The 71,442-nt window shown below is 40.5% G+C and overlaps 4 protein-coding genes across 5 annotated transcripts in view; 1 reads left to right on the top strand and 3 right to left on the bottom strand.

Annotated features, from left to right (window-relative positions):
• Window positions 1-11,317: 11,317 nt before the first annotated feature.
• DCAF13 (DDB1 and CUL4 associated factor 13) lies at window positions 11,318-28,819 on the bottom strand. The gene is made up of 11 exons (XM_016224293.2): window positions 28,711-28,819; window positions 25,378-25,577; window positions 24,699-24,806; window positions 23,868-23,957; window positions 22,210-22,365; window positions 19,406-19,483; window positions 17,579-17,661; window positions 17,296-17,460; window positions 14,378-14,513; window positions 13,082-13,245; window positions 11,318-12,232 (listed from the first exon to the last, which is right to left on the bottom strand). Exons 1-11 carry the CDS (start codon window positions 28,778-28,780, stop codon window positions 12,145-12,147), a joined length of 1,338 nt encoding a protein of 445 aa, XP_016079779.1. The 5' UTR covers window positions 28,781-28,819; the 3' UTR covers window positions 11,318-12,144.
• A 356-nt stretch (window positions 28,820-29,175) lies between these two features.
• On the top strand, window positions 29,176-39,212 carry SLC25A32 (solute carrier family 25 member 32). The gene is made up of 7 exons (XM_016224298.2): window positions 29,176-29,442; window positions 32,544-32,694; window positions 34,320-34,405; window positions 35,535-35,695; window positions 36,063-36,176; window positions 36,506-36,651; window positions 37,771-39,212. The coding sequence occupies exons 1-7, from the start codon at window positions 29,289-29,291 to the stop codon at window positions 37,904-37,906; spliced, it is 948 nt and encodes a 315-aa protein (XP_016079784.1). The 5' UTR covers window positions 29,176-29,288; the 3' UTR covers window positions 37,907-39,212.
• A 4,347-nt stretch (window positions 39,213-43,559) lies between these two features.
• Window positions 43,560-48,581, bottom strand: CTHRC1 (collagen triple helix repeat containing 1). The gene is made up of 4 exons (XM_016224259.2): window positions 48,423-48,581; window positions 45,541-45,762; window positions 44,936-45,152; window positions 43,560-44,091 (listed from the first exon to the last, which is right to left on the bottom strand). The coding sequence occupies exons 1-4, from the start codon at window positions 48,564-48,566 to the stop codon at window positions 43,949-43,951; spliced, it is 726 nt and encodes a 241-aa protein (XP_016079745.2). The 5' UTR covers window positions 48,567-48,581; the 3' UTR covers window positions 43,560-43,948.
• A 12,248-nt stretch (window positions 48,582-60,829) lies between these two features.
• FZD6 (frizzled class receptor 6) overlaps window positions 60,830-71,442 on the bottom strand; it is a 17,150-nt gene continuing 6,537 nt past the window's right edge. Inside the window, exons 2-6 of one of the 2 annotated variants that reach the window (XM_016224284.2) lie at window positions 70,654-70,850; window positions 67,698-68,715; window positions 64,932-65,080; window positions 63,352-63,780; window positions 60,830-62,252 (exon numbers count right to left, since the gene is read on the bottom strand). In XM_016224284.2, the coding sequence (XP_016079770.2) occupies window positions 62,084-62,252; window positions 63,352-63,780; window positions 64,932-65,080; window positions 67,698-68,715; window positions 70,654-70,850 (1,962 nt within the window). In that variant the 3' untranslated portion in view covers window positions 60,830-62,083. Of the gene's footprint in view, window positions 62,253-63,351; window positions 63,781-64,931; window positions 65,081-67,697; window positions 68,716-70,653; window positions 70,851-71,442 lie in introns of those variants that run through there. The other variant, XM_016224285.2, reaches the window with a different exon arrangement.

Genomic DNA, 71,442 nt, shown 5'->3' with positions numbered 1-71,442 from the left:
TTGCAAACAGCTGAGTGTGGGCTTGTGAGAGAGCTTAGAATGCCTGGAAGCTGCAAACACAGGGGAGATCACACCCACTTGCAGGCCCTTCCCCATGAATGTCCACTGAGCGTGTAGAATAGGTGCTCAGTATATGTGCAGTGCAGAAGACATGGTGTCTGAACAGGGCCATTCCGCAGGGACAGGGAAGTTACAGTGAACATCAGGGACACCTTTGTGGGGGGGAAATCACAGAGGACTACAAACAGCCTAAATATCAAGAGTGGGGCATGAGTTCTCACTTACTTTGCCTTGGAGATGAATACCGTTTTAGGTATCCATCCTAGCGTGGCTCCCTTTCAACAATTTCCTAATGTGAGACTCAGCAGCTGTTAATACCATGATGGGGAGATGTAGAGGAAGCAGCATGAATCAAGACCGAGAAAAGGTAGAGAAAGAAGACAAAGTGGCAGCTTTTAACGTGGTGGTTCCCTTCTCAAAAAAAGCCTTTCCGTCACCCTACCCACCCACCTGCTCCCTCGGGCCTGTATGTGCCAGTGGTCGATTCTGTCTAGACTTTGGTGCCAAGTGTATGTTTAGGAAAGTCGTGTCTTATTGCCCGCAATGTGAATCACCTTTTTCTCTCTTTTGTGAATTACCTCCTGAATTTTTATCCCACTGCAGTGCATGGGGGTGGGGCACTAAATAAAGAGCCCAGGATAGTATCCCCAGGTTTGTCTTATCTGGCTGATGGCTATCCCTGAGCCAGGTGCCATCTACTGCCGACACTTGACACGGGTCTCCCATTTCTGAGATAGCAGTGTCATATGCCCTGTTTTCACCTTTTCACTTAAAGGTCTGATTCTACCACCAAGTCACTTCATTTTCATCTCTCCCACATCCCCAAGTCAAAGTGTTGTACTGTCTATGACAACCACTCAATTCAATGAGAAGTTTTGTTTAAAAACAACAAAAACTCTATTTAAAATGAAATTGGTCTCTGGGGAAGGGGGCGGGAGGGGAGAAGTTCTAAGAAATACTGTGTTTGGAGTTTTATCAAATCCAAAACAAAGGAACTTAATAGTAACCTGAATCATAAGAAATAAAAAGCACATCATTGCCCGCCAAGCCTAAACAATAATATAAACCTTTACCTGTAGGGGAATGGAGCAATTGTGGTGGAAGGATAGAGATTAAAGTATTTGGTCATGTGTTTCTTTGGTTTAACTTCTGACACCCGGAAGATCTGATTTGAAGGAAAATGTACTTATACGTCCGTTATACACTGGACTTCAGTGTGTATTTTTTTAAAAGTGCATAGTGACCCACCTTAGTTTAATCTCAGAACTAGACGTGGAAGAATTTGAAGGGTACTAGAAAGATATCATACTTCAAAATAACCCTTTTTATACCTTGGGACAAAAATATATCAGAGTACTCCCAGGAAGAATCGTCCTAGAATTCCATGCCTGGTAAGTTTCCCCATCACCACCTGCCATATGGACTGTGACTTTTTCCTTTTATTTTATTATTATTATTTTATCTCTATTTCCCCTCCTTTTTGGGTCTTGTTATCTCAGCCCAGTCAGTCACTTAGGTTTCACCAAGGTTCTACAGTGAGGAAATTTCAGCAGACAAATTATCCAGAGGGACCAGGGTACAGTCGGGCTTCTGAAACCAGCTCGATGATTCCTAACTCATTAAACCCAATTTTAACAGATTGTCTCTCAAACTTCACTGCCTGGTCAGCACAGTTTTGGCCACCAGATAGTGTCCTTGATCCCAACTGAAGACAACATTCTTTCTGCAACCTCCAGATATTGCTTGACTAGTTCGTTCTATTTGGATTCCATCCTAAACTCTATCAGATTTCTGATCCCAAGATCTCTTCCATCTGGTCACATGAAGTGATATAAGCTGTTGTTTCCTCTTTTCTGGATAACTTATCTGTATAAAACTAACGTACTTGTCCCACTGGACTAGCCTAACATTCTTACAACCTCCTATTCCTGCTCTAGTTTCCGATGCTTCTAGAACTTTCTCTTTAAGTAACTTCTACATTTCACCTTGTCCATCTTTTTCTCTCATAGTTATACTTCCAGTACTTCCAGAACCTTTATCCTGTCCCTCTTACTACAACATAAAGCTCATTTACATTTCAATTATTCTTGCCTCCATATGGACAGGCATACTATGCCCTTAAACCCACACATTCATTGGGGAAGAATTGCCTTTTTGTAGTCATATGTTTTAATCAACAGAAACCTTGTTGGCAAAGACCACTTTACAAATGGGCACCTAACTGAGGCAGGAAGGCCCTATCACAGGGCATGGACCAGGGCCTGGATGTAGAGATGGAAGAGTGCAGTGATTCATTAAGGCTCCAAATAGGACATAGCTCCAAAATTTGAGGGGGAGTCAAGAAAAGGTTAACTTTGATACTCTGATATTAAAACTAAGAAATCTGCAGAAATGACTTACTTTAAGTGGTTTGTAAACATGTACCAAAAGGAGCCACTGTCTCTTAGTTTGATTAAGAAAGTCATGGGTTTCTCAGAGCTGGAGCCTACCCAGTGATGATGCTCAGATTCTTGTGCTGTCCTAACAGGAGTGTTGGAAGCCTGCCTCAGACCTAAGAAAAGGCAGGCAGAAAGCAAGCTGGCATTACTTTTATCCAGCCTCCCCAGAGGGAAGGACACTTTGACTTCAGAGGACCAATGTCAATTATTTAGTTAGAATCTACCTAGAATAGAACATGGGCAAGCGACACTTAATTTTATAAAAATAGCCAGTAATTATATCTATTTTTGTTGTCATTATTTGCACCAAGTGTTGCAGTAGGCAGAAAGAACCAGGAAGAAAAGCAGATAAAAATGTCATGGATAAGGGAAATAATGTAAATTTAGTGCCAGATGGGAAAATAAATTGCTAAATGGAAGTTTCAAGAGAGCTGCAGCTCAGGAGTGAGTGAACAGAAAGACCGGGGAGAAGGCGAGGCTGACCTGTGATAAGAGCGCGTCAGGACAGGGCACAATCACAAGGGAGTGCATTTATAGATAACTGCTGAATCCGAATGCTCGGATGCGAAGGGACTTGGGAGAAGCTGTCCCGTGGCGAGCTTGCCGTGGTAAGCATTTTGTTTCCTCAAACGAAGCTGAGATACTGTCCTGTTAAGCCGTCGAGGCAGGGTAAGCGTTTCTAACCAGTCAGAGCAGAAGGTAAGGAATGGGATATGATTAGCTGGATGTATTAAGTCAGCTATCGAGACATACCGCATAAATGTTTCTAAAAATGTGTTACTTAAGATAAGAAATAAATTTCTGCTGCTCCAGTTTTAGTCTTTGGGCACTACCTTTATCAACTTCGCTGTGTCCTCGAACCACCTACACTCTTATCTTGATGTAATTCTTCCTTAATGTAAGTCAGTTCTTAATATAAGTCAGTATAATTCTTTAAAATAATTAATTTTTTTTTGCACTTTTGCTTCATCCTAAGCAATAGTATCTATGACATCCTGAGTTTGCTAATCTGGGTTTTTTATAACATATTGCCATAAATGTACAGCCTTAAAAATAAAAGCTCTCCCTGTGGGGCAGCTGAAACCAGCTTGTGTGCTGCTGGCGACACCCGAGCCCGTCCTGAGGAGTCCTGAGGCATATGCTGTTGGTCCCCAGAAGTGCTTTCTATTTAACCCTCAACCGAGGGTGTGTTTTGTTTGTTAGTTTGTATTAATTTTAGAGAGGGGAAGGGAGAGAGAGAGACACTGATTGGCTGCCTCCCGCACTCCCCTGACCAGGGCTGTCCTGCAGCCTGGGCAGGTGCCCTGACCCGTGTCAAACCTGCGGCCGCAGTGTGCCGGACACTGCCCCAGCCAGCTGAGCCGCACAGCCGGCCCGCAGTCACGTCATGCTTTGGGGTGTGAGAAGAAAAGTCTTAAATGCTCTAACTTTTTTTTCAGGTGCCTTCTTACTTTTTGAGAGATAAAAAGAAGAGAAAATAAAGCACCATTAACTTTCTCCTACCTGGGTGGCTCAGAAGCTTATTTTTAAGTTATTGAAACTACTGGATGACTCAAAGTGTAAGCTGGGGGGAGCCGTTTGTGAATAGGGCTTTAGATTATTAATAGAAGAGTAAGATCTTCCCTGGTATGGAAGGAACTGTTGGCAGAGAAATGTAAGTAGAGCAATGTTCCTAGATACTCTGAATATGCTTTTATCCAGGCCACCACCTACCAAAGAGAATAGCTGTAGAGGAATGAACAGTGTAGCTGTTGAAAGACAGAAACTTTTTGGAGAAAATCAACTAATATTGATATGTAAGTTCCCTGATACTGTGAGCAGAGAGGGTCTGGTAAATATCCACACTACCTGGACTCACCACACACACTTTTACTGAATTTGTACCAAAATGCAGCACCGACAACTTGTTCTCCAATGTGGATTTACCTCTAAGAGAGAGGAGTTGGAGCAAATAGCCAATGGGGGCATCTGGGCAGATAGAAATCCTGCCCACTGTAAATTCTGAAACTGGCATCCTTTCATAAAGCAGCCTCTTGTGAGTTAGATTAGAATAAATGAGCTCCCCCTCAACTTGAACAATTTTGTAAGAAATAAAAAATAATAATTTCTCAGCCTGCAAATCTAAAAATCTATGGAGGCTCTACCAAGAAAAGCATTCCTATACGGGGCCAAAGGCTGTCCCGTCTTTCTCTGAAACCTTAGTAAGTACAATAGGTCCTAAAGACAAACTTAATCTCTAGTCCGGTTTTCCAAAGGCTGGCCCTGCTTGTTGGGTAGCATTCTGAGGGCAACCTACTACTCATTTCAAAGCTGTGTCTAACATCTTAGTGGTGGAGGCTTTGCCTTGATATTCAATAAAAGATATTCACTGCTGGAGCTGTTTAAGAAATGAAATGAATTTATGTCGTAGGTAAAATATTTTGAACCACAGCAGAGACTGGTTTGTGCTGTATGCCTTCATTTGGTAAGAAGCTTGGCATCTTGTCATGGAACCATCTGCCCATCTTCCACGGGCTACAATGACTCTCTTGTTGTCTTTTTCTCACTTGGCTTTCAGTTAACAATCTCTGTTAATTAGATGCTGAGAGGACAAGGTAGAAGTCTAGGTAGCAGAATCCAGAACCAACTTCTAATTATACAGTGCTAAAAACAAAAAGTCTTTAGCATTAGATAAACTCTCTCTGGAGCAGGTTAGTCCATAAACTTTATCTCTTTTTTCTTTTAGCGTTCATGCTGTGCTAACCTCACAAAAACATTTGAAGCTGTAAAACTCTTAGAAGAAAACACAGTGGTAAATCTTCATGATGTTGGACTAGCTGGTGGATTCTTAGATATGGACCCAAAACCATGAGCAACAAAAGAAAAAAACAGATAAACTAGACTTCATCAAAAATAAAAACTTGCATCCATCAAAGGACATTATCAAAAAACTGAAAAGAGAACCCATGTAACTGAGGAGAATGTTTCCAAATCACATATCCAAAAGAGGACTTGCACCCAGAATATATAAAGAGCTCTTACAACTCAACAACAGAAAGATAAACCAATTGAAAAAATTGGGCAAAGAACTTGTAGACATTTCTCCAAAAAGAGATGTGCAAATGGCCAATAAGCACATGAAAAGATGCTCAACACCATTGACCATTAGGGAAATAAAAGTCAAAGCCACAATGAGATGCACTTTATACCCACTAGGATGGCTGTCTTTAAAAAAAAAAAAAAAAAAGGAAACAATTAGTGGTAAGAATGTGAACACATTGGAAATCTTGTACTTTGCTGGTATCTAAAATAATGCAGCTACTGTGGAAAACTGTGGCGATTCCTCAGAAAACTAAACATAAAATTACCATACGACCTAGCAATTCCACCCCAAAGTACATAGCTCAAAGAATTTAAGCAGGTACTTGAATATTTGTACATAAATGTCTATAGCAGCACTGTTCACAATAGCCTAACGGTGGAAACAACCCAAATGTTCATCTGTGAATTAATAGATAAACAAAATGTGGCATATGAGCACAATGGAATAGTAGTCAGCGAAAAAATTAAGTACTGATTCATGCCATGGTGGGGATGGACCTTGAAGACACTATGCTAAATGAGAGAAGCTAGACACAAAAGGTTACATATTGTATGAGTCTACTTATATGAAATATCCAGAGCAGGTAAAAAAGCAGATTGTGCCAGGCTGGAGGGAGAGCATGGTGAGTGACTGCTTAATGGGTATAGGGTTTTCTTTTGAGGTGATGAAAATGTTTTGGAACTTGATAGAAGGCGTGGTGGTTTCACAATATTATAAATACACCAAATGCCATTGAATTGTATGTGTACTTTAAACTGGTTGATTTTACGTTATGTGAATTTAACCTCAATTTAAAACAAAAAGCAGTCGATGGTGGTTACTGAATGATCTGACATGCAAATTTGTAGCCAGAGTAAACAGAATGCAACATTCTGTTGATGACTTCTGAGGATGGAGATAGTCCACTGAGTGGGAGTAATTTTCCAAAGAATCACGTAAGGCTATCTTTTCAGGGAAATCCTTTTTATGGCCATGTGTGCTCCAAGTTTAGCTGATAGCTGTTAAATAGCAGTATAAATTATTTAGCTTCGTTTCCCCATAACTGATGGAGAATGGGTTCGGAACAAGTGGCTTTAATTTGAACACGATTGCGTGTCTGAAGTGACGGGAGATCACAGGGAACTTGATAGCGTCAGGTGATGGAGCTGATAGATACGTGGCATTGCAGCTGACAGCTTAGAAACCGTAGAAGCTCATCTATAGTCCGTGGAGAACTCCTTAGGCCCGGGATTGGACGGGGGAAGTGCTGTGGAGGAACTGTACATCATTCCACACGAGCGGGCGGGCCTGCCAAGAGAGCATGTCCTATCCCCGGAGATACGGGATCGGTGTGGAAAAACTAAGAATCCTCACGTGGAAGATGTGCTTTTTACTTGATGGAAGTCGGTTTCATTAGCTTCCACAGAAAATGCCTTGATATGAGCCACCTGAGCCCCTGATTAAAAGGGATTAACTTTAAATTTGCTCCTTCCTGGTCTGCAATTAGCCTCATTTCCCAAACTGGTTAAAAGTTATCACCACCCTGCCCAGCTCAGCCGGCGTGGCTCAGCGGTTGAGTGTCGACCTGGGATCTAGGAGACCGAGGTTCGATTCCCGGTCAGGGCACATGCCTGGGATGCGGGCTCCATCCCCAGCGGGGGCGTGCAGGAGGCAGCCGATCAATGGCTGTCTTCATTGATGTTTCTGTCTCTCTCCCTCTCCCTTCCTCTCTCTGAAATCAATAAAGATATATATTTAAAATAAATAAATATATATTTAAAATAAAAATCACCCTAAACATGATTCTTGAACTGAGTTACGTGCACACCTTGATAACATGCTCATGTTTGCATAACAGCAAACTGTCGCCTCTCTTCCACCCTTACGTGATTTGGGGCCTTTCTCTTCTGGTCCTAACAGATCTTCATGCATACTGACTCACTCGGCTTCACGACATTAAAAGAAAGACAGTGGAGGTTGGGAGGACAGGGGAGATGGAAATGGAGCTACATGATCATTTACTCACCCAAATTTAGAACTTTAAGGGGCTGGTTCAGGATATTTAGCAAGGTGGTACTTCTCTACTATTCCTCCTCTCTTTCAATGCCCAATTCCACACACACGCACACACACACTGACATAAATAGTCGCCCCCCATCACAGGGAAAGGAAGCAGTTGTCTAAGCCTTGGCCTGGGCAAAGGAAGGTCATGACTGAACACCCAGTGCCAGGAAGAGAGGGAAGTTATTATTTCCCTAAGGAATACAGATCTCTTTTAAGTTATCACACCTGAAAAATTAGATTTATGCAGCACTATTTCAGGAACAGTGGTCAGATTTATGATGGCATAAAATTCATCCAGTTTACAAGAAATATCCAGCTGCTGCTTTGTTATCCACAGAACCTATCTTACCCAACCAGGCACAAGAAGCTTAACCTTGACAAATTCCTCCCTGCAGCAGATGCTCGCATCAACTGGCAGGTGTTCCCGGCTGCAGGTTTATAATGACTTTCTTAATTTTGAAGACCAGATTAAATGACTACATAAGGATCCAAATACTACCAGCCACAAATCTTTCTGCTAACCGATCACTATGAGTTATTATTAAATGGGTTTTCCGCGTTTCAAAAGCATTTCCTGTGCTGGTGCATCCTTTGCAATACTACACATTGCCTCTGACAAATGGTTCAAAAATAAAATGTGAGCTTCAAAGAAAACGAAGCCAACTATGTAGCAGAGTGGATTTTAAGGAAGATTTTCATAATATCGTAGCGGTAAGAACTTTACATTTCCCAAGGCTAAAAGATAGTAGTAGCTTTTAAGGTTTTCATATAAATGTTAAGTTTTACCAAAAGTACAAAAGTCTTCATAAAGCTCAGTGTTTATAGGTTTAACATTTGAGTTTTAATAACTTATATTGCATCTGTGATAGAAATGATCTGTGAATATCACTAAAAGGCAAAATACATTCCCTTCTCCTGGGTTGAAATGGACTTAATCTACTAGCCAAAGGGCATAGCTGAACCATTTCTATGGCAACCACATCTTTCACTTTCCACAGCATCTGAAGAACATGCTGTGTACAGCGGGTTAATGCAGCTGTCCTAGAATTTAATAAATTTGCTTTTACATGCTATTTATGGATTTCTGTCATATCTACGATCTTAGACATTAAGGTTGAGAGCCACACGGTCTTCATATACTTCTACAGGCATCTCGCTATATTAATCCCCCGTGGCACACTCCTGTAGTACAATGTTTTAGAGTTGGAAAGCACATTCTAATCATTTCCGCTTATCTTCTCAATATCCGGAAGGATAGGGGAGGCTCTGGATAGAGAAAGCGTTGGCTAATATTGAAGGCAGAGAGTCTGCTGGTCTTTCATAGAGATTTCGTAACAATCAGAGGCTGATAAAACAGAAGGTCATCTTTTCACAACTGCCACAATAAAGGACAGCCAAAGAGGCAGAACTAAGAACCTAACATCGGAACCCAGAGAAAGGAGACCTACTAGCTTCCAAACTCGGAAAATAGCCCATAATTGGCGAGCTTACTGTGCTGGGTACTGGAGAAAGTCTTTTACATACTTTATTGTCACTGAAATCTCACAACCATCCTGTGCAGCTCTTACTGCAGTTTGCAGATAAGGTTTGTGAAAATCGCCCAGTGAAGGTTAGGTCCCTTCTCTGCTGTGCTCCACTATGATGATTCTAACAAATAATAACCACTCAGCCATCCTTGATTTCCTGCCACAAACATTTAATGTGTAACTATTGAGTGCTAGGTATTGTGCTGTCCATCGGGCAAACCAAAATAAACAAGACCAACACGAGCCCTACACTCACAAGGTTAACGTTCCTAGTTTAATTGTGGCACGGAGGCTGTGTTTAAGAAGTGATCATGGCAAGTAGGTGCACAACGTGTTATATACCAGGTGCTGTTCTACGATTTTGACATTTGTTGATTGATTTAATTCTCCCAAGAACCCACCACTTTACAGATGCGGAAACTGAGTCAAGGATGGAGACAGAGTCGTTTACCCAAGGTCCCACTCCTTGTGATGTTCAAAGTCAGAATTTGAACTCAAGCCACCTAACTTGAGGGACTGTGACCTTACCTACTGTCCTATTCTAAAATTACTTACTGAAGTAGCTTAATTAGAGGCCTCTCTCCCCGACTCCCAGGTTTGTGGAATGTTAACTGCAGAATATATTTCTCTGAGAGTTTGTAATGAGGAAACAATGAAAGGAAGGACATCTCTGAAAAAGGAAGGAAGGAAGGAGGGAGGAAAGAAAGAGGGAGGGAGGAGGGAGGGAGGGAGGGAAGGAGGGGGAGTTCTGTGGGATGTGAGAGGTTGAGGAGCAGGGAACCCAGCTGACAAGACAGGCAAGGTCCATGCGCGCTTAGAGCTTACAGTTGGCGGAGAGTGCTCCGGGGTACGCAGGGAGGGACCACTTGCCCTGTGCAGTCGGGGAGGTTTTCTCTGAGATGTTTGAGACCTGAAGACAGAGGGACAAGCCCTGAGGGCAGAGGAACAATCTGCAGAAATCTTGAGGCAGGAGGAAGCACAGGGTGACGAAGGAGCTGGGAGAAGTCGCCTTGGCTGAGCAGATGGAGCCGAAGCGGGGCAGAGCGCGGGGGCCTGGGCCAGCTGAGAACTCCGGTCCTGTCTCCAGAGGCAACAGGAAGCTACTGAAAGGCTGTTAAGCGCAGCAGGGACATGATGAAGTTGGCCTTTTAAAAAGATGATTCTGGCCGAAGAGTAGAGCGCAAATTAAAAGGGGGAGAAATTCATGTAAAAATGCCACTTTTCGTGCAACGTAGAGGCCACTGCGAGTGGGCCTGACAGTGCGCTGGGCTGAGGTGCTGGTGGCGGGGAAGGGGAGGAGAGATCTCCAGACAATCCGGGATACTGAGGAAGCGACGGCTGATGAAAGCTCAGGGAGGAGCCAACACCCAAAAGCTGCAATTCAGCGTCGGGCAATCATCAAATGAATTAGGCGGGCTCGCTAGCTGCTAGCTCATTGCAGGGCAGGTGGGAGCCCAGGGGGGTGCGGGAGGGCAGGGCGGCCACAGGAGGCAGGGGCTGACGCCCAGGGTAAGAGCAGGGGGCCAGTGTTGGTGGGCCTGGGAGGTCTGCCAGCTGCGGAGGCTCCTGAAGCTCCTTTGGTACTTTTCAAAGCACTTCTTAACTATTTTTTACTAAAATTCACTTTAGATATCTGGTGTAGATTTACTGCTGAAGACAGAGTTTGAATATTTTTAAATGGAGAAGTTATTAGTCAATTCATACATTAAAATCATGTTACTATTTTCTTTATAAACACAAATCTACTCTGAGCCGAGGTCTCCTTATTGTCATCACTACCAACATCAGGACTCTTCCACTGTAGGGGCAGTCCCCAAGCCACCTAAAATCGCCTTACAAATGTTTATTGTTAAGACCACAGTACGACTCTTGGAATATAATTCCTAACAGAGCAAGTTACAAATTGTGGGTAAGTTCCCAAACCAGCTCATAAGAGTTTATTTTAAGCCTTCATATAGCTAGAATGGGAATCTGTATAAATCATGTTGAAGAGATCCAGCCATCCACTCAACAAACTCAGCTGAGCACCTATGACACAACAGGTTCTGTTTATATGTTGAGAAAACAATAAACAACACAAAGTTCCTTGCAGTCTAGCTGAAAATAAGGGACTGAGGATAAAAAGTTGTGACAAGAAATAATTTAGCATAAATAGATCAAAGTTACAATTCTGAGAAAAAAGGATGTTTTATTATTGTGACTTGACCATAAATTATAATTATCATTTATGAAAGTTACATAAATGCAGGCTGATCTTAAAACCTCAAAAAGTCAAATATAAAGTACAGAAAATAAATTCATTTGAAAAATGTACTGATATAATTCTTCAACATGTTACGTAAAATCCTAGGAGGAATCATTGCAATAATTATTCAAAGTAGTATTAAAGGTAACACAAGAGATGTTTGGTCTTAAATGTTAATTTAAATGCATAGTATCTACAATAATCAGAGTGAAAGTATATTTGCAATTTCTAACAGAAAAAGTTAGTTTGCAAATACTCTGTATTCTTCAATGAAATAAGAAAGCAGATCAAGGATAAAATGTTGCATAGCTTTATCAACCAGGCCACCTTTGAAAGGCAATTTTGCAGGGTAGCTAAAATGAGCAATGGTAAAGCTCCACACATATAAATAAACTGTCTGTTTCACTAGAGCCAGTGCAGCTGACCCTTAAACAAACGCAGGGGTTGGGGTGCTGACCCCATGAGCAGTCAAAAATCCTCATATAACTTCGGTCGGCCCTCCGCACTCGTGGATTCCTAACCTCAAATAGAAAATAATGTTTTGATCCAAGGCTGGTTGAATCCATGGATGCACAACCTGGGACTGCAAAGGAAAACAACTGTATATTTACTAAAAAAAAAATCCACATATAAGTGGATCCGGCCAGTTCAAACCCATGATGTTCAAGATTAATTGTATTTTTATTTGTAGAGTTTGTGAATCAAAATGTAACAAATGTTGTAAGTCAGTATTGGTAGGAACACCAAATATTATTTCACAACTGCCACTATGTGTTTCTTCTTCTCTGACACGATTGGCACAGACCCAGGCTTGCTATGTTTGAGACGATTCACTTCCCTGGAAATAAGACAAAATACATAAAATGTAAGCAAGTTTACGAGAAACCATCTTGACCAAAGAAAACTTTCTCAGAAAAATCACAAACCATTTTCTTTCACTGGAAAACCACTTATTGGAAAAGAAAAGTCTTCACAATGACATTAGGTAAAAAGTACCTAGAAATAAACCTGTTAACCTAATTACTTGCTACTTCTCTTATTATAAAGCAGTGTCCTTCATAAGTTTAAAAATGTGCCACAGTTGTTAAAATACTTAAAAGGGACTCAAGCCCAACATCTGCCCAAAAATAATCATTTGTATAGTTTAATTTTAAAACAAGAGCTCCATTTCAGAATTCCTATTAATACCTTGCAAGAATTCAAGAACTGCAAAGAGAAGAATCCCACAGAGGAAACAGTGGTGATGAGTTCTGCTTTAGAGTCAAAATGTTAGATTCCAGATGTCATGATGAAGCACATTAGAAAAATTTTTATTTACGCAATGTGCACTAGTTCTCTGCATTCTATATCTTGGAAAATATACAACACCTCTTAATTCTAGCTACATCATTTTTTAAAAACATTTTCTATTTACAATAGTCTTCTAGTATAGGAAGCAGCATTTTCGTACTTTGATAAAAGTCATTTTCACTGCCTGCCCTTTAAACATATTCTCAAAAATAGGTATTAGAAATTCTTACAATCTTATATGATTGTTGCTCTCCCTTTTATAAGGGGAAAAAACACATCAAAATATCTCAAATGTATAATAGCACATAAACGATTCCCTTGAAAGGCTGGTTTTTGGTGACACGGGGGGTGAGTTAGAAAAAGGTACTGAGTTAGAGTCAAATGCCCCAAAACGTACTTCCGCCGCCGAGCCTCTCTCATGACGCGCTGCTCTTGGATCTGGCTGTAGATTGGTTTTGGCAGATGTCGGTGGCGAGCGATGCGTTTTATGTGAGGATGATGTTGAAATTTCTCCTTCAACTTCTGGTTATAATCTTTGGCTGCCTTTTCTCGTGACGTAAGCTGGGAAAAAATGCATTTTGATATTTAAATAAATGGTGTGTTCTTTGTTTTGCTTCAGTATAACAAAGCTAGGGAGACCCAAAATGTCCCCCCAAAACTACACTCTTATGACATGCAACCCAAACTGCCAATGTAATCCTACCCTTTGCGAGGTTGTTAGCAGGACCAGCTCTGCGAGCACCGGCTCTCCTTCAGGCAGCACGCCCGCAATGTAGAAATGCCACCAGTGGAAAGCAGCAGTGCTTGTGGGCGAGGGGTTATGCAGACCACTGAGCTGCGCCTTCCCGAGGCATAACTAACAGAACCGCCTAAATTAATCACTCAGGGGTTTTCTTTCTGTACAAATTACTACTGAGACAAAAAAGTGTTCGATTCTGTACTAACTAGCACTTGTTTTAACAGTGTTAAGGATGGTAAGCTTTAAAGGAACATTTAACGATGAACTGCACCTCGGTAGAGTGTACTACTTAGCAATCATTACACCTAAAAAAGAATTCTCTCTAATTACTGCTTATCATCTTGTGATTCTCCTACCAGGGCGAGGCAGAAAATAACTCACCCTAACCCTTCCTTCTTAAACTTAGTATGTTTCTGACATAAACACTCTGTATGTGTGTTAGATAAAACATGAGACATTTAGAAAAACATCAAGAGCAAAAATAGCCGCAAGTGCACAACCCAAAGGTAGCTAGCCAATGATAATATTTGTTATATTTTCACTGAATCTTTTTTAAAGTCTGAAGCTTTCTGTATTTTTTTAAAGTTAAGTGTTCACTGTGTCTTTAATATTAGGACCTGCGGACTTTAACCTGCCAGATAACTACCAGGAGAAACAGGTGTTGTAAGTTCTGAGCTTCTAGTCCCTACATTTTCTCCCCTACCTCAAAGGAAACACAAAGAATCAAGAAGTCTCAAATATTATCAAACATCTGACGATGCCTCTGCCATGAAAAAAAGTAAATCTCAATACAACCTTGTCTGCTTTGGTGCTAACGTTTCTTTTTATTATAACTATGCCAATTTGATCAAAATACCTAAAACATTTCAAATAAATTCTCTTTACAATATAATGGTATCCAATAAAATTAGAAACTAGTTTTACTTGACAATAAAAGAAAATGAGGTCTCTTACCACACCCAATTTTTCAGAAGCATTAGCTTTCCATAGACGAATGTTCATTTCATCAGATCCACACATAATATACTTGCTGTCAGAAGTCCATTTGACACAGATAACATGCTGCATTCTCTTTGTGTGATATACTTCCCTATAGGAGAGCAATGAAGTTAAAACTCCTAGGATTCTGGTAAAGGTTTTCCTGAACCACTGCTTAGCAAGTCTCAGAATACCATTTTGAGCCCTAAGAGAGTGTAAGAGAAACTCAAATTCATTTTAATGTATTTTTATTGAACCAAATTGACAAGAGTCTATGCTAAGTGCTAGGGAATTAAAAATTATTCCTGTCCTCAGAGAAGTTACAGTGCAATAAGAAAAATATAAACAAACCAAGCAAAACTAGATGCCCAGAGAAGTTCACAAAATAACTGAAGGCAGCTCCGGCTGGTTTGGCTCAGTAGTTAGAGCATCCGCCCACAGACTGAGGATCAAGGGTTCAATTCCCAGCAAGGGCACAGACCTGGGTTGCAGGTTTGTTCCCTGGCCCTGGTTGGGGCGCCTGCAGGAGGCAACCAATCAATGTGTCTCTCTCACATCGATGTTTGTCTCTCTCCTCCCTCCCTTCTACTCTCTCTGAAAAGCAATAGAAAAAATATCCTAGAGTGAGGGTTAACAAAAGAAGGAAGGGAAGAGAAGGGAGGGGAGGGGAGAGGAGGGGAGAGGAGGGGAGGGGAGGGGAGGGGAGGGGAGGGGAGGGGAGGGGAGGGGAGGGGAGGGGAGGGGAGGGGAGGGGAGGGGAGGGGAGGGGAGGGGAGGGGAGGGGAGGGGAGGGGAGGGGAGGGGAGGAAGAATGAAGACGTATAACACAAATAAAATATGTTGAAGCTGAAGAATTTTGTAACAAAAAATTGATTGTTTTTAAAATGCGTCCACCTACCCTCCAAATCAATTCTGGCCAATCATCACACTTTTCTTTTTACATTTTACAGGAAAACAAAATAAATGTGATGGCGTTCGAAGAGCACATCCTGATATGTTGATCCTAATATCTGATTTTTGTTTTGGTCCAATTGTTTTAAAAGCTTAATTAATTGAGGTGAGAGTTGATTTAACATGGTGAAAAGGGAGGGCTATAGAAGTGTCTGACGAGTTGAGGTAAGAATCACTCAATAAATGGAGATGTCAAATATCATACCTATTTGGAAAGGCTGTGAAACATGCTAAGTGAATTCACAGAAGATACTGTATTGAGAAGTGTGAAGAGCATTAAAAAGCAAGTAAAAGACAAAGTCAGAAAAAAAGATGAGATTTCTGGAAAAATACATGTTCCTATCTGGATTTAAAATGATTCAAAATGCAGACTATTTAAGAGGAAGGAAGGAAGCTCAGCAAGCTGCACAGTAGGAGAAAACCTATACATGGTGACCAAGACAACCAGAGTTCACTCTGTAGAAGTATCTCTGAAGTACACTCACAAAATGAGTCTTTTACACTGTTCCTAACAGGTATGTTTTGAGCTCTTAAATGAACATGTACATAAACCATAATAAATTTACTTCTAAAAGTCAGGAAATGGTTAGAAAGAATATCCTATAAAATGAGAAATAGATGAGAGACTTTTTCTTCTCGCCATGCTCTGCTTTTACAAGAAACAATTCTTATCCTCTCTACATTTTAAAAAAATATGCTTTTGTTGATTTTAGAGAAAGGGAGAGAAAAATATCAATGGGCTGCCTCCTGCACGCCCCCTACTGGGGATCCAGCTGGCAACCCGGGCATGTGCCCTGACTGGAATCGAGCCAGGGACCTACTGGTAATTGGGACGATGCTCAGCCCACTGCGCTACACCGGCCAGGGCTAATCCATACATATGTAAGAGGCCTCTTTTCTCCCACAGCCACATAATGAATTTAAATTTTAGGAAATTCAATCAGGCTTTGGTGATCATTAAAAAATAACCTGTTCATGTATTAGACCAGTCAAATCCAATGGTTAGTCACTTAACGAACTTAGAATCCTCCTTACTGGTAAACTAGGCAGAGTTCTTAATTTCTAGATATGTTTATGTTTGTACATATGACAGAAATTAATTGCTCCATGTGAATGGAACTGATTTACTTGAGAATGTGTATCGCCCACCTCTTGATAATTCCAGGGCCACACCTATAAAGTACGGAATAGAGGGAGGCTGATATTTTGCTCTTTTGTATTTTTACCTCAGTGTATAAAAGCTGAATTTGAATAAATAAAAAAATAACAAAATGTAAGGATTATTGATTACTCTTAAACTGTTATTAGGGAAAAACTTACATAAGTTCTTGATTATCAAATTAAAAATTTCTGAAAGTTTAATATTTTGGTATAACGATGGAATATGTCATTTTATACATTTGTTCAAACTGACAGAAGGTACAACACCAAGAGCAAACCCTAAGGTAAACTATAGATTTCGGGCGACTATGACGTGCCAATGTAGGTTCACGCGTGGTAACAAATGCACCACTCTGGCGAGTGATGGCGACAGTGGGGGAGGCCGTGCATGTACGGGTAGGCGGTGTACGGGAAATCTCTGTACCTTACTCTCAATTTTGTTATAAACCTAAAACTGCTCTTAAAAAAATAAAGTCTTTATTTTTAAAAGTTTACTATAAAACATTTTAAAATAATTCTAAAATAAAAGGCTTTGCCCTGAGGCAAACACTAAAATTTCACATCAACAAATTATATAAAGACAATACCCTGTTTAATGAAAGAAACTACACAGCAGTTTCACCCATAGATGGATGATACAATGAAAGTTAACTCCAAGTCACAAAACCAGGGTGTAAGTCCCATCATATACACACAACCAACCAACCTTCCAACAAAGATAAATGATGACCCAGACATGGAAAATTCAAATAAAAATAAGTGGTTTATTGGTAGTGACATACCTGCTTCTACTTTTGTCCACAGGAAAGATTCGAATAGATTTATCAAAACTAGCAGACACAAACTCTTTCCCAGTGGGAGAGTAATCCACATCAAGCACCGCAGACACGTGATCCATGTGCACCATTACAGGAGTGTCCAGGGCACGCATATCAAAAGTATATAAGCTGTAAAAGGATTTTTAATTATGTCATACAAATTTCTATAAAACAAATATGCAGTACTAAGAGACACTGGTGAAAGTAACACCACTAGCTAAATAAGTTTTAAAAAAGGAAAACTTACTTGTAATCTTCATTTGCTGCAGTGAAAATGAAAGCTTCCATAGGGTTCCAACAAATTGTATTTGTTCTCATATCTAAGATGACCTGAGAAAGGAAGCATACACTAACCTATTACTATGAAATCAATTCCCTCTAAAATGAATACACTTCCCATTTCATCTGCTTTCTTTTTTTCACTGACTTAAGCAAATACTTAGTAAATACCTATTATGTGCTCAGTGGCTGGCTCAATACAACAGGAAAAGAAATCAATAACTGTTTCCTGAATACACAGGCAGTGCAGTAAATACTGAAAAATACAAACATGTAATAAATGGTCCTCTGGCCTCAAATAACCTACAGTTTAATCAGGAAAATGAGACATGATTGAAGCTGACCTGTGAAGAACCAGTACATTACAGAGCTTCTCAACAGGAACATTCTGCGTAGGAAAATCTTTTGCTGTGTGTGACTGTCCACTGTAGAGGCTTAGCCTCTCAGGCACCTGCCCACTAAATGCCAGTAGCAGTCCCTCAAATGCCCCTCCCACACTTCCAAAAATATACTTGGTAGGGGAGGGCAATCCGACTGAGGACTATAAATGTAGGAGAGAAAAGATGAAAGAAATACTGATGGTCCAGTAGAAAAAACAGAGAGACAAAAGAAAATAGCATCTCCTCATCCATCAAGGCAACCTGCATGGGACAAACCCTATTTATATGTTGCCTTACTGACTGAAACAAATAAATGGAATTCATATTGGGACCAGATTTTGGAGAGCCTTGAAAACCAGGCTAGGCTCTTTTCTTCAACCTAAAAGTAAAGGAACACCATTCAAAAATTGAGAACGCAGGGGCAGAGGGGGCAGAAACTACTACTTACTAAACTACTACTTCATGTTAGCATTCTGCTAACTGCGTAAAATATCATGTTTTATTCTCACCGATGTACTGCAAGGTTATTAATATCACCCTTTTACAGGAAAGACACAGATCAAGTTACCTGCTTAAAGTCTAAAACCCAAGTTCATGTAGGATCTTCCCTCTATATGACATGAATGAGTGAAATGATTAAAGTGGTACTTTGGAAAGGTTACCATATTTATCAAGGTCAGATTGCAAAGAATATACTCTACTTCCAGTATTTCTAAATTTATTACATGTTATAAAAATGATTTAGGAACAACAAAAATATTAAAAGCACTTCTTTTGCATGTGGATCATGATAATGAACTCATGGTTCATCAATGAACTGGTGGTGGAACTGGATGCTCACAATTCCTACATTAGCACTCTTCTTTTTACGGACAGTATTTCTCTTTGGTTAGAGTTAGCCTACGGTTCTGTGAGCTTTGGATATAACTCGTGGAATGACTGCTTAGCACTGTTGGGAAATCTGTCACCTTGCACAGAATAGTGTTTGTCCAAACAAAATGCGAAACTAGTACCTATCAGCACATAACTAAACAAATAAAGCTGGTTATGTAAATTAGTTATAAAACTTTCTGGAATACTATGGTGTCATGTGATAATCATGGGGCCTGAAGTAAAGAGATGCAATACTTTTAATTAAAGGCCTTTCCATTTAAAAAGTACTGACTAGATGCCCCAAATTTACTGGCATTATGGAAGAAACAATGAAGCCTAGGATATAGTACCTAATGGAAATAAGGGTCTCTAAAAGTACCAGGGAGCCGAGAGAACGCCACCATGATCACTTTGGGTTCTAATAGCATCTCTATGAAAAATATTTTTTAATACGGAAGAAACAGTTGCTGTTTATTTTGTCGCTCAATTTACAGTGGAATGCGTGAACAATCGTATAAAGCAGAAGACAAACTGTAACTCACCTTTTTCAGAGGAGTAGCTTGCCTCATATCATACAGTACTATATTCCTGTCAGAAGCACAGCTTCCCAAGAGAAATGTCTAAAAATAAGTATAACAATCACCAGTTAAAAGCCAGGCTTGGCAGCAAACCCTGTCCATTCAGTGAACAAATCATTTAATTACCCTTGATGTTTATGTTTAGGATACAAAGTTAGAACATCAGAGTCCATTTTAAGAGGATACGATGAATCACTCTTAACCTTAGCAGCCTAAATATTTTCATTGTTAAACCCCCATGGACATGTTTTAGATGCCAGCAACCATGGTGTACAGGTAACTCTGTATTCCATTTTGCAACAGAACATATTCTACTAATTCATGCTTCAACTTAGACCTATTTTCTGTTTTTCAGTATTATAAGTAACACTTAAGTAAACACTTTCATACACTTAGCTCTTTTTTTCCTAAGGATAAAATTTCAGTAGTGGCATTACTGAATAAAAAAACATTAAAAAATTTAAGGTTTTTGACATTTAAGGCTAATCATTTTCCAGAGAGTTGTACAATATACAATGCACTGTGAGAATATGTCGATTTTACTACAACCAGGTAGCATTAGGTAGTGTCATTTAGAAGTTAATACCTGCATGGCAATATATTCTAATTATGTAAGTTATCTTATTAGTATTTAAACATGTCCTCGATATATTAGCTCTCTGTATAAATTAGGTCTATCCTTTGTTTAATTGTTTCATGATGTTTCAAATATTTAATTGTAAATCAGTTATAAACTTGCGAGGTACTTACATAACCCTTGGCATTTGGTGAAAATAAGCCCTCTAGCTAGCACTGGAGCCCCGAGCCCCACCCTTTGTAGCACACTCCTCCTCTCTCAGGGTTCCTGACGCTAATCACTCTTGGCTTCTGCCTACTAATTGCTTCATACAGCGAGTGTAAGAGGAACAAGACTTATTTACTAAATATCTGTAGGGCCAGCTCCTACTACATGTGTGTGCAAAGTTCAAATAAAGTATCATCATGACCTCCAAAACACTCTTTTTAAATCACTTTCTCTCTGAGACTTTCTCCTAGTTAGTGACTCCTCTCAACCTTTCTTCGTGTCTCCTTATGTCATCTTAAGGTCTGACCAGGCTCCATTTCTAAATATGAAGACTTTGATCTGAGCAGAGCAGATATTCTACCTAGACTGAAAACTGACTTTCACGCTGTAAAATGTGTCAATGCTTAATATAAACTTTTAGCTTTATTAGAATTCTAGGCTTCAATATTTTAACTGAGAATGTATTATTAATAACTAGAGGAGACAAATACACTCCATTTGTTCCCAGCGACATGCCCTTTCCATTAAGTTTAATACAGGAAAAGAGACATGCACACCATTTGTTTTTACCACTAAGTCCATAAGGTTTAAAAAGAAGCCGCACACACAGCTGAACAAATAGAGTTGTTACACAGGCAAGTGTGAAAAACATGGTCATGGTTGTAGGTCATCACTAATAATTATAACTTTAGAATTGCCCATCAGTTCTTCCGACACAGGTGTTCACCAAAACAGAGAAGCAAAAGATCTTCCCGCAGAGAATCACTGTCTGATCTTTTTTTAAATAGTAAGAACGTCACCATCTTAAATTTGGATAGTACCTTTTAAAAATATTCACACACATTATCACATTTTAAACTGACAACAAACCTGTGAAGTTCGCTAAAGATATATAATTAACCTTATTTTAAAAATAAAGAAACAAATATAGATAAAAAGTCTGGATTGTATAAGGTCAAAGGCATGTGCAAGGAACGTTGGCAGTGGGTATGTGCTGGGGCAGGAAGAGGGGCCTCTGACTGACTTCTCAGCAGCACCTCAAGGCCAGGCTCACATCATACAGCAGCACCTCATGTTCCAAAACATCACACAAACAATTTTTATACCTTGCTATTTTGACTTGGCCTTTCTACCCTCCTTTTGCCAGCTGTGGGTCTCTGAGAGTATAAAACTTGCATCTCAGGGTTTTCTCTTATACTATCTAACATAATAATATCCTGATAACTTCTAAAATCAGCTTACACATGCAGCAATTTCCTTTTCTTTCTATAGGAAAAAGCATTTTACTGAGTCTCCTGGGCAATGAGTTCACCTATTATTATACATCCAGAGAAGGCTCAGGGAAAGATCTGGAGGCCAAGGGCTAGCCTAGCCTTCAGGGCAGCCTCCCTTCCCAAATTCGGACCTGACAGTAAGTAATAGCCAATCTCCAACTCTTTCCTTAGACCTGGAAGGAATGAGGAATCACAACTCATACTTCTTACAAAAGAAAAATATAACTAACTAATTATCATGCAAGAAAATATCTTACGTGCTATAATCAAGCACTGGTGCCCTTATCAATTACAAATAAAAACAATGCTCAATTCTCTTCCTTCTGACGTCCAAGAGAGTTAAAATTTAACATTTTCCTGAAGGTAAAATGACATAACCTGCAGTAGATGAGTGCTGAAGATACCAGTAAAACTTAAGTGTCACAGTACAGCATCTGCTTGAACTCTACCCCGATGAGCACATGCACACACGCTCCTCTGACACTGCTTAATACCAGTACCTGGGACTAAACTCGGGCAAGTATGCCGAGATCTGACCAAAGATGTCAGAACTCAGATATAATTTGGAAAATTGACCAAATGCCAGAAACACAATAAAAACTCAGAGAAGTATTATATCACATTTAAAAGTTTCCTACACAGAGATGAAATTATTAAATAATAAGAAAACAATAAACAAAAAATATCTCAAAAAAAACACACCACATTACCTCAATTGGGTTAAATTTAACACTACTTATACTGTCAAATCCCCAGGTCATTGAACATATAGGACTGGTTTTCTGTTCATCCCAAATGTCTACTTGCTGTCCACATGTGGCAAAAATAGCTTCTTTCCAGTGATGATCAATTCCTGTATACACTGTCTTTAAAAGCAAAGAGATTGTTACAGATGGGTCTTGTCTACAGAATATTTTAATATATTTATCTATCCTCTCATTTTTTTGGAGAAAATCCCTGTTCACAAAGAAACTTCTCTAAAGCCCTTAAAGGAGAGAATAGTACCATAAGGAACGACGTGTCTCAGCACACATTCTGGGAATAAAGAAAATGTTAACATGGGATGCAGTTAGTTAAGTTTGAAAACAGATCACTGAAGCAGTTTTAAAATCATCATTGGATATTGAAGGATCTAATGAAATACAAAGGTAATTTCTAAAAAACTTCATTCCACATTTACCACGTAAAGTAACGACTCCCAGGACAGAAAAATAGATACCAACAACTGGATTAAAATTTAGACAGAAAAATAAAATCAGTGCTAATATTGTTAAAAGCAATAAAATCTCATAAATTTGATTATCCACTTAAATATGTGATTAATCTATTCAGGTCCAGATTAAAGTATACCTTTGTACTATAAGGTAAAAATTGCTTGAAAAGCAAATTAGAGGAAAATATTTGGCCAATACTTTATGCTTTTAAGAACTGTTAGCAGCATCTGCAGGTTTCTAATTATTTTCTGTTCATGAAAGCAAGGCCTACAAACTTTTCCACAATTAGAATTAATTGTCCTACCACAGAGGTAGGGGTAAGACTAAATATTTCAAAAATCTTTTGGAATTTCTAGAGAAAAAGCATTTTACAACCATGAAACCAACTTTGTTTCAGGAGTTACTATTTTTTTTTTTTACCACCTGCAAGTTATTTCCATCTCATACTCATACCCCACCTCCATGTCCCTTTAAGAACATTTAGAACTTCTTGAAGCCTGAAAAGCAGAACCTAAATATATACTAACTATAACAGTGAAACGACAAAGTGAGTTTAAAAATGCATACATTTAAAGATTAAACCTAATTTTAGAATTTTGCTTACTACACAATGTAAGCATTATCAAATATGGGTAGCCAAACATTCTGAATTATACTTAAGTTATATAACTAAACTATATCATCTGATTTGCAGAATGTCATAGAAAATGTAAATGAGATTTATATAAAAAGCATCATCATATTATTACATTTCTTCATTTCCTAAAGGAGTCTTTCAACTAAGACATTCTGAGCGTTGTGTAAGATCTATGGTAAATCTGACAGAAGCTGAAGCCTTATTTCCTGTGATCTTTTTGCCTTATAGATGTCCCCCCAGGGCCCTGCTAGAGAAAATGTTCCATTGCATCCTCCAGCTAACAACAGAAATTAAACCGACAACAACAAACACTTTTGTTGAATTTGAAGAACTGTTCAAATTCGTTAGCTGCAAAGGAACACTGCTGCATTAAACATTGCTTAAAATAGGTCACTTATTACAGCCTAAAGTCTTTGCTTTCTTATTTACACCTTTTTTGGAAATTAAAATTATGAAATAATTTGAAAAAGAAAGAAGAATTTTAATGGACAAAGTATGGGTCAACCTATTTTTGTACCTTTCCTAATATTGTATGCAATGGTTCTTCCTCTTCTCCAAAGCCTGGTCCATCCATTTTCCACTGCTTCACAGTTTTGTCATCACCGACCTAAAAATATTTATTATGGGATGATAATGAACAACAGTTACAACTTTTCAACCTGCCAACATATACATCAAACTATAAACACTCCAGTTTTAAAAAGAACACATACAATATTCGGCCAGTATCGTAATTATTGATGCATTTATTTCTCACCTTGTTATAGTAAAGATTTGTAACACATATAGCACATAAAGCTAAAAATAAAATAGCATGAGTAGAGCAAAATAAAATGAGTAGGAACAAAGTTAGGTCACATATAATGGCAAAAAAATGCACATTGCAACAGGATGGCATTTCAAATTAGAGAGAAACGTACACTTAAAAATGGTTACAATGGTAAACTTTCTGTTCTGTGTATCTTACCTCCCCCTACAAGCAGTGATTTACTTCTTCAGTGATTTCCAACTATCTGACCCAATACAACTTACTCATCCCTAGCACTGGAAATCCTCCAGAATAAACTGAACTACCTTTCTAGCCTAACCTTGCATTAATCCCACTTCTCAGTGTTCTATAGGATATTAATTCACTATTACATTAAGAAATTATTTTAAAAAATCAAAAAGCATTGGGAAGGCTGGATTACATAAAGAAAACCAGTACTTTTCAAGGTTTTAGTAAGTTATTTTGCATTGTGAAACTCCAAAAGTGTCTTGGAAGAAATACATGAACACAGAAAATATTCAATTAGCTCAGTCTTATACATGTTGAAAAGAGTTAATAACGTAATTGTATTATACTTACAGTAAAAAAAGAACTCCCACAAAAACGAGTACATATTCCTCGTACAAAACCTTCATGTGCTTGTATTGTACGGATACAGTTTCGTTTGGTCAAGTTCCAAATTCTGACCTATGATAAAGTATACCAGGAAATTTTAGTAAACTGCAAATATAAAATATTCAGGCACAGGAGTACTACATTCCAAGAAAAATAAATTCAACACTGAAAAAGCTATGAATTATTCTACCAGGCAGCTAAAAACAAAATCCTCTGGATTAAAATAATGCAATAATTAAGGCTAAGTATACCAACAAGCAGAACATTCAATCTGTTAAATACTCTGCTGATTCTAGTTTAAAGTGTTTCAAAGCTTGCTTTCTTTGCCGGAGTGGGAAATAATTAAGTGTTGAATCATTAATAGCATCCTGTTATTAATAAGACTCACACTGAAATATCTTTATTATAAACATGTTTTATTACTTACTATCAAGTTAAGCCTTAAGCCACTACATTTTTAATTTCTTGGGTTTAGATAAGAAACTACAGAAATTACTAATTCAGTTTTGAGAATTAAAAGAAAACAGAACATATAAAAATGAAATCAAAGCAATTAAACCCAGAGTAACTCAAAGCTAAAGGAAGAACATTAGTAATATAATTGTTTTTAGTTTAAAATACCAATGTTTAGAGTGACACTTGCCTCTCCATCACATGCCCCAGAAAGGACAGTAGCCAGGCTCTTTGGATGCTTTGCCAAGCAATTGACTCCATCTCGGTGACCATCCAGAGAAGCAAGGAATGGCTTTGCAAATACCCGTTCCAGTTTGGTAGCATTTAAAGCTCTTACATATTCTCGTGGGACCTCAAAAGGATGTAAGGTAGGATCATAGTTTCTTGGAACTGAAATAAGAATGACTCCTCTTAATAAAACAATTCACATTTAATATTTCCTGTGGTCTTCATCAGCTAATCATTCAATTTGTTATTCAGCAGGGATCCTGTTCTATGCCTAGCACTGTGAAGAATACAAAAGAGCAGACCTTTTGTCCAGAAACCTTTCCAAAATGGCCCAAAAATCATGGAATGCATATATTTTGCAAAATAATTAGACCCCATATATAACACAGCTTTTCCTTTTATATGTCCTACTATACCCTTCAACCGGTTGTGAGCTTTCACTGGCAGGGCTTCCACTACATTCCTCACTTGTACCCCTCATGCCTAGCACAGTGCCTGGCACAAAACAAGTACATGACAAACGTTTGCCTGACTGGGCGCTAAACAACCTATGCGGCAGGAAACACTGTTAATCTCTGGTGCTAATCATTACAGTGACAGGCATGCACTGTTGTGATTATGATTACAGCTATTTATTGAGCACTTTCCATATTTGTTTACCTACTTAAAAAGAGTTTACCATGTGCCAGGCACTATTGCAAATACCTTATATTAACTCATTTACTCTCCACAGCACCCTATGGGTTAGGTCCTAAAATTGTTTTCCATCTTATAGATGGGAAAATTGAGGCACAGAGTGGTAACTTTTCTATGAAATGATGGAGTGAAGATTCAAACCAAGGAAGTCTGGCTCCAGAATCAATGTTCTTAACTATTATGCTATGCTGCCAAACAGGCTGTCTCAGTTAATAACTGCTTAGGAAATCATTCTAAGCCCACATGTCTAAGAAACTCTCAATGTCTAAATGTAAACGTATCTTCGGGACTGAGGGGGACCAGAGAGAGAGAGAAATGTGAGAGAGAAACACTGATCTGTTGCCTCCCGCATGCACCCTAACCAGGGATCAGGCCCACAACCTGGGAATGTGCCCTGACTGGGAATGGAACCTGCCACCTTTTGGTCTGCAGGCTGACGCTCCAACCAACTGAGCCACACAACAACCAAAGCTGATGTCTCTTCTTTCTGACTCCCTGCTAATAACGGTACTGTGGATAAAAAGGGGGGTTCTACAGAAAGTAACCTCACAAGGTGATCTGATCATAAATTCCCAAATGGGCAGGTCATGGAGTCACACCCCAGGCATATAACTTCTTCAGTAAAACGTTCATCTTTGCCTTAAGCAAGCCCTGTCCATTGTTTCTGTGCATCTAGGTTAACACACCTTTGAAATAAGCATAACCACCCCCAAGAGAGCACAAAATCTTTTTTAAATGTATAAAAGAAACTGCAAAACTGTAATTCTCCAGAGTATTTGAAATCTTGCTTCCCGGCAATCATCGTCAGTTTGGCTCAAATAAATTCTTATAAAAATTCTCTACAGTTTTGGAAGTTTCTTACATCGATAGTACTGTATCCAACATTCAATCAAGCTTAAAGGTCAGTCATTCTTATGTATTCCATCTTCCATATTACCCAGTGCCAAAATGTAAAGTCCTACTTAGACTCTCTCGGAAATACTTCTTATTCTTCCTTCCATCTCTTTTCCTACCTCTAGTAACTTAGTTTTAGTCCTTATTACTTTATATTTGAACTATAGTGATATCATCACTACTCTATTTGGTAGCAGTTTACACTAACACCAGATAAATCATTTTAAAACACAGCTTTTTACATGTCACTCCCATGCTCAAAAACTTTCAAAGGCTCCCTACAGTGGTAGTCTTCAAATTCTTTTGATTGTGTGCCCCATTAGTAACAGAGTTTTTGACCAGATCTCTCATGGCATATTTTTATGTAATTTTTTCTCACATGTCTGTATTTTAACCAACTGTATCAAAAGAACCAACAGAGTTTTAAAAATACAGATTCTCTGATGCCCACCCCCAAGTCAATGACTGAAAATACTCAGATACATATATGAACACTGCACAAAATAACAGCTAAACAAGAATAAAGGAAGGTAACAAATGTCTTCCTCATTTTATGTTTCACAGAGCTCCAATATTTCTATTTTTCCACTTTGCTATTAACACTTCCACCATAAAGTATAAAGAAATAGAAAGATATATAAATACGACGCTTAACAAGATCAGATGACTAATCATCTCCTAACACGGAGATTCTAGGACAAGCCAGTCATTCACTCATTCCCACATTAAGAGAATGCCTGAAATGCACCCGGACTGGCAAGGTAAATACAAGCTACTCCTGAGAAAGGTAGTAACTGGCAACACGAGAGAGGAAGATGAGAGGCCAGGTTCAAGAAACAGAGATGATGTCAAATTCAAGTGACATAACTAATGCATGTCAGAAACATTATTACTTAACCTGTAAACATCTTGTGAGTAGACACTTAGTTCTGAGCAATGCTCATCCATATGCTAACCTCTACTACTCACTCAAAATAATGAACTATTGCTCCAGTCTCATCTTCTGTCACTGATCCCTTAGTCAAACTCCGACGACATGACCCCCACGTTCGTTTCTGCCTTAAGGCCTCTGACCTTGTGAATTCTCTTCACTTGTAACAGTCTGTTAACAATGGTTGGTCCCCTGTCCTTCGGATGTCATGAGCAAGTATGCACTTCATAAGCGGTCAGCGTGTTAACAGGGGAACAGATACGGATAAATAAAACTCATTAATTTCATTTTAACCATTTCCAATTCCAAGAGTTGTTCGTAGAGAAAACCCATGGCTTTGTTTCACCTTAGTCTCTTCCTAGGGGGAGACGTTACGTAATTTTAAGTAGTAAAGCGGCCAGAAGTTAGAGCAGCACTAAGATATGAAAAAGCCAGTTTAATTGCTAAATCCTTCAACCCACGAGTTTGGGTCATTCAAGTTGCCCTTGTCAACAACAGGAACCTGAGAACAATCTCAGAGCAGCAGCTGGGGGGGGGGGGGGGCAAAGCATCCTCCATATAGCTAACTTCCCCACTACCCACCAGACAAAGGGCTTTCAAAAAGGACTTCAAGAGAGGTTATCTGCTACCCAGTCCCGTCACGCCCTGAACTGGAAAAAGTCAGCGTTGGCGAAAGAGTAGGGCAACGAGCCTACAGCCAGCCTCCCGCCAGCTTTCCTCGGGGGCAGCCCGGGCCGGGCCCAAGGCTGCCGGGCTCCCGCGCACTGGCCTCACCTCTCTGCAAGTCCAACTTGGTCTCGCGGACATAGTGGTCCGGGTTCCGGCTCAGCATCTTCACCTTCATCGCGGCGGCCGGCGTCTCACCGACTCCACGAGCCTCGGCCTCCGGGTTCCAGTTACCGCCCCCTCCCCTGGCACATGCCACTTCCGCTTCTTCCAGACTACTTCCTGTCATGTGACTTCCACGGCCCGGAAGCCGGCCGCCGGGGCTGAGCGCGCCCAGCGGCGCGCCGTAGTCGCCGACACGGGTCGCCCCGGAGCGGTCCTGTGCGCTCCAGTCCGCGTCCGGGTGCCCCAGCTGTGGGCGGGGCAGGGCGGGGACTCGGCGGAGGCGGCGCCCCACCGCCTGCGTGCTCTTCGCCCGCGCGACGTGCGGCTGCCCCCCCCGTCACGTCCCGTTAGCTGCTGGGTCTCGCCACTTCGCGCGTCCCGGTCCGCGCGCGGGTCCCGGAAGCGGGCTAGCCCCCCAGTGTCCCTGCTTCAGGGTGGTGACCGTCGCCACGGCGGGGGCCACCGCCTCGCCTCCCACCTCTGCGGCCCTAGGCGCTGTGGTGTCAGGAGGCCCCGAGCCAATGACGAGCCAAAACCAGCCGGTGCCCGGGTCGTCGGTGTGGAGCACGGTGTTCCGCCACGTCCGGTACGAGAACCTGGTGGCGGGTGTGAGCGGCGGGGTGCTGTCCAACCTCGCGCTGCACCCGCTGGACCTGGTGAAGATCCGCTTTGCCGGTGAGAGCCCGCCCTGACCCCGGGCCCCTTCCCTCGCTGGCACCCCGAGCTGGGTGAAAAAGATGCAGGAGGAGGCCCGGGTCTCCCCTGCTCCTTCCACACCAAGCGGGGAGCGTCGCAGCAGGTTGCTCGCGGTCCGGGCGCACCTGGAACTAGACTTGAGGAAAAGGGGGGGCCTGGTAAAGGGATCTGGCCGCGGTCGCCTGGGTTCCCCAAGACTAAGGGATGGGGGGGGGCATGAGTACCAAAGTCCTCACTGGTGTGGAATGCGGGACTCAAGCTGGTTTGTAAAATAAAGGGATTGTCAAGTTTGGGGCTGAGCAAAAACACGGGCAAAACATCCGGGGTTGAAGGTACTTGGAAACCTCGGGGCGGCCACGTGTTCGGCGGCGCGGGGGGTGGGGGGGGGCGAGCGCCCGCGGGGGGCCGGCGCCGGCGGGTCCCAGGCAGGGCTCCTGAAGGTTGGTGTTTCAGCGTTTGTAGCGTGATACAAGGGCCTGGGCAGGAATAGGCAGCTAGAATCCAAGCAGTTTCTATTTATCCTCATGGGAGAGTATGTTTATTGATTTCAGCTAGAGAGGAAGGGGGGCGAGAGAGGAACGTCCACGCGAGAGACACACGGAGTGACCGCCTCCGGGCCACGCCCCCAGGGGCCTGAACCTGCACCTAGGTTTGTGCCCCGAGGGGGAGTGAACTCACCGCCTTCCCGGGTGCTGGGCCAGGCAGTTTTTGTCCAGGAACCGAAGCGATGTCAGTGGAGAAGACGGTTAAGGAATGGTGCGGTGGCCCAGTGAGTTTGAGAGCGAGCGGGAAGCTTTGCGTGCCTGCGGAAAGGGGACTCGTGGCCCCTGAGAAGGCTGGTGACCTGGATGAAATGGGGGAGCCTTAGGGCTGAGGGGACCGATGAGGCCAGTGAAATCGGAGAGCAGGACAAAGGTAAAGATCTAGGAGATGAAGCAGGGCTTTGTAGTCATACGGCCCGCAGTGTGGGCTGTGAGGTGGTGATAGAAAAGAGGAAATTTTGGCAAAATGGGCAACTGAAATCAAAATAGTTGTTTGGCCGTTAGCCTTGAAGCTGTAGTTTTTATGCTTTAGTAAAATTAAATGCTTGTAACAAAATCGTGGTATCTAGCGACAGGGGCGTTAGTCTTGAATGTACCGTTAAATAAGACCTGGACTTCTAGTGAGCCAAATGCAAGTTAAAACTCAAAGGTGTCCAGAGTGGTGGGAAAATTAGACAGCACTTCATGTGAGAAATGACTGGAGGAACTAGTTTAGCTTGGTCGGGGGGATGGAGGAGCGGGGGATGGAGTCTAAGGTATTTAGGGAACTGTCAAGTGGGAAAGGGGGCCACCTTATTTGATCTAAAGGGCAGACAGAAAGAAGTTGGGTGGAAATACAGGGAAGCAGATGTTGGCCTGGCAAAGTGGAGGTGCTCAGAAATGAAACCAGTGATGACTAGAAGTGTTCAGGGGCTGGATGACAGAGGTTAGATATTTTTGGAACCGGGGGAGAAGACTGGGTAAGGTGATCACTGAGACTTCTGTCTTCTAACTTGAAGATATGCAGTTGTCCCTCAGTATCTGCAGGGGATTGGTTCCAGGATATCTCCCCCCACACACACTCGAACCCCCTATGGATACCAAAGTCCCCAGAGGCTTGAGTCCCTTATATAAAATGATGTAGTATTTGCATGTAACCTATGCACAGCCTCTTCATGTATGTTAAATCATCTCTAGATTACTGATTAATAATAGTTGTTACACTATCGCTTAGGGAATAATGACAAGAAAGAAAGTCTGTACATCTTCAGTACAGAGGCTACCATTGTAGGCCTAATCACATAGGACATGTCAGCAACAACGCAGCTTTTTTTTTCTTAAATATTTTTGATCCCGGTTGGTTGAATCTGTGGGTGCAGAGGGTGGACTGGAATTTTAAATCATCAGAAATGATGAGAGAGCCCCAACAAAGAATACTATAAATGGGGTATAAAAATAGTAATTTTCTAAAATAACCTGGACACCTAATAATCCACATATTAATCAAGGAACCAAAATGTAGAGTCCAGTAACAAGAATAGTATACAGTTGAGTTTGGGTATAGTATTGCAAGAGCTAGAAGCATAAATTAGTACTTATTGAATGATTGCTACATGCCAGGCAGGATTTTAAGGACTTTATATGCAATCCTCTGTACTTTCTAGAATTAAGTTCTATTATTTTTCTCATTTTGTGAATGAGAAAACTCAGTTGTGGAGTAATCAAGTAACTTACTCAGGGTTACACAGGAAGTGTTGGAATTGAGAGTCAAACCCAGTAAGTCTGACTCCACAGCATATGCTGTTAGTTTGAATCCATAGGTGGGTAGTTTGGTATAGCTAAAGGGTAAAATGCTAAAGGTGGGAATGAACACGATTCCAGAAAGTTAAGAAGCTCCCAGATGGACACATCCTTTATGCCATGTAGAAACGGAAGCCAGGTAGGGGTATTAGGAATGAGATCAGGACTAGAGATGTAGAAACTGTAGCATAGGGACAGCAATTTAAGCTACTAATTGAGAAACCATCCCAGTTGAGTGGAAAGGATGCTGATAAAAATCAGCATTTGAAAGGTGGGCAGAAGACAAGGAGGCTGCAAAGAAAATTTAATGGCCAAAGAAGGAATATGAGGAAGAGCAGGAGAGGATGGTGTGCAGCTAGCCAACAACAGTGTTTGAGGAGGTAAACAATGGCAGGTGCTGCTGCAGCGTTAGTAAGTTTATTTTTTGAATAATATTTTTGATCATCTGAATCCTTATTCTTGGATATCTGTAACAAAAACAGAACTTGGGTTGAAACCTATTTACTTAAGAGGCTTTTTGATTATTTATTTAAGAGCTGCTACTCCAGCACTTCCTACAATATTATTTGAGTGCTCAGTGTGCCTTCAATAAAAACTTGAATAAATTCACGAATGTGTTTTTTTAAATATTAAAGAATCCTGGAAAATAATTTCCTCTACCTAAATGTTTTTTTCTTCTGAATTTTATCTCCTTTATATGACTGTGTGATATCTGTTTATATGTGATTCTCTCATCTGACTTTGTGTCTTTTATTGCAGTGAGTGATGGGTTGGAACTGAGACCGAAATATAAAGGAATTGTGCACTGCTTGACTACCATTTGGAAACTTGATGGAGTACGGGGACTTTACCAAGGAGTAACCCCAAATGTGTGGGGTGCAGGTTTATCCTGGGGACTCTACTTTTTCTTGTGAGTAGATCTATACCAATTAATAAAGCAAGATGAGTCATTTAATCAGTTTCTCTGAATCTGAAGGGTCAGAAAGAACAAAATGGCTTATTTCATTCTCTGTTAGCTGTTATCAGAGGCTTTTGTTCTGAAAGGAAGTTCTTAATAGGAAGAAGGCAAAGAGATGAAATAAAGAAATTCTTATAGAAGCCATTCTTGGAGGTGAATTCAGGAAAATGGCTACCAAAACACACTTGATGCACAGTGAAGTTGGAAAAGCAGAAGAGAACAGATCATGGGGTTCCTGTAAGAATGTGTACCACAGGAAAATCACTGCTGGAAACAGAAAGCAAAAGCCAGTGCATAACCAAAAGAATTTGAAGCATGTCCCTCCTTACATATGATTTGACCTGCTTCATCACCTTCCTAGCCCATTCATTTCCTTTCTCCTTAACTTGTAAGATATGTCACCATTTGAAATAACTGCTGTTACATGCTTACTGAAGGAGCCATAGAAAGCACCTATGGCAGGGACATTCAACCTGTTGAGTGTACAAGAGTGTGGGAACAAAGCGTCATCTCACTGCAGTGGAGGAGCATGTGCTGCTTTAAGTGAAAGCAAAATAAAATTCAGCTTTAGTATTATTTAAATATTTTTTATTTTCAGTTTTAAGATATACTTAGAAGAGTGAAACGATATGTATAACGTTCATGCTATTATGAATTTCAGAGTTGTGTAGGTCCTCCAAAGAGTTTTTAAGGACAAGCCATATAAGGTTTGTGTGTTGAAAAATTTTTATAAGAAAACAGTACATTCATTTCATTTTAAAATGGTATTGGTAAACCTTGGAAAGATTTATTTCACTGAAGTCTTTTCAAGAGAAAGTGGAAATCGGAGTTAGAGAATATAGGCTGACTTGACTCCCCTGCTCGGGAACACATTATGGTTTTCTATTTTCTGTCAAATAAAGTCCAGATGCCAGCCTGCCACTCACATGTGGCTCCGTTTTCCCTGCCTTCCCATTCATCCTTATTAACTTTTGCTCATGCTCATCTGTTCCCCTGTTGTGACTATACCTGTCTCTTCATTCTCAGCCAATGCCACTTTCTACACAAAGCCTTCTGTGATCTCAGTCATAATTTCTCAATCCCTTAGGATGGTTCTGTGTTATCTTTTATGTTTGTTTGTGTGCTGCCTGTGGTCCTCGTTAGTCTGCTAGGAAGGATCCATTGAGAGTTTATCTTTTTATCTGCTAGACTTGCCAACCATGGTGCCCAAACAGATGTTCAGCTCATATTTGTTAGGTGCCTTTTTTGGTCCCTTTTGCCTTGTCTGGCCAATCACTGTACCACCACTGCACCTTCCCCCTCCTACTTTTCCCTGTTGTTTTTATTAACTGATGAGTGTGATTAAAATATTTACATACGTATTCTAGCCGTATATATTTGGGGGGAGGAGAGGCATAATCTTAACAGTGAACCATTCCAGCAAATTCATTCTAGAAAAAGGTTTCATTTTGTCGCTGCATTATGCGCTGACTTACCTGTGAGGCATTATTTGTTAAGTTACACACCATTTTAAAACAGACTTTACCGCTTTATAATACCTGCTCAAATATTAAACTGCTTATATTTTATTCTTTTAGTTACAATGCCATCAAATCATACAAGACAGAAGGAAGAGCTGAACGGTTAGAGGCAACAGAATATCTCATCTCAGCTGCCGAAGCTGGTAGGACAGTGTGTGAAATTTAAAACATCAGATTTTCACTTTTGTTTTATTTATGTGCCTTTTTTCCTTTGAACACCAGAGTTTAAATATGCTTATCTAACTACTAATCAGTAGTCACGTGAAATTTCTTAAAAAGCAGGTATTATTATTATTATGTATAGATTTCAAGGATTCTGCTTGTCACCAGGTAGTAAAATTTAGGAAAATTTTAAGTCTCTGATAGTTTAAATGATTCAGTATAGTGTTTCTTCAATTAAAGTATAATTTCAGTTTTCAAATTATACAATTTAGTAGCCTTGTTTAATTGCCTCATGTGTGTATAATACTCAGAAGGGAAAAATAAAGTAAGGCCTGTACGTCTTTAAAACTCCTACTTTGATACTTTTCATGCCTTACTTTCTTAATATTGATTTTTAAGGCAAGAATTATCTTACTCATTTTTGAATACCTAGCTGCTAGCAGAGATCTGAATCACATGGGAAAAATAAATATTTGTTGAATAAAGGGCTACTTAGGAAGCTCAGCAAATGAGAAACTTACCCAGACGGGGGTTTTTTACAAAATTGTCACTTTCTGTAAAGAACATAAAATGATACTTTTATACTGTATAGTTCTTTAATTTGGGGGGTGTTGTCGCTACCTTGAATGGACTTGGCAAGATTGTGGTGAAGTTGAGGTGGATATATGTGTGCACATGCACACGTTACTGACGTGCCGGGCTCCTGGGCCTCTCCTAAACCTCCACCCCTCTGGGTTATACTGTGCCCTACTCCTGAGTGTCTGCATCTCCTCATCAGAGTGCTTCCTGGGACTTCCATCTGCTCTCTTACACCAGGTCTCATCGTCTAGGAACTGGGACATCTTTACCCTCACACCTCAGAGGGAAGGTGTTTCACATTTCCGTCTCCCTTTTAATTTACCTCTCACTAACCACATGAGGACTTTTTCATGACCACCAAAAACTATGTGCTTTTTAGCCCTAACAATGCTTCAGAGACCGCATCTCACTGTTGCAGGTGCATACCCTGGGCAACCCCATTTTTGATACAAGTGGACTGTTCTTAATTTGGATTGTCATGAGTGAAAAAGTACCTGTATGCTGAGTAATTGTATTTAAATCTGCTTTTAGGAGCCATGACTCTCTGCATTACAAACCCATTATGGGTAGCAAAAACTCGCCTTATGTTACAGTACGATGGTGTTGTTAACTCCCCACAGCGGCAATATAAAGGAATGTTTGATACACTTATGAAAATATATAAGTATGAAGGTGTGCGTGGATTGTATAAGGTAATGAATTATTATCAATACATTTTTAATAACTGACCATTGTCATTTCCCTTGTCTCTACTGTCCGAGTTCTGAATGACCTATACTCAGTTCTAAAAAGAAGCCAAACTTAGGCAAGAAATAATTTAATGAAAAGTGAAATCTAGTTTACAGTATTGGACTTGTACTTTAAGCTGTGTGTCCCCATTACCATAAGATGTACTATCATAACACAGGTGGGTGTGAGAACTGTCTAAAACTTTGTCGAGTAACCATTTCACTTAAGTCACGCATTGAGGTCACCCATTCCTTAATCCCCTCCCTGGAAACTGTATTCCTTTGGGAATTTGCTTAGTTTAGCTTTTTTTTTTTAATTGTTTCATTTTAGGGGTTTGTTCCTGGGTTGTTTGGAACATCACACGGTGCCCTTCAGTTTATGGCATATGAGTTGTTGAAGTTGAAATACAACCAGCATATCAATAGATTACCAGAAGCCCAGTTGGTAAGATGATTCCTGAAAAAAATGTATTATTTACTTTTATGGGCTATAATATATGGAGATCTTGTCATGTTTACTTTGGGAGTATTGTTGTGGTGATGAGTACTGACTCTGCCACTAATTTATCTTATAGTTAAACATTTTATAGGCTAATGATACACAAATATTAAAAATAGAATGCCTTAATTGCTCAAAGTTTGTGTTAAGAGGGGAAATAGTATTTTTCACTTGCAGATCTATTTAAATGTTTGTTTTCCTATATAATTTATAAGTTTACATTTTTCAAGAAATCCTGCCTAAAGAAAGACACATGTTTTGTTTTGTTGTTTTAGAGCACTGTAGAATATATATCTGTTGCAGCACTATCCAAAATATTTGCTGTAGCAGCAACATACCCATATCAAGTTGTGAGAGCTCGTCTTCAGGATCAGCACATGTCTTACAAGGGTGTGTTGGATGTAATCACAAGGACGTGGAGGTGAGAACATGTGGTGTATCACAATGGCTCTTAGGGAGGCACCTTGCAAATCACACTGGCCAGCTGACATTTGTTTTTAGCCAAGGCCAGTGTGGTGTGGTGAAAGCATGGCTGGTGGCCCCTGCTTCTCCATTTCCCATTTACTACATGTAGGAGCATGAACTTCATCTCTCTAAGGCTTGATTTGTAAAATTAGGATATCTATGCTGACAAGGTTGTTAAAATCAACTGAGATCTGTGAAAGTGCTTTGACAAATTAATAAAACAAAATTTAGATGTTATAAAATATTTGAATGGCCTTGAATGTAGGAAGTCTTTAAAAGACTTGGTTTAATACAATTAAGAAGGCCCCACACCTGCTACGGGCACCATAACTTTTACAAATATAGCAGGTCCTCGAATAACATCGTTTCATTATAATATTGATGAGATGCTATACAACTTTCATTCTTGTTTATATCAGTTAGCCTATGGTTTTGTTACACGGCATTTTGCTTAAAGTCATAGAACTGATCATTTACATTAAACGAGGACTTAACTGCACTAGTCTCCGCATGTGAAGAAATGCTTGTTTGTTGGCATGGGAATAAACTGTTATAGGTAGGTAGACATCCCCATATTTATCTTTAATTCTAAAAGGCCAGAGCAGAATATTTAGAATGTTTAAGTTCAATTTAGTAAATGTTTATCAGGAACCTAAGTGACAAATTCCAAGGCCATATTCCTATTCTAGGCAGTAAGGATGTAGTTTTATTTTGGTATGTGCTATATTTATGTTGTTTTGCATTTATATAATATATGAGGTTTTTGATGCCTACATTAGATCAGTTAATACTCCTGCATGTTTATACCTTTAAAGGCATTTGAAAGATGGTTATCGTTAAGTTACTTCTCAGTTCAGTTTTGAGGTTTCCCTACCCACTGTTCCCCAGCCAGCCCATGAAAGGAAGGTAAGCCCCTACAAATGGCGCATAAACTACATTACTTCAGGACATTGAAAACATGGTTTAATCGCTATGAGGTTTGACTGCTGGCTCAATGCCCTGTGTCAGTTAAACTTTTGTATCTTCCTCCTGGCTATATAGGAAATTAAGCATCTATCTGTTTTTCCCTCTAAAGGAAAGAAGGCATTGGTGGATTTTACAAAGGAATTGCTCCCAATTTGATTAGAGTGACTCCAGCCTGCTGTATTACCTTTGTGGTATATGAAAATGTGTCACATTTCTTATTTGACCTTAAAGAAGAGAAAAAGTAACTAAAAGAAGAAAAGTCCGGGACATCTGCCCAAGGCAGCAACACGCTCCCTTGTGTTTGAAATGTAAAACTCAAAATACTACACAGCAACATGGCTCATCATCAAAAGTGGTCTATAATCATTAGGGGTCAAAAAACTGCTAAGTCTTCACAATGTTTTTCGGCTTTTTTGCCTTCCCCATGTATGTGGAACTTGACTATCTCTGCCTGAACTATCTGCCATCAATACAACAGTAAAGCTGACATAAAATGGAGAGTTTCATAAATTTCTCCATTTCACTGTTCAAGTAGAAGCTGATTTGCAGCATTTGCTAAATGGATTAGGTGAATGTACTTCTTTTCCTGAACTCATTTGCCTGAATTAGCTTTAAAATTAGCCTCTGTGCCATAGCAAGAAAATGGCTTCCTGTAAGAATGGCATCACTGTTTCTCGGGTAGATTAAACTTTAAGGATTTGCTGGAAAAGATGTTGCCCAAATCCAGACCATTTTAGAACTGGGAAATTTTGGTGAGAAAAATAATTTACTTTAAATGTGCGTTAGTTTTAATTCAGTTGGAATAATGAACTAGAGAAATTTGAGAAGTTATGTACTTCTCCCAATTTGAGAAATATCTGACATCTGTTGTCATTCCATCACTGATTTTATTGCCAGCGTTTGTTTTTCCATAATTTAAATTGTAATCCTGGATCCCATTATTTTTTGGCATGGGCACCTAAGTGTCTTTTACATTTATAAAATCAACTAGAATCCAGCTGTGTCAGCCCTTATTTAGCATATAAATCACTTACTGGAGTTGTCAGTAGATCACCTTATACAGATACTGGGATGACTGGGATGTGTTTGTTGACAAACTGCATGGAGCTGAGAAACTTTAATTTCCTACTTCAGTTTTCGTATATATGGGCCCAGATCCCAAATAAATGACTAATCTACATTGGTTACTCAAATTCAGGTTCAAGTACAAATTACATTAATAGCCTTTCTTGGTTTTACTTTTATGAGTCATTGTAAATATCTATAAATATAAAAAGTTCTGCCCCAAAAGGATGCCAGAATAATGCTAATATTTTTATTTATCATAAATATCCATGACTGCTATTGCACTACCATCTATTTGCTGTAAATAAAATGTGGTTTTGAAAGCCATATTTAAACAATCCTTTGAAAATAGATCTATTTTTTATATCTCAAAAATGGCATTGTTTTAAAAATAAAGGTGAAATGATAAGTACCTAATTATATTTACTATAGTTTCTTGTAACATGCCCAGGAACACTTTATAAATTAAATATGATGTGTTTTTCATACTATGATTATACTATAATTCATATGAAATCCTCACCATATGGAGAGACGAGCTACAGTCGCTACTTGGAGTTTTGGAGATAGTGTCATTATTTGAATGCCTCCTATGTACCCCAAATTAATAAAACATAATTTCTGTCCTTTAAGAGCATATAAGCTTGCAGAATAAATAAGTAAACATTAAATAACAGTAATTCTAAGTTAAGAACATGCAAGAAAATTTCTGCAAAGCCCTATAAGAGGTCAGAAAATTCATTTCACTTCAACAAGTAGTTATGAGCTCCTGCCCTGTACCAGGTGTGTTACCAAGCATTGAGGATATAGTAATAAATAAGCCAGGCAACATTCCTGTCCTCAGAACTTTCATTTTAGTGTGAATGCCAGAAACCATACAAATTTAAGCATAATATCATTTCAGGTATAAAATGCTATAAATAAAACTAAAGCAGGGTGGGCAACCCACACCTGCTCCTGGCTGGGCTATGGGTGCACCAGCCCTGTAAAAGGTATCTGGGTGGGTCATCAACAGAATCTACAAATAAGGATATTAAAAGTACATAGGCATAGGATTACTGATGGATTAAATGGGTTAACCCAAGTAAAGTGCTTAGCACAGTCTCTGGGCTAGTAAACATCATCGGGCCAGCCCTAGGCTGTGGTAAGGGGTTTAGACTGCACGAGAGATCGTTCTAGTGGTTATGTGGAGAAACAAGCAGGAGACGGGCAAGAAGCAGGATACTAGTTAGGCTAGTTAGGAATCTGGTGGTAGTGTGGACCTGGCTGATGGAGGTAGTTTATAGCCTGGGGGGGACTAAAATAGGGTCCATGGAGGGGAAAACATTTAAGCTGTGCCTTGAAGGAAGATATTTCACAAGGTACCTTGGAACCATGGGGGAAAAGCACAGTTGACATGTCTTGAGCAGTGAGTTCACAATGAGGTAATGGAAGACGAAGCTGAAAGGTTACGACTAGAACAAAGCTCTCAAAGCTTTACTAAGCCTGTTTGGGTGTTTTGATGGATATAGAGAAGTGAGAGAAATTAATGGAACAGAGAGATATGGCTACATCTTGGGGGTGACAAAGGAAGACCAATCAGATAGGAGGAGCACGCTCAGAAAGAAGGGGTTATCAACCATGTAAATGTTTCAGTAGTATGAAGATCAATGCCACTGATAACTAGATTCAGATTATAGAGGCTGGAGACAGAATGCAAGCAGCGACCCAGGTGGGGCAGACTGCACGTGTTCATCTCACTGGGACTGCTTTCTTGGATTTCAGCAGGTAAAGGAGACGTAAAGAGCTTTAGCTTGGAAACGGGCTGGGAGTCTAGGAAGGCGTGGAAGTGGCGGGGAGGGCAAAGGGAGAAGCAGAGCATGATTGCAGGGAGAATGTGTGAAGATTTAAGGTAAGGTGGCAACAAAGCTTTCTGGAGCCGGGCACCAGAGAAAGAACCTGTGGCAGGCTATGGTCCAAGACCATGGACACGGTGCCTGTGAGAAGACTATTACGTTTCAATATGTGCTTTTATTTTTTAAGAGTTTTCTTTTTTTTAGTTGAATTTGTTGGGGTGACCTTGGTAAATAAAATTATACAGGTTTCAAGGATACAGTTCTACAGCACATCCTCTGTGTATTGCATTGTGTGTTTACCACCGTAAGTCAAGTCTCCTTCCATCGCCATTTGTCCCCCCTTTACCTTCTACTTCCCCCTATAACTCCCTTTCCTCTTCATGTTGGTTTTTAAACACCGCACTAGAAAAGAACATCAACTAAAAGGTATTTTTGAGTTCACAGGGCATCAGAGAGAAATTTCTTTTGAACGTGGACCCTTAACTGAATATAAAATCATCCAGATAAAGTGTGTATCACCACTTACATAGCAAAGTCTTTCTAGTGATTATACAATTACTCTATTATAGAAATAAAGTACCAGGAAATGATTTAACTTTTATATCTGTTTTCTAAAAATGTGTTAGGTAACATAGAGAATGTGTGTGAGGCAAGTTTTGGGTTAAAGTCTTAGATTTCTTTCTAAATGAGTAAGTAGGAAATAGACTGGAAGTACATGAACGCCTGTTATTGGCTGCCCAGCATCTATTTCTCTTCCTAGTAGCCCGAATTTCTTTTCAGAACCTACCTCCTCCCTTCATTCTCACCTTCGTGACTGAGATGGAATGGGCCTCACCTGCCCCAGAGGAGGGCCCTGGAAAGCAGAGCCAAGCTGGATGTGCCACCTCTATTCATAATGAATGGTTTGGAATTGACAGTTACCGAGGCTGGTCCAGCCAGACCGACTCTTGGAGACATCACTTTCTGAGTATACTTTCTGAGTATACTGAGTATACTGATTACTCTCTGAGTATATAGATTCTTTGCTGTTTTATGAATGAGGGTTCATATGGAAGCTGAGTCGTCAGAGGGGTTGATTGAGACTCTTATCGGCTCCAAATTCATTCTGCTCTGGGACCGGACTCTAGGCATTTCTCCTTTGGACTGAGCACATTAAGTAGAGGATACTGGAGGGACATTGCAGGAGGCAAGAAGCTTCTCCTGGCTTCAGTGTACTGAAATTTCTTCTTGCTCTTGCTGCGTGATGTCAGTGGCGGTGTATGTGTAAGTGTGTGGACCCTGATGGTGCTTTGCTCTGTTTGCGAACCCAGAGCGCACAGCCCCTCGACTGCCTCACAGCCCCAGCCTCTGTCCTTAATCCCACTCACTATTTATCAAAAAATTCACCCATCTCGGTTAACTTCCACCTATCTCCAACATTTTCTCATCTAGACCCCCTCCCACCCACTTTTCATGTCCACATTATTTTGAAGCAAATTCCAGACACCATATCACTTTACCTTAAATATTTCAGTATTTCTAAAAGATAAGCACTATTTAAAAAACAGTATCATCACACCAAAAAAAGGTAATTTTTAATATTAAATATCTCATGTTCAAATGTCTTAAACTAAACCATCCAAATAAAGTCCAAAACACTGAAATGAGTTGATATATTAAGTCTCTTTTACTCCATTTTTTTTTTCTTTCTCTTTTCTTGCAATTTGTTGAAGAAACCAAGCTGTCTTTTGAGTTTCCCAGTCTATTTGCTGATTATAACCTTGGCATATCAATTAACATTTTCTTCTATCCCCTTTATTTCCCAAAACTTAGTGTTTATATCTGGAGACTAAATCAGACCCAGATTTGATTGTTTCTTGGCAAAACTACTTCTTGGGTAGTACTATGTACTTTCACTAGGCTTCATATAGTCTGGTCTTTCTTTCTTTTTGGAATGTTATCAGTCATTGATGATCATTGTTAGATCCCTTAATTCATGAGGACTTATACACGTACACATTTCTATAAGGAAAAATTTCCCTTCAACAATTTAGTTATCCAGAGATATGGTTCATATAGAGAAAGCAGAATAAATACTTGGGTTTTTTTTATGTATCAATTTTCAAACTAACAATTTGGTTTGCTGGTGTCCTCCAAGTTAACCAATGAATTTTTCATTAATATCATTATGAACTCATGCATTTAAACATATTTGGTGTGTTTTGAACCATTACAGCTATTACCTTTATTAATGCTGAAGTCGTATCGTCTTTGCCAGTGGGAACCAATTCGAGTTGGCTCTTGGATCCTTGTGAGTTCTTTGCTAGTTGCCTTGTTTTCCAGTAGGCCACGATGTTCCGGGCTCATACTGTGCATTTCCTGCCCCAGAGCTGAAACCCCCCATTAATTCATGGAGCCTTAGTTCCTTTCCGTAGGAAATGGTATGTAAAAATCACAATCTGGGCATTACTTAATTGGTCATTATTTATAGACCTTTTCAGTAAACAAAGCTAGAGTTTGTTGTTATTGTTTTATAGCTTAAGATAAAGCACTTTATGAATTCATATTGATACTACCAACTCAAGCGCAGGATTTACTTAAATTTATCACTCTTACACCTGTACTTCCTTCATCGTGAATGCTTTCTGAGCACCTCAACCCGAATTGATAGATCTTCCTTTGAATTACACTGCCCCCTTCAACAACTGTCATGGCAATCAACATATAGTCTTTCATTTACTCTTATTTCTATTTATATCTTATCTTCCCTACCAAGTTATTTGAGGCAAGAATTCACGTCTTTTTACTCTTTGTTAAATAAAGATAAAATTCCTAAAGTGCTAGTGTATTTCCTTTCTATTCGTATCCCTCAAGATATGGAGCATTACTACACACTTACTTTATATTGAATATACCATTTTAAAATGAATGAATACAAAATTAGGTTTATACTCCACTTTTCAGATATGAACTATTAGACACTCTAACGTTAGTAGGAAATAGGCTAACGATATTAAAGTTGTTTGAAATAAGATTTATTTCACAGATATAAACAGTTTTGAACATTTACAACTTGTACAGACTGGTAGCTTTTCTATTTTAAAAACGTGCTATACTAAGGGAATAGGAAAAATTAAAGATCACAACGACATCCTAAATTACAGGCTCAGAGGATGGGACTATGAGGAAAGTACATATTCTCTTCAACTACAAAATCCTCAGACCATCCTCGATGGGAGGAAAATGAGTCATACTGGATTTTAAAACTGTGTGAAGTCACACTTGGGTCTGTAAACACACTTAGCTTTGTTTTTCATTCAGATGTGTACCTAAAAATTACATAGCATGTCACTAAAATTAACTTTTCAAAAGTATACTAAAAAAGAGGTAGGGGAGGAGAATGAAAGTTTATTTTGGCAGTTCTTCGATAATGATGCGTGACACTGAATTCCACCCGGTAGAGGCATCTCCTTTGGGGTAATCCGAACAAGTACCCACCCAGATAGCAACGTCCACTAAGCCGGCACCAATTCCTTCACAAAGTCCTTCCACTGCAAAACAAAGAGGAGAGGTCCACCTTTCTTTAGCAAACAAAAATCTTTTAGTTAAATTTTGTTACTTTAACAAGCTAGAGAATAAATCTTAATGTACAGTGAATTAAAATTCTGATACTTGATAAGTGTTTTGTAAAACTAAAGTCTGTTTTTCTTAGCACATAATTCTTTTTAAAAGACAATACATATCCATTCTATGATATAAGCTTCGCAGGCATTTTTCTTACAGGTTTTAACCATAAAACCAGAATGTGTTTCATTACAGAGATGACCTAAAACAAATAAGCAATTTATTTGACTAAACAAAGGGAAGCCTACACTTTTAAAAGCCAAGACTTTGATTTGCAAGTCTTTTTAATTTTTTAAATTTTTATTGAATTTATTGGGGTGACATTGGTCAATAAAATTACATAGGTTTCAAGTGTACAATTCCATAATATATCAGGCCCATTAAGTTGGACTCCCTAGGGGCGTGGTAACCAGGCCTGGGGCTGTTTTAAAGTTCCCCCAGGGAGCCCAGTTGTGTAGCCAAGGCTGACACCCACTCCTCTAGGGCATTACTGGCTGTTTTGCCATTTCATCTAACTTAGTGTCTTTCAACCTCGAGGATCTTTCTTTAAAAATACAGTATTACCCCCAAAGATTGTGATTTAGTTGGTCAGAGGTGGGACCCAGGCATCGGAATCTTTTTTTAGAGGTCCATTTCAAGAAATTCTGAAATGCAACCCGGATGGAGCATCATGGGCTAAAAACTGGGTGTCCTAGTGACACGTGACAGCGGACTCAGGACTAATCTTTGTCTCTAAAGAGCTGAGATGCAAGATGTCACTATTCTACATACCAGAAGAAGTGCGATGAATGTTAATTGTCGAATTGAGCTCAGGGCTTCCTTGGTCCAGATAAATGATGGCTTCGATGGGGAGCGGGCCCGAGCACTCGGCGCCGTTGAAGGTGAAATACCAGCGCTGGCAGCAGGCGCTCCTGCACTTGAGCCGGAGGGAGCCGCTGAACAGCACCCGCAGAGCACTGTTCGAGCGCATCTTCGTGAAGGTGCACTCCTGCCACAGACCCCGACGGCTCCCGTCAGTGTTTCCAAGTCGATTACAAACATGCTTTCAAATTGGGCTGTGAATTTGAACTAGCCCCGACCCCAAACAACATCCTAAAAGCTTAACTTTTACAGAGGGAAAAAGATTTTCTGCAAGACAGGTAGGAGGCTCTGATAGGAGGAACCCGAGAAACGCCAAATTATGGCATTCTTAGAATTACTCACCCCACCGAAGGTATCTTTCAGTTTTACCCAAAACAGCTTTAGTATGTAGACCAAACCAATCTACATATTTACCTTTTTTTTTCTTTTCTTTTTTTCATTCCACTGAGCAACAGCAGCCAGGATTAAAAACCCTTGTTTTGCTTCAACTTTAAAATAATTCAGATTTCACTTACGGCAATTTTCCCAAGATCGATGCCATAATTCAGGGAATTCCACGAACACTGCTTGTAGTTGGGTGTCCAGGACTCCTCGAAGGTTTCCCTCAGGCACTCCCCCTTTTCGCCTTTGAATCCATCGCGACCTGGGATCCCAGGGGTCCCGGGGATGCCGTTGGCCCCAGGGCTCCCGTCTCGGCCAGGGACGCCCGCGGGCCCTTGCAAGCACATCCCGTTGTACTGCAGGGAAGAGGGATGGGCAGAGACGCACCACTTGAGCTCCAAAGACTCGACGGATTAGAACCGCACTGATCTTGAGTCCTTGGAGGCCGGAGTCCTTCCTTCCATCCCACTTGCTCATGTTCTGGATGACTTACTATAGGGAACCAACTTTAAAATTATTTCTAAAATACTGCGATTTCTTTCCTTTTCTTTTAATCACACAGACTTTACATTTTCTACGTGGAGGGCAAGTCCCTGGGGTAACCTGTCTGACCGCCACCCCACTCCTCCATAAATGGCCTTATTGCAGGTGATCCTTGTATCTCTAATGTTTGCCAATCAATTTGCTTTTCACACCACCAACTGGATTTTTGTTTTGAGGCACGATTTTTTTACTTTGACCAGTGCTCTTTTCCCGATTATAAGTGGAAAGGGGACACTGCTACTTATTTACTGCCAGAGAAAGACTAAGAAAAGCAACAAAATTGCAAAAGTATTAAAAAACATGCTAAAGTATAAAATATTCTAAAACAGTCTAGTTCATTTTAGACCTCCTAATTTTCATTTTAGTAATTTCATTCACTTACAGTAGCAGATACATGTAATGTTTGGACATAGATTTCAAGTGAAACAGGAGAAACAATAAGACGTCTGGTATTCTTTGATTTCTTTACTATTATTCCCCTCAAAACAAGATGCTACACAAAGTTGTATTTTCATATGTGTATCAGTAGTTCTCAACTGGGGCCACTCTTTCCTTCAGGATACCTGCGATGGCTGGAGACATTTTTGGTTGTCACAAGTTGGGAGGAGGGACTTCTCTTAGCATCTAGTGAGTAGAGGCCAGGGATGCTGCTAAATATGCTACAATGCACAGGGCAGTCCCCACAACAAAGAATTATCTAGCCCAAAATGTCTATAGTGTCATGGTTGAGAATTTTTATTCACCTTTTAATCTAAAAACTGCATTTCTGAGACCACATAACTTTATTGAATTTGGTCTCACGGGTATTACATCTGTCTTCTTTCACTTCAAAACGCTAACTCAGCACATGTTTAATATCTACCAGGTAGTGGTAAGGTAAACATATGTGGAATGAACCCCTGTTTCTTTCACTGGACCGGCCACCAGGGGGCAGAACTTGCTGGAAGCCTGAAAGAAATGCTTTGAAAGATCCTGTACAAAGAAGTTGCTTTATAGAATCTGTTGAAACTTTCTATGTGGACCTTTTTCCCCCCCTGTAAAACCAGATCCAAGTTACAGGATGCACCTGAGCCTGGCTGCACACAGTAAGCTTTTCCAAGTCGGGCTAGAGTTGTGGGAAACCGCAGGTACTGTAAATCTTCGGAGGGAAAGAAAAAAATTGCTAGCTTTATGGGGAAAAGGGTTATTTTGTATATCGCAACTACAAATTCACAAAATGCTAACTTCACATGAACCACACTCAACTGGTACCATTTAAAACAATTTAGATACTTAAAATAGAACTGCGGCCCTGAACACATATTCTGCTTTTGTGGAGCAAAGTTGCACAGCACATCACCAAAAAGTGCTGTGTGAAATGCAAGACTTTTTTCCCAGGGCTTTTGAATCTGGTTTACAACTAACTGCCAGGGAGCTTGGTTTATTAGCTCAGTTTACAAGGGGAGCTTAACATATTCAAAACACTAAAAAAAAAAAAAAAAAAAAAGTTCCCTCATGTCCTGCAAAGCCTATAAACCATATTTGTGTGCAATTAAGATTAACTTAAGGACTGAAGATATGTGCCAAGGAGTATGGTAGTTGTGAAAGGATCACTCTTGCCCTCCCCTGGGTTTGTTGACTTTTAGAGGGAAGGAGCTTTAAGCAAACACACTTTCCCATAGATCAGCCCCTAGGAGAGCACTTGGGCTATTGACTGGCTCTCCTGGAAACTGTCTTCTCAGCTCAACTGGGATGCTCTTACCCGGTGACCACAGCCAAGGCCCAGGGTGCCTGAAAGGACTCCTGCCTCCCTGTCTAGACAGAACAATGAAGCGGGTCCTCGGAGGGTCAGCACTGGGGCCTTCACCTTCCCTTCTGGCCATAAACCCTCCAAACCGTCCCTGGCCCCAGCTGTGGCCGTCCAACAAAGTAAATTGCAGCCCATACGCCCTAGGAGGAGGGCCCAACGTGACTCAGTCTTCAAGTTACAAAGCGTCGGATGGAGGCTCCGTGCTCCCTCCTGCGGGCAGACGTGGCCACCAGTCCCAACAAAGGACACGTTGCACGTCCCTGGCCCAGCCCACCCGGGGGTCAGCCGGCCCAGCCCCCCCGGGGGTCAGCGGGCCCAGCGTCTCCCAAGCAGCCCCCAGGCCAACGTTCTTCATTCTGCGCTCACTGCTGCTCCAAGCCTGTCCATCCCTACCTGGGGGGGGGGGGGGGGGGGGGGGGTGAGAAGGCCAGAAACTATTGGGCAAATCCCTGTACTTTGGGGCGTCCCACCGTTGGAGGTCGCATCTCCGCTCAGCCCACGACCCCCCTCATTCTGGTCTCCCCGGCGAGCCCCGGGACACCGCAGGCACAGCCGGGGCCTTCCTTACGCGTAACTCGGACAAAGCAGGAGCCCAGGCGCGCGGGTCACACACACGCCCCGTCGTACAGCTGGACGGGCACTGGCCCCGCGAGCCCGCGGGCCGGCCCGGCTCCCCGCACTCACCAGGTCCACCACCTCCCGCGGCCGCAGCAGCGCCTTCTGCTTCACCTTGGGGGTCTCGGAGGCGCCCGACGGCAGGCGCAGCACCAGGAGCAGCAGGAGCCCGAGGAGCCGGGGCGCGCGGGCGGCGGGGCCCTGGGGGCGCATGGCGCGCGGCGGCCCGGGGCCCGGGCGGGACGGGACCGGGCGGGACGGGCCGGGACGCGCGGAGCGGGAGCCGGAGGAGCCGGAGGAGCCGGAGGAGCCGGAGGAGCCGGAGCCCGGGCGCGATGAGAGTCTGGCCCGGCCGCGTTCCCCGGCGGCTCCGGCCGCATCAATGCGCCTTTCACCCGCGCGCCTCCCCGCCTCCGCCCCTCTCCCGCCCCACCCCTGGGCGCCCGAGTTTCCATCCGGCCATAGGCTGGAGCCCCCACCCCGAGCCCGACGTGGGCGGGCCGAGAGCCCGGAGCCGGCCCTCCTCCCGGCCGGGACCAGGGGCCCAGGACCCCGGGATGCGCCCGGCGCCCGGAGCGCCTGCGGCGGAGGCGGGCGAGGTGGCCGTCGGGGCGCCTGGAGGGGAGACTTCGGGGACCCAAGTGGAGCTGCTGCCGCCTAAATGAACACTGTAGAGGCGCGCGCCTTCACATGGGTCCAGGGACCGCCTTCAAGGGTTGTCAAACCCTGGCACCTTCAGGAAACTATTTGGGGAGGTGGGGGCGGAGAACCATAGGCATCATCAGGTTCTCCCTGGGGCCCAGGACCCAAATGATTAAGAAACGCGGATTAGTAATAGGCGCCAACACTTGTTAAGCTCCAGGAACTACTGGCCTTTTACGCGCGTACTCTGTCCTTTGGGACGATGGGGTGGGGACGGCACCTCCTCACTCTGCGCCTTGGACAGATGGGGAAACTGATGCTCAGGGAGGTTAAGCAGCGTTCCGCGGTAGACGTTCACTTTAGAGGAATCACTCTTGATGTCTGGTGGATATATTTTTCTAACCCCTCTGCCCCCCTTTCCCTCCCCCTCTCCTTTATCCATCCTGGAAGAAAGCGTCCCCGGGAACCCAGGCCACTCGCCAGGTAGGGTCAGGGGCTCCTTTACGCACCACCGGCTGGCATCTGGCAGGACAGAAGTCTTGCCACACCTGTTAACATCCTGAAGGTTCCTGGCAGAATGGCACTGCTGCTGAGGTCAAACTCAACCCAGCAGGGTTCCATTTGGAGGCCCAGCCAGGTTCCTGGAAGTTATAGTGGGCTCAACAGATGGCTATTGGAGAGAAGGAGCAGTTTGGCAGGGGAGCAGGTCCGTTCTAGGAATGCTCACTCCTGGGCCAGTGCCTGTCCACAGGTAAATTTCATTCCCGTTTATTAGAAGATGCAAATATACAAATGGTTCTATCTTTCATGCATCAGTTGCTGATGAATTTCAAAGTATCCCATAGTCATTGCCTGCCAGTCAAAAATTCGGTGTTGCTATGTTTGTAAATAGTATTTATGCAATTATTTGACATCATACTTGCTATTATTTTCTAAAAACGAGCAAAAAGAAGGAAATGAAAAGTAGTGATATAAATGATAAGAGCTCATAAACTTACTGAAATTAAGGTAGAAGAACCTATGTGTCAGCCAAGGTCCAATCAGAGTAACATAGACCGTGCTAGACATTTCAACAAGAGGAGACTGAATACAGGAGATTGGTTACCTAGATGCGGGAAGCCAGGATGCTGAGGTAAACCAGGTGATTACTGAAAGAAGCTACCACCCCTAGGGCTGGAACCCAAAAGAGAAGAGGTGTCTCTAGGGGAGGTCCTAGAAGCTAGAGCTTGGGGGAAGTCCCATCCACATTTCAGGGTGCACAGTTGGTTCTCCGACTTCGGGTTGGAGCACCAAGTACACTGTATTCAGACTACCAAGGAGTCCCAGGCAGCTGGTACCCCTGAGGGGTGTAGCACAGCTGCTGCAAAAGCTGAAACTATCCTCTGCTTAGTGACTTACTAAGTACTTTTACCTGATAAAGTGCTCTCTCTCTACATACTAGCTTTTTAAAAATTATTATTATAGAAGTAGGGGCTTTCATGTAAAGTTAAGGATCTGTATCATTCCATGTGTCATTCAGGATCTGATTAGGAGACAGAAACCACTGAGTGTTTCAAACAGAAGGAATTTAACATAGGAAATTGAGTATAAAACCTAGAAGCTCAGCAGGCGACAATGAAGCAACACAAAACTGTCCATAGCTGGAAGCGGCTACCACCGTCCTTAACCGGAGAGAGACAGGTGACCAGTCAAAGCTGGAATCATGTTGGGCTTGTCCAACGGAAGCTGGAGCCACAAGAGAGATGAAGCCACCGCCAGAGAAGGAAGACCAGCCCTAACTTGGCTTCTCCGCTCTTCCCACCCTCCAATCTCTGATTAGCCAAAGGCAGCTAGAGGCCCCTGAAACGAGCCTGGGGACAGCCTGGGAGGTTAGTCAGCCCTTATGATGCAAATCAGAGCAGCAGAAGCACGAAGGATGGGTCTGGGGGCAGAGAGTACTGATCAGTCCTGCTATGGGGGACCTGAATTTCTCCCTCCACTGGCTCTTGCTCCCGCCCAGTCAGCTCTAAAGCCCAGCAGTGCAGTGGCTTCGTCTGCATTCCTATACACCTAAATCACCAGAGCGTTCAGACTGGTCCTAAATGGTTAATCTACCCACACCCTACGCTAATAAGCATTAAGTATACAGCACACTTGCCATCTCATGAGTGAGTGGAATTTTTACAGTTCTAAGGAAAATAACAGTTGAGGGGAAATTATAGAACCTAAATAAATGTCATTCATGAAAGATGAGTGCAAGTCCCTCGATGTGACCACGGCCAGCACATCTTACATGCAGCCCTTGTTAGCTGGCCTTGTTATACAGCTGGAAGCTGGCTCCTTTGCGGTGCTCCGGGGCAAGCACTGGTCTGCGTTAGACCCAGAAGAGTGACATTTCATTTCTTCAAAATCATTGCCTGCTACATGCTTTCTGCTTGGCTGGTCTTTCATTTCCCGTCGAATTTCTTCCTTTCTCTTAAGTTCCGAAAAGCTGTGCACTCTGTCCCCCCTTCATTACGCCCTGTGTACAGAGGCTTTGAAATCAGCATCCTCTGAACAGGCTCTGCATTGTAAGAAGTCCTCAGGAAATTGTTCACCGTGGCAATCTGTGTTTGAAAACCGTCAAGATTAAAGACATTTCTGGGCAGTTCAGATGACTCCTTGCAGCCTGCATGTCTCTCTCAAGGCACAAAGAATGCCTGTTTTATGATAAAAGAAAGCCAAAGTAAGCAGGATATTTGGAATTACATCTTAAAACATTTAGGTTTACGAAATATATCTGGCTCTCCCATCCCCCTAAACCATGGTTTCTTGTTATGTCCCCCCCGACAGCGCCTCCTGACAGTTACAGATGTGATAATATTTTTGATATAAAGTCAGGTCATGGCAATAGAAATTGAAACAAGCCAATAATATCAATCTCCTCCCTCACCTACCAGAGTTTTTATTAAATGACAAAGCAAGCTGAATGTAATTTCACCTCTTCCCAAACCGTCCAATAGAGAATGCTAAACAGTGACAAAATGGGACTCGACTGGTGACAGGAGGGAGAAAAAGGTCAAAAGGTTTGGATTCAAAACAAGAAATGGGTAACTATCCAAAGAAAAAAAGCAAGAGCTCATGGAATAATTTGTTATAATTATGGCATAGAAGTTACCGGTTTGAAGACTTGCCAACCACTGTGTATAAAATTAAAATTAAGTCTAAGAAAACTTCCTTCCCATGTTCCTTACCATGACTTGAAAATATCCCTTTGGCAATATTATCAGATACTTTGGCAGTATTATCAGAAACACCCTCTCGCTACCTTTACCTTTTCACTCTTGGCTAGATTAATGATTCCTATTTTTATGGACACCATTGACCCCCTAATTTATTTATGGCATCTATAGAATGCATGCTTTGCAATTTATAGATGACCCAAAGCCAGAAGAATTAGCTCAAGCTGCTTGCACCAAAGCCAGAGGGGAAAGATCTGCTTGGTGGCAGTTTCGGAGAAAAAGATCAGGGTGGATAGGTCTGGGGATGGGGGGCAAGGGGGAGCAGGGCTAATATTGAATTAGCCACTTGCTAAATGAAAACCAAAGAATTGTCATGCAGAAGAAAGTCACCTGAGATTGAATACGGGGAGATGAAAATTCTCACTATCCTTTAAACAGATATAAACATCTGCTGGCCTCAACCATACACAAATTTTCTTTTGGATCTTAAATTTGGTGGCTAGGTGCTGCTATCAGTTCTAGGTGATTCAAATACCAGGGGTGATAAGAGATGCCCTGGAGCTTGGTCCCCTCATGGTTTCATTGTGACATTTCTTCATCAGGTAACTGTAGTCCTTGGCATGGGCCTTAAATTTTTTTATTGAGATATAATTGACATATAATTTTTATTACTTTCAGGTGTGCAACATAGTGGTTAAATATTTGTATATATTGTTAGATAATCATAAGTCACTCATCACCTCTCATAAAATAACATTTAAATGTATGCATACAGAAAATTTGAGTTTTAATTAGAGTAAAAATAGTTTCATAGGAAGTACTTAGAAGGGAGACCGCACATTTGGCGATTAACCTTTTATGTCCTTTAGTGTTGTCAATTTTTTTTCATTGCTATATTTTTGGTTTCCCCAAAGAATGCCAACATGGCAGGGATTGTATCTGACATTTCTAGGTATCTTCCACAATACTTAAAACAATGTGTTGAGTACATGTTAAATAATGTGTTTTGCATTGCATTGAACTGAAATTCTAGCCTTGCCTTCATATGAGTTTCAGAGCATCTAGAACAGATGGATAGAGTCAGGTTGGAAAGAGGATTGATCTCTTTAGAAATCTGTCACCAAAACGAAGTTAAAAATTTGGCTCAACAATAGGAAAACAAACAACATGATTTTAAAAAATGAGCCAAAGACCTGAACAGATACCTCACCAAAGATGTTCAGATGGCAAATAAGCATATAAAAGTGTATTATATATTTGAAAGTTGCTAAGAGAGTAAATTTTAAGTTTTCATCACAAGAAAAAAAAATTGTAGCTAGGTATGGTGATGAACGTTAACTAGACATTGTGGTGATGATTTCAAAATATATACAAATGCCAAATCATTATGTTGTATACCTGAAACTAATATAATGTTGTATGTCAATTACACTCAAAGTAAATAAAGATATGGTAACAAAGGTAAAAAAAAAAAAAAAAAAGCATATGTAAAGCTGCTTCACATCATAGGTAACTAGGGAATTGCATATTAAAACAGCTATGAGATGCATGGCACACCTATTAGAATGGCCAAAATGCAGAACACTGATACCACCAAATGCTGACGATGTTGTGGAGCAACAAGAACTCTCATTTGCTGATGGTGGAATACAAATGGTACAGCGACCTTGGAAGACAGTTTGGTGGTTTCTTACAAAACTAAACATACTCTTACCATATGACCCAGCAATTACGCTCCTTGGTATTTGCATGAGTTGAAATGAGTTGAAAACCATGTCCACACAAACACCTGCACACGGCTATTTATAGCAGCTTTATTTATAATTGCCCAAACTTGGAAGCAACCAAGATGTCTTCAGTAGGTAGATAAAAGTAAACTGTAGTATGTAGACAATAGAATGTTATTCAGCACTAAGATTTGGAGGAAAATTAAATGCATATTATTAACTGAAAGAAGTCAATCTGAAAAGGCTACAAACTACAGTATGATTTCAACTATAAGTCATTCTGGAAGAGGCAAAACTATGGAGACAGTAAAAAGGTCAGTGATTGCCAGGGCTGGGGGGGAGGGGGATGAGTGCACAAAGCACAGAATTTTTAGGACTTTGAAACTACTCTCTATGTTACCACACTGCTGGATACATGCCATTATTTATTTGTCAACTCGTAGGCTGCACAACACCAAAAGTGAACCCTAGTGTATAGACTTTGGGTGATAATGACGTGTCTCTGTAGGTTCATCAGTTGTAACAAATATACCAGTCTGGTGAGTGATGGTGATGAAGGGTAGGCTATGCCTGTGTGGGCCAGGAGGTACAGTGTATGGGAAATCTCTGTACTTTCCATTCATTTTTGCTGTGAACTTAAAACTGCTTTAAAAAATAAAGTCTGTTTTTTTAAAAGAATTGGGTATAATTGGGTGAAATAGTACAGTGTTGACTGAGGCCCCCATGAGGTCATGGCTCTGGGTCAGTGTTTGAGCAAAGGCTTCCTAGAATTACCATTTCCCTCATAGCAAAAATCATTTTGGCTGTGGCACTATGCAAAAAAAAAATCAAAAAAAAAAATCCGTGGCATTTCTCTAAGTATAAAAGAGTATGGGAACTCAGGTCATAACCAAAAGCTGTAAACCCTTTGTTCTGGAGGCTCAATATCTGTTTCATTTGCCATCACCAGCACTCAGACTGGGAAAAGCTTTCAGCTTATCGCTTATTTTCCTGCTGCGCCACCATTCCTCCATGAGAGCAGAATTTCCAAGGATTTCATACTGAAGGTTGAAGTCCCTGTAGGCACAGATCACATTTCCCCAGCCAGATGGTTACTGCTGCGCCCCTGCTGACTCTCGGCCGTCAGATGCACTCACTCCCCATAAATCCCACCATGTCCTTTCGCTCTGCAGAATAAACAAGCTCAAGTTCAGGCTTCCTTGGATGGAATGATGCAACTCTACTTGAGGTCATCAGAGGGTCTGAGATGCACATTTTTATAATGTTTCAACAAACATTTGTTGAATGTCTTTTATGTGACAAACACTCTGTGTTGGGGGCTGTGTACCACCCCCAAGGAGTTGCTTGTGATATCCGTTAAGATGAACAGAGAAGTCAACTCAATGTGGCTTACCAAGAAGACATATTTTTTCTCTTAACAGGAAGCTCAGAGGGAGGCAGTGACTGAACCACATCATCAAGGATCCAAAGTTGTTCTATCTTTATGTTCTGCCACTCTTAGGGTTTTGGCTTTGTCCCCATGTCATCATCCCGCCTAGGAAGACAGCCCCTCCAGGTGTCCCTGCTGGATATGACAACGCCTAGAAAAGAACAGGACCATCTCTTGTGGTATCTTCTTGTTAAGAGGAAGATAACCTTTTCCAGCAGCTCCCTGGCCAAAAGGGAGTCACATACCCAAACCTAAAATAATTCTTCACCAGGGGAAGATGACCGCAGAGACTTAAGCAAATCCCCAGGAGACTCCAAGCAGAATAGAACTGCTGCTTTTGCAGACTGGGGTTCTGGAGTGCAGAAAGGTGGGGGGAATGGGTGCTGAGTCGGCACCAACAGCCTCGGCTGAGGACAGAGACGTGTAACAGGAAGTTAGAAATAACTGTTTCTTTTTCTCAGAACTTCGGATGAACCCAGGCCATACCCACCCATTCTACGGAGATTCTAGACGTGCCTGTGCCACCTTTTGACCCCCCAGCATCACTCATCACCTAGAAGATGCACTCTGTGAACCCATTTCCTTCTGGTTTCCTTCGCTGGGCATGATTATTTGAGATCCATTTATTATTGCGAGTATCAGTAGTTCGTGTCTTGTTATCATGGAGCAAAATCCCATAGTTTGTTCATCCATTTATCTGAGAAGTTCACGCCCCGTCAGCATTTACAGTTCAGGGTGAGGACGTGTATCGGCTCCTTTCTAGAGAGCAGGGTTTGACCCTGGGGGCTGGGGCTTTGGGATGACCCCCAAAGCCAGGAATGTGCTGAGAGGCGATGACAGTGTGCCAGTGAGCACCCCCCGGATTTTCCTGGGGGCTCCTGGGGATTCCCTAGGAAGCTGAGGAAGAGCAGTGCCCACCCTCCATAATTTATGACCAGACTGCTTTTGTTCTTTATTTCTTGGACTTTGCATCAGAAGCAAGAATCCAAGTTACACCAGGGGCGGCTGCAAAGATATTTTCCCCGTCTACCAGACAGAGTCCTGGAAAACAGAAGGCCGAGGAGACAGGGAGGTTCCCCTCCTGTTGAGCCCCACAGGGTGCATTACTAGCAAACTCTTGGCCATGAAGTTAGGAGTCAAGTCCAGTAGATCTAATTCAGTTCCAATTTTCTGTTGGAATTATAGTAATCCTAGACCTCAGCACGTCCAGAACTGTGAGCTAAACATTGAATTCCTCAGCATATTTAACTCATGTGGTTATGAGTCATTTTTAATACATTCAACAGATATGCTGGTTTCCAAACTGCATATCCAAAGTAAGGGTTTTAATTGTTTTCCTTAGTGATTTGCTCATGTCTGCATACCAGCCGTCAGGCCTGGCTGACCAAAGCCATCTTGAAATATTTAACTTAGGATTCAGTATAGGACTAAAACATCAAATATTTCTAAGATCTCTATCCAGAGACCCAGATCATTCATCAAAGTTAAGTTCCAAACCAAGTTACAGTAGGAGGTAAAGTCAACCATGTACTTTATACATTATGTTCTATATGGAATGAATGAAATTTTACATTTCATGTAGGACATTTTTATGCATGTAGGAACAAGTTTAGTGTATCTTTTACAAATCTGGCGGGGAAGGAAATATTTACCTGGTGGGCAATACTTTTGAAAATTCTAGAATAATATTGAAGATACCCAGATTCATAAGGCTGCTTATCTTCATGTTGATGTATACCTTAAACTGCAATGTGCCTGCATTTACTTGGAATGTCAAATTAAGCAAGTAATAGAAGTTTGCAGAACAAGTTGTTCTTTCTTACCACTTTGAGCAGCCCCCCACACACACACACACAAGTTTGGAGGTAGGTGGGAAATAGCATATGTTCATTTTGAAATTAAACAATATAGAAATTCATAAAGCAGAAAGATTTCCCTGTTATTAAACCTGACTGCATTCTCACACCTCTAAAATGGTTATTACGCATAGTTTTGTACATATGTTGTTAGTCATTAAAAATACACACACAGCAGTATTTGAATATAAATTAAATAGGATTACTATATACATATGTGATGTTGTGCCTTATAAGAAATATATATTACAGTTTTGGACTTTACATTCATAGATCGATTTTGAGTTAATTTTTGTGAAGGGTGTGATGTCTGTGTCTAGATTTATTTTTTTGCATGTGAATGTCCAGTTGTTCCAGCACCACTTGTTGTGAGTTTTTTCAATCTTTACTTTTTACTTTTCCCCCCCAATCAACTGTGATTAGTAACACAGGGTTAAAAACAAAGCACAACCTGTCGTTCTCCATTTGATTTCTCAATAAATTTACCCAAAATCTCTATGGCTTGCCTGAGTAATTCCTCGTTTCACTTCACCTCCCCCGATTTTTGAGACTGTATGCTGATTTTTTGTGTTTGGGGGTCCCTAATATAAGAAACCTATGTCTGAAAGCCATTGAGACATTGACACAAGAGTCAGGTGGGTGAAAATAAGCCTCCTGCTTTTGTTAATGTTAAACCTGGTCCTGGAGAGTGGGAGCCAGATGGGCCTGCTTGTGCTCTTTTCCTCCGAATCTTCCCAAGTCTGGACCTTAGATAGAACAAGTCCCCCAGGGGCAAACTCTCAGTGCTGGGGTCAAATCAACAGGTGAACTGAAGAGAAAGACATAGGCCCAGAGGTTCTCAAAACACACGTGGTGACTGCCAACTAAAGAGAAAGTGGTTTGGGGGACAGAAAGCACAGGCTGTGGAAACACAGGGAGCTGGAACTGGATGAACCGGCGGCCTCTGGGGACCTCAGTGGTGTGGGCTGCCCCTCCCTGCGGGTGTGTGGCTCATATTAGTGAAGCACTGACCATCGATCCCAGACCCTCTCAGGCAGATGTGGCTGGACCCACTGAGTCACCACTAGCTAGACATGTGCTTAGTCGATTTTCCTTTTTAAAAAATGAGTTCTTAATCACACCATGTGATATAGTAATAGATCTTCCTTATAAAAAATTTAAGCCTCACATATCAGACAAAAGTCTGCCTTGGTCATTGCTACCCCGCTGATTCCCACCACAGCGATGAGCTGTTCTACCGCATTTCCCGCTCCTCCACTCCATAAAGCAAGCGTCCGGGCCTCTCCGTGCCTTTGGGGCTGGCCTGGAAAGCCCTGCCCGAGCCTGGGGACTCCGACCAAGAGGCAGTGATGCCTATCAGTGGAGGAAACACAGGCCTGTTTTGTTTCACTGCTTTTTATCCGCCCACAGTCTGGGACGAGGTGAGCCCTGGGGACAGGGGCCATGCTCTCCCCCGGGAACCCCGCCGAGAGGTGGCGGTGGCACTTCCAGGGCAGGCCAGGCTTTGCAGGGCCCCACTCTGTTTGCAGGCTCCGAGGGCTTTCTTAAGGACAGGGTCCAGGGGGCCCCGACTGGCCGTTCCCGGGGACTACCCCCACCGGGGGCTCATACTTTGCTGGGGAATTCTTCCAGGTAAAGCCTGGAGACTACGTATTGATTTCTATCTTTCTCAATAGTGAAATGAATTAGATGCCAGCCTAGGCCCTGCAGGAAATAAACCCACAAACTAGACAGTTTTCATTTAGTTAGCACTCGGGAAAATAAGAGGGAGAAATACTAAGATTAAGATATTTTATTTTGAGTTTAGGAAAATCTTTTTCTTTGATTTGAAAGAGAGAGGAAGGGGGAGAGAGAAACATCTATTGAACCTGAAACCTCGGTGTATCAGGGCAATGTGCTAACCTACTGGGCTACCCGGCCAGGGTAGGAAAATCTTTTTTTTAAATCTATATTGATTTTGTGCCTCTCTCCTCAGAATATTCTAAATGTAATCGTATACCCAAGTAATAAACACAGGGTTTAGTAGAGTCTTGGCAGCAGAAGCGAAACCAAGAAAGTAGGAAACACAGCGTGTTTAATGTAGCAGATGAGTGACAGCGTGTGCCTTTGGACAGCAATTTATCTGGAAAACTTTCTCTAAGATGCTTCTACTGAAACTCAAGTAGGCGCGCCCTCTCTCCTCCCCTCCTCTTGTGGAAGATTCGAAAACCTATTAGAAAATTTTCCTGATTTTCCCCTTTTTCCTTCTAAAGATGGAAATTACAAGCAGATCAGTCTGCTGAACTTCGCTCATTCTCGTGGGCCGTCTCTCATTTCTTTTCCTTTCTAACGGGTACTTCGCACTTGCCTCTCATACTTTCTTGCCACTTCCATGTGTTTCTGCTCTCGGGTGGCGGCCACGCCACTCGCCGGCCCCTTTGCACTGCGCTTCCCGAGGGGCCCAGTGCCTCTGGGAGCCTTGGGCCAGCCCGCTGACCATTTCTCTTTCCGTCGCACTTGCCACCGTGCGTTAAGGGAACTGCGTTCTTTTGCACATGACAGGCCCCAGCGGCTCCTGCGAAAACCTTCGGCATCTGTAACTTGAAGCCTCCCGTCTGCGCTCCGGGCAGCGAGGCACGAACGACGGTGCTCTCCACGCAGAGCAGGGGCGCAGGGCTTCCGTGGGCATGAAGAACTGTCCTTGTTTCCTGGGAGCTGCGGTGCCCGCCGCCTTGGCAGGGCTCAAACTGGAAACGCCCGCCAGGGGCACGTTTCTGAGACGGGGAGGGAAGGAGGCACTAGAGCTGCGATTCTGATGACGGGGGCAGCTACAGGGTGTTTCTGGTCCGGCTTCTTGAGGAAAAGTCGGGGGAAGATTTCCTCAGGACCATGAGCAGCAGGGCAGTAAGGGACCCAACAGGCCCTTCTGGAAGGGACCCAACAGGTCCTTCTGGAAGGCGGCGTCTCATAAAACTAGTGAGGGTGTGCGGCCACCTTCCAAACTGCAGCGCTGCTTGGTCACATCTTTACTGCTGTGTAGCTGCGCAATGCTGACGCCAGCCTTGTTATTATAGATGTAAATATGGGGTGTAATTTAGGTTCAAATTTCTTGGTTAAAGAATGCTATAAAATTTGTATAAACGTTAATGTCACTGCCTCTGAAATAGCAGATTCGTTTTGCATCAAAGACTCCGGTCCCATGCAAAAGGAAAACTGGTATTTTCTTTTGAGTTGAATGGTATTTTTGAAGTTTGCGGTTAAAAATAAATACTTTTAAAATTCAAGCTGATTACAAATAGTATGCCCATGGTTGAGAAATCATTTAAAACATACAGCAGAGAGAATACGGTGAACAGTAATGTAATAACTATGTATGGTGTCGGATGGGTACTAGATTTATCTGGGAAATCACATCATAAGATATATAAATGTCTGATCACTAGGTTGTACACCTGAAACTAATATAATATTGTATGTGAACTGTAACTGAAAAATAATTATTTAAAAATAAAATGAAAAGCTTCTGGCTTATTAGTCATTGAGCCACTGATCTGAAAAATTATACCACTTCCTGGGCCAGGACCATAATATATAACACGGAACACTCTTATATGAAGAAAATTTTATTACTGAAAAGATCACATAAAACAAAGTTTTTGTATACAAAGTTACCAAATGTGGAAAAGCTAATATTTACATTTTCCATACAGTACATGATATTTTTGTGTGCTTTAACAGGAGGCTGAATAGAAAAAAAACCAAAAGCATCAGAAAACTTGTTCAAGGAATAATACTTAATTAGAAACAATATTAAGAAAATTCTTTTAGTATTTTAAAGTATGTTATATGAAAGACATTTTATTTATCAGGACTATAGCTTTTCCACTTGATTGGCACTAATATTGCTAACACACTTTTTAATGCTCAGCGAAGTCCTAATTAGCTGCAGAAATGAATTCTACGTAATATCTGAGAAAGATAACTGCACAAACACAAAGCATCTGTAGTATTCTGTTAAAAGACAAAAGTTAAAACAAAAGTATAAGCAACTGTAAATGGTCATAATACAATCTTGGGTGGTCATGAAACATTAAAAAAAAAATCAACTGCACTTGGCCTAATTTATAAAAGAGTAACATTTCACCTACTAATTCTTTAGAACATTTTTAAAATACAGAAGGATCAGCAAGCAATATAACACAACCAACATTAACTCTTTCCAAAAGCACCTTATTTCAGTTGTGTAATAGAGCTGTGAAATTCCTAAAATAATGAGACTTATAAAATTCACACACTGAAGTAGATTTTTTAGTTGAATTCCCATTATAATGCCTTCTGGTGTGCCAACTGTTTTTTATACTACAAAAGAACACAATTTTTCAATTTTCTTAGAAATTCAGTGTAAAAGCTACCAAAGTAGTGTGAAAATATCAGACTAATATAATAAAATATTTGAGTAGATTTTCCAGGATTTCTAAAAAAAGTTCAAGTACATATAAACTTATTTTCAAACATATAAAAAAAGATACAAGGATAAGTTTTAAATACTTCAGCAAAGAAAAATCTTGATTTTATATCATAAAAGTGAAATAGCATTGTACACCTTAAAATATTTTAATAAGAGTAGAATCTTCATAAATAAAAAAAGGAAGATTCCTCTAACTCCCTTCTCCCACACAATTTAAAAAATATTAACCTGCACGTTTCTGTTTTTCAGGTATATTGTCATTAACCTCTGTGTGAAATGAATCGTATTATTCTCAGCATCTTGTTTCCAGTGTAACAGCAGGCCATGGAAATTTAAGTAGAAAAGAAGACTCTAACAGTGGTTCTTATAAGACAGTGTACTGGTCTCCAGTGTAACACAAATCCGCTTCTTTAAGGGATAACCTGGTTTTCAAGTATCTGAGTGGCTGCCAGAGCCCTGCTCTTTCCTAACTCCCGCAGCCAGGTGAACGAGCAGTGATGTGGAGTCTTTCGGGCTGCTTGGCTCTAAAGGGCTGGGAACCTCCAAGTTCTTGCTCTGCACCAGGCCAGTTTCAGTAGCATCACTTTTTGGAGTCACCCTAGGTGAAGAACAAAAGTTGACATACATACAAGCACAAATGTGATGCCAGATGTCCTCATAACTGCTATGCACTTTCATGAGTTTTACTTCCAACCAGTGTCCACTTTTGTCATAGGATAATTAACTAAAACTCCTTATGTCTACTCTAACGCCTCAAAATACAAATACTTTATTTTCAAATAAGTTTTCTAACTTTGGAAACTGTCAAGCACCACCCATGCACAGGCTAAGCGTGGTGTCTCGCAGGGAATACAATTAGACGGGATTCCTGCCCTCAGGTTAGCAAGTTTTACTGATTTCCCACCATGGATCAGACACATGGAAGCGTGGAGGTTGAGAATACAAAGACAGGACCTCAGCTCTGCCTTTAAGGAGTTTTCAAATGTAGCAGAGGATAAGGCAAGTATCTAACTAACTACAATCCAACTGCTGCAGGAGCACAGAGGTGCATTTGGCCTAGTCTGGAACGGGAGGTGGGACAACCCTGAGACCTTCAGGTAGTTGTCAGCACTCTGGCTAATTTCATGTGTACCTGTGCCTGATCACCTATGGCTACATGGAAAAACTCATTCGAGATAACATCAATATCCTTTCATGCTCGAAAATAAAAACATCTTATAATCATCTTTGTCTGAACTGACAGGTACCTTTTAGACACTATCGTAATGCAGTATAATTAAAACTTAGCCTGAAGATGGCGGCGAAGAAGCTGGAAGTTACCCTCGCCTCCTCCCAGGACCAAACTGGAATTACAACTAAAATATAGAACCATCGGCCTTAATAAAACTTAGCCTACATTTCTGATAAATCTTAAACATTTACCTAAATATACATGCAGCTCTTAACAATGACCACAGAAACGAACATCACTGTGCTGCTTGAACTACATATGAAGGCTCTTCGCCAAGCTAAGAATTACACTGCAAGAGCGTATTTTTAGGCTGAACTTCAACTTCTTAACGCCAAACTTCCTTGGATCAGGTGCATAAACCCGTCGCCTCATAGAATGCTTTCTTTCCAAACATGCTACGCTTCAATGAACAATGTACACTGCAGTCTGCAGAACAGTCATGATTTAAGACCAAACGAGCGCTCACCTCCCCTCACTCCGCGCACTTTCAGATACGCTGCTCCTATCGGTGGCGCCGCCCGCCCGTCCTTGCCTGTGGGCCTGCTCCCCGCACAGTTTGGAGCTGGATACTGCTGGGGAGGCAGGCTCCCCGCAGTCCTGTTCTCTTGATTTGGGGGTGCTCACTCCGTCTCCTCTCACTTCCCTCACGGTCGTTTCTGGAGAGGTTGGGATTTCTGTCAAAGTTTCTTGTCCTAAGTAATCGTGGTTCGTGATGGCCACTGCAGAAGTGCTGTGGTTTGCCGAGGTTCCTGTGCTGGTTCCCATGGATTTGGAAATGACCTTCAGCTTATGTGAACTCGGCTTGTAGTGCTTCTTTTTGTGTTTAACTTTAGAATTGTGCTTTAAGAAAAACTCACATGACTCCTGTAGTACTCGTCGACTTTCACTGATGGGACTGTAAGAAAATCCAAGGACAGGATTTATGTATAAATGTTAAGTGTTATAGCAGAAGCCAAAAAGCATATCACATAGCTGTGCTAAAAGTCCTTATTCAATAAAGTTAAAAATTATAAAAGATTTATATTATTTACAAAATCTGGGATCATAAATACTATGAGATACAAGTAGACTGCTAAGAAGTGAAATCTTTTCTGTATACACTGTCAGTTGCTTTTATCAGCATAAATAGTGGACTGATAAAAAATTAAATGGGCAAAATCAAATCATATGTAAGCATATCAAATATCAAAGTAAACCAGAGGAGAGAGGACACAGAACATGATTAGTGGTCTTTGCTTAAATTCAATTGTTTTCTTTTTAACATTAAAGTTAGCAAGTTATACTGAAGTCAGTGTGGGTATATAAATATGGAACAGACATATAAGAAGAGTGCAAAAATTTAAAGTCCAGTTAAATACAATTCTTCAGATTGCAAAAACTAATTTGTGAAAAAGTCTACAGTTCTGAAATTTTTAGCACAAAAAAGTTCATTAATCAAACCAACAGGGATCGGTTTAAAAAACTCTCTTGTACACTTGATAGTACAGAGTACACAATGTATGTAAATAACTAAAGTGAACTATTCACTCATAAATGTAAATCTACTATATTGTTCTAGAATATTTCTTAAGTTTGAATTTTTACCATATTAGGCAAGATAAGTAAGGGAAATTTTAAGTCAACACTGTGTGTAATAAAACTTAAAGGTAAACAGTGATCGTAACACATCACATCTAAAGCATACTTTATAGATTTCCTTACATATACTTGATCCCATTTAATCTTTTAACATTGACAAAAAAGGAAAAAGTTCTTAAAAGTGCTACACCCAAAATAATGAATCCAATGAAAGCAGTAAGAATACTGGATATATTATAGGCCAGGGAAAGAAAATACGTATTTATAAATCTTTCATTCACATTTCAAGAGACTAGTGTATGTCAAAGACTATTATAATGAGTGCCAGAGCAAAGCATCTCTCTCCATGAGGTTTCCAAACTCGAAACACCTGGTATAATAAAGCTCCAGAACAATGACTCCAATAGTTCTTTGGTATTTGAACTATTTCTTTTTAAGACAGTGTCAGATAATTTGATAGGTTCTTACTCTCTCTTGCGATTACGTTTAAAAAACACAGCCCATTCTGTGCATGTCTTTTTGCTTCCAACCCAGAAGACAGCAGAGATGCCAACAATTAACGTCATCAGATATTTTATCATAAATAAGGCCAATTCTGGTCGAGTTTCTGCTTTTGCCTGTAAAAAAAATGTCAAACAATAAAAATGTCAGTGATACAGTCTAAGTGGAGAGAAGTCTATATAGTCGAAGTAAAACTAACAAAAAATATAAATCTTCAGTCTGTTTTTTATAAAATATTTGATACGACATATTATATAATGAATAGTGCTTTAAGTGTAATACATTCTTAACTTCTGAACAAATAACCTTATATATGTGTCAAAATATATAGCTAGAAAGGGGAAAATACTTAAATATATTTAGGAAGGATGTCCTTCCTAATCTTGGCTTGATTTCCTGAACTTTTTCCCCCCAAATATTTGCCTCTAAATATTTATCTTTTTCCTTCATTTTAATCTACCACAAACACACACACATTTAACTCCTTATAACAATATACTATTTTAGAATCTTTACACATTGTTGGTGTTTATGTTATAAAAATCTGATTTGTTAGAGCAAAATAAATATCATTCAAGTGAAAATTTCATAAAAATTCATACTTTTTTAAGTATAAACTTTCAAATATTATTTTTATATGTTACACAGGTGTCAAAAAACTATGCATTTCATAGTATATCTTGCTTTTTTCACTTACTAATATTTCTTGGAGACCATTCTTTATTGGTAGAAATAGAGCTCTTTATTTTAAAGGCTGTTCCATTGTGTGAACCATAATTTATTCAAGTACCCTTATTAATGGATATTTAGGTTATTTTCAACCTACTGCCATTGCAAATACTGTTTCAGTGACTATCTCTGTATGTATGCAATCACTCACATTTGCGAGCAGATTCTTCATTAAATTCCCATAAGGGCAGGATGAGAGAGTATGTGCATTTTAAATGATAGATACTGTCAAATGCTTTCCACAGAAGGTTGAACTAATTAAATAAAAAAGTCTGAGAATGTGTATTGTGCTAGTTTCACCAACACAGTGGCTATAAGACCTTCAGATGTTTGCCATGTCATAAGTAGGCATATGATTTTATTATAATTTTTTGTTGCTGTTGTTAATCCTCACTGGAGGATATTTTTTCCCATTGATTTTCAGAGAGGGAGGGAGGGAGGGAGAGAGGGAGAGAAACATCAATTGGTTGCCTCCAACATGCACCCCGACAAGGAAGGGGATCGAACCTGCAACCCAGGTGCATGGCCTTGACCGGGAATCAAACCTGCGACCCTTCAGGGCTCAGGTCGACACTCTAACTGCTGAGCGACACCAGCCAGGGCTTATTATAATTTTAATTTGCATTTCTCTTATAACATTTTGTACCTATTAGAGGGTTCCTTTTCTGTGAACCCTCTAACTTTCATTTTTATACCAGATTGTTACGTTTTTCTTATAAATCTACAGGAAGTTTTTATAAATTAAGGAAATTAGCCTTTCAACTATGGTGTGATGTGTGAATCAATTTTCCCAGTTGGTTTTCTGACTTTGATTATGGCGGAGTTTTTTACCATGCAAAAAAAATTTTTAATAGTCACATTTAGCAATCTTTTCTATTTCCTGAATTTTATATCATACTTATAAAGTCCTCTACTTTAAGTTTAGAATTTTCTCATTTTATCTTCTAATACTCTACAGTTTCTTTCTTTACATGAAACATAACTTTTAAAAATCATAGATCTTACAATTTTTGGCAGTATTTAATAGTTGTATTTTCCTTTAGTTTGCTGTAAATACTGAGGCATATAGGAAACGTTCACTATATCAGGATAACTTTAAGACATAGCTCCCCTATTAAATACATAGTAAAAAGAACCTATTGATAACAGACTTTGGACAGTATGTAAGGCAAGTAAAACTTTTATTCCCACCCATCAGTATTTAAATAAGTTCCACTCTGTCAAAATGTAGTAACTTCCTAGAATATAAATTATGTAAAATAATTCAGCCCACATAGTGCCTGATTTGATACACTATGATGATAGTACTCATAATCAATATAACTTACATAATACCATATAAAAATATCCAAGAAAAATGTATAAAATCTATTAAAAACAAAAAATTTTCCATTAAAAAAAACCTCAACTAAAATGCTTAAAAGTTTTTCTATCTTCAGAAATTTACTTCTTTGATCTCAAAAATACCTCCTTTATGCTAATCATAAACATCAGGAACATATGAAATGCATTTTGTTTCTATTGTACTTTTTTCGGTTAAGAAATGACAGGAGGGTTTAGGCAAAAATCAAGTTCCGTTTTTATAAGCAAATAGTCTGCAAAAAATTATAAGATAATATGATCAAATTAAATATACCCAAATAAAGTTTTCCCCTATTAACTGAAGAATTTAAAACAACTCTCAATTCAAAAGTTAACTTCTCTTTTTCTCCCTATGACAAGACCTGTCCTTCTAAGTCTTTTCTTCATTATTATTAATCTGCCTCTGCAACCCCATGTAATTTTTAAAAGAATAGTTAAAGGAGGCACTTTTACTATTGCAACAAACTAAAAACCTTAAGACACTTATCCCAGTTTCAACTGATGCACAGGGAATTAATCCTATGTCTACTGGATTTCTCATCTGAAGTCTTAATTTATGTTCATAATTAATTCACGGATATTTCAGGAAACATTTTCTATGTTAAAATTAAATCATGAAACAATACAAATGATAGCTTTTACCTGATAAGGACAGGGGATATGGTACTGACGACAATGGTCAGAGACCCAAGTTATCTCCCAGGTAATCCTGTTCACTTGCTCATAGACGTAACACCCAAGAAGTGTCACTAATGGCACAAGATACAGGCCACTGAAGACTCCAATTCGAATCATAAATTTCTTTAGTTTCTCTTGGTTACGGCCATCGTGCTGTATCACTTGTCGAACGTGATTTAAGGAAATGATGCCAGCTAAAAGAAGAGATAGCCCGACAAACACACAAAGGCACAGTGGCAAGAGTACAAAGTAGCGAGAAGCATCCAGGTCATAAAGGCCGACAAAGCAAACCCCACTAATGTTGTCTCCCTCAACTTTGTTCATGGCAAGAAGCATAACAGTCAGAAAACCTGGTATTCCCCACGCAACAGCATGAAACCACACCGCTTTCTGTTCAATGGCTTCACAGCTCCACTTTCTTCCTGCAGCTAAGAACCAAGTAATGGTAAGAATCACCCACCACACAGTGCCAGCCATTGTGAAAAAATACAAAAACATAAACAAAACGGTGCAGGCCTTATTTTGGGAGCCTAGAACAACTGTATCACCAACACCTAGCTTCTCATCTGCTTTATTGCAGGCTGTGCTATTGCCTAGCAAGAATCCAATAAAATACATCAGAGATACAATGCTGTAACAGACAGAGTAATATATAATTGGTCTCTCTGGGTATCTGAATCTTTTAACATCGATTAAAAAAGTAAGAAATGTGAACAGAGTTGCACAGAGACAAAATATTGAAACTATTCCTATAAAGCTTTTTGCAAACTCTAGCTCATCGCTTTTAAAGTACATGTTGGGGCATGGAGGTGCACACTGGTCAATTCCCAGGAACTTATACCCTTGTCCCCCAGAAGTCTTAAGATGCCTTGGACACCAAATTCCAATGTCTCTTTGGACTTGTTCTGTTTTCTTCTGAGGACCAAGAAACTCTGTTTGTGGATCAAGAGTTACAGGAAAAGTCTCATCACAATACTGTAATCTGTAAAGATTATAAAAATTAAATATATAAAGTCAACATTTTTTGAGTCAATATTTTAATGCTATGCTTTCCAACTACAAAATATTTCCTTATGCATTCATAACTGATGGGAAGCACACAAACCTATAGAGATTACAGGTTAGAGTGGGGTAGAAAGTTTTGATATTAACTGAAAGTTTGTGGTTGTTCATGAGGCCTTAACACACTAACATATACTAAATACAAGGCAAACGAACATAAAAATTCCCTTACTTGGAAATCAATCCATTTAAGAATAATGTCTGCTCTCAAGACTAAATATTTAAGAAAAAATTATCTTGCTTGGTACTCTCTCACATCAATGTTTCCCTCCCTCCCTCCCTCTCTGAAAAGCAATGGGAAAAATATTCTCAAGTGAGGATTTAAAAAAAATGAGTGGAGGTTTTAACGAGGAAGCATTTTAAATATGCTTAGGTAAGAACAGAAAATAATAAAGTGTATGCCCATAAAACAAACACTCAGAATCTACCAACTTTTCCAAAACTTAGTATTATGTCAGTTTTGCTTTATATCTTTTAAAATAAAGCAACATAACATTATAGATAAAGTCGGAACCCTTTTCTATTTTCCTTTCTCTCCTCAGAAATATTCATTATCACAAGTTCAGTTCTTCTCATGTATCTTTTAGTATTATTACTACGCTATTTTCTAACTATAATGTTGCAGTTGTTTCATAGGTTTTGAACTTTATATAGATGACATCATGCTGTATATATCATACTATAACTTCCTTTTTTACTTAACACTGTAATTTTTAGGTTTATCCACATTGAAAGACGTGGACCAACTGCACTCATTTCGTCAACTGTATAGTAGCATTCTAGCGTGTAAATATATCACCATTTACTAATTTTTACAACAGAATTTTTTTTTTCATTTAAAAAACTAGGAATAATGCTACAATCAATATGTATGATTCCTTGGTGTAAAAGTCTCTGTGAAAGGTTTCCTAGGTTGTAGGGTATGAGCATCTTCAACTTGACTGTATACAGTTGACCCTTGAACAATACGGGTTTGAACTGCATGGGTCCACTTATACGCAGGGGTGTTTTTTCAATAAGTCCTTTAAGTGTGTTTTCTCTTCCTTACGATTTTAATAACATCTTTTCTCTAGCTTGCTTTATTATAAGAATACAGTATATAACACATACAACATATAGAACAGCTGTTAAATGACTGTTTATGTTATTAGTAAGGCTCCCGGTCAACAGTAGGCTATTAGTAGTTAAGTTTTTGGGGAGTCAAAAGTTTTGCACAGATTTTCAACTGCATGGAGGTCGGTATCCCTCACCCCTGGATTGTTCAAGGGCAACTGTATTACTCAATTGTTCTTGAAAATAATTATTAATCTACCAGAAATGTATGAGTTCCATAAAGTTCCTTCAGTCTACAGACAAACAAAAAGGTAGCCAGCTTCCTTCCCAGATTGGTTATGAGTTCTCATTGTATCAGTATATTTCAAATTACAAGCTACCATTGTCCAGAGAAAAGGAAACAAAAATAATTAATCAACACCAACGTGCAACAAGGTCAGTGAATTGATGATAAGGTTCATTTCCCCCAGGTAAGGTCAAAGGCACCATGCATGTTCTCATGGAACTATGCAACTCTGCTTTCTTATACCTAAGCACAGCTGTAAATTTGCATTTCTTTGCATAATTATACTTGATTCCTCTCCATTCCTTCCCCCCACTGTAAATTGCCTGAGAATCAGAACCAAGTCTGGTTTTGCTCACCACTGTGCCCACTACACTCATCACCCCACGCCTGGCATATATTAAGGTGTAATACACATTTGTTGAATCAAACAATGAAAACCTGTCCTCTAACATTCTGGAACGCTAACACCAATATAAAAATGCCATTATCATTAGTGGTTTTCCGTTGAAAACAATTTACCTGTCACATTTAAGTTCCTCAGGCCATTGGATCCCAAAAGTGTCAATTAATTTTTTGCAATCAGAATATACTTTCTCACAAATTCTACGACAAGGTGGAACCACATGAATTTGCTCTGTGCAGGTTGGTACAAAAGCTTTGCAAAGGAAAGTTTCAACATTTGGTGAACATTCCAGATTTGCAAGAGGATGAAAGAGCTATTAAGAAAAACAGCAAGATAAGGTTAGAAAACTTTTTAATAACAAATGGAGAAATTAATTCATTTACGGCTTAAAGTATATACATTTTCACTTATACTCCAAAAGAATCTTTAAACATCACTCTCAATACAATCAAATTTTGAGATCATTTTGTTTAGTCTGTTAGATGTTGGATCCTGCAGACACAATGCAATATTATTTTACTCAATACATTTTTTAGAAGACATGCTTAAATCAAAGCAAATCAAAAGCATGAGTTGATTGCTAGGTAAAATAAATTATACAAACGTCCAATTTATAAGTATATGCTGAAATACCCAAGCACTGTACTGAGTATTCTGGAGAGTAAGCAATTTGGGGGACAGAGGAAACAGCATGAAAAAGACCAAGAGCATGGTGCATTCAGGGCAAGAAGTTCAGTGCCTGGAATGGAAGGTCAGAGGCATAATCAAGGTCAGACTAGAGAGGGGCTGGAGAAGTATGCTGGACCTGGTAATGGAGGGCACAAAGGACATGCTAAGTTTCTTGGATTTTAAAATAAAGGCATGAAATATTGGAGAGTTTTAAGCAGGAAGGAACTCTAGAGTCT

This window comes from Miniopterus natalensis, chromosome 16, assembly GCF_054644295.1.
Source record: "Miniopterus natalensis isolate mMinNat1 chromosome 16, mMinNat1.hap1, whole genome shotgun sequence".
Classification (NCBI taxonomy): domain Eukaryota; kingdom Metazoa; phylum Chordata; class Mammalia; order Chiroptera; family Miniopteridae; genus Miniopterus; species Miniopterus natalensis.
The sequence above is the reverse complement of the archived record's forward strand: the minus strand, read 5'-3'. Positions and strand labels throughout refer to the sequence as shown.

What these genes read in the sequence shown, in the direction of transcription:
- DCAF13 (XM_016224293.2), bottom strand. Translation starts at nt 28,780, where the DNA reads ATGAAGGTGAAGATGCTGAGCCGGAACCCGGACCACTATGTCCGCGAG. An exon ending in TTAAATTTAACCCAATTGAG is followed by an intron (nt 19,484 to 22,209) that starts GTAATGTGGTGT and finishes ACTTATTTTTAG; the next exon opens with ACATTTCTCTTGGGAAGCTG. An exon ending in GTGGACAAAAGTAGAAGCAG is followed by an intron (nt 14,514 to 17,295) that starts GTATGTCACTAC and finishes GCTCTCCTATAG; the next exon opens with GGAAGTATATCACACAAAGA.
- SLC25A32 (XM_016224298.2), top strand. Translation starts at nt 29,289, where the DNA reads ATGACGAGCCAAAACCAGCCGGTGCCCGGGTCGTCGGTGTGGAGCACG. An exon ending in GGTGAAGATCCGCTTTGCCG is followed by an intron (nt 29,443 to 32,543) that starts GTGAGAGCCCGC and finishes CTTTTATTGCAG; the next exon opens with TGAGTGATGGGTTGGAACTG. An exon ending in TGGGGACTCTACTTTTTCTT is followed by an intron (nt 32,695 to 34,319) that starts GTGAGTAGATCT and finishes TTATTCTTTTAG; the next exon opens with TTACAATGCCATCAAATCAT.
- CTHRC1 (XM_016224259.2), bottom strand. Translation starts at nt 48,566, where the DNA reads ATGCGCCCCCAGGGCCCCGCCGCCCGCGCGCCCCGGCTCCTCGGGCTC. An exon ending in TCGATCTTGGGAAAATTGCC is followed by an intron (nt 45,153 to 45,540) that starts GTAAGTGAAATC and finishes GGTCTGTGGCAG; the next exon opens with GAGTGCACCTTCACGAAGAT. An exon ending in CATTCATCGCACTTCTTCTG is followed by an intron (nt 44,092 to 44,935) that starts GTATGTAGAATA and finishes TTTGTTTTGCAG; the next exon opens with TGGAAGGACTTTGTGAAGGA.